This window comes from Herpailurus yagouaroundi, unplaced genomic scaffold (assembly GCF_014898765.1).
Source record: "Herpailurus yagouaroundi ecotype Mexico unplaced genomic scaffold, PumYag 77, whole genome shotgun sequence".
NCBI lineage: Eukaryota > Metazoa > Chordata > Mammalia > Carnivora > Felidae > Herpailurus > Herpailurus yagouaroundi.
In genome coordinates, this window is record NW_024412388.1 from 22,407,384 (window position 1) to 22,478,116 (window position 70,733).

The 70,733-nt window shown below is 53.4% G+C and overlaps 1 long non-coding RNA gene across 1 annotated transcript; it reads left to right on the top strand.

The window, feature by feature from the left end:
* Positions 1 to 34,453: 34,453 nt before the first annotated feature.
* Positions 34,454 to 37,792, top strand: LOC121018205 (uncharacterized). Its single transcript, XR_005785082.1, has 3 exons — positions 34,454 to 34,570; positions 36,397 to 36,492; positions 37,289 to 37,792. It is a non-coding gene; the product is annotated as an uncharacterized LOC121018205 (long non-coding RNA).
* Positions 37,793 to 70,733: the final 32,941 nt, after the last annotated feature.

Here is a 70,733-nt window from a genome sequence, read left to right on the forward strand (position 1 = left end):
CTCCCTCGGTCCCTTGGGGACCTCACCAGACTTGTGGCCTTTCTATGCCACTCATATGCTGATGGTCCCAAATGTACCTCTCAGCCTGGACATCTCTCTGAACTCCAGGCTTGTATATCCAACCCCCTATTCCTTTCTCTCTCTCTCTCTCTCTCCCCCGTTTTCATTCTACCAAAATCATATGTTACCTCTATAATCTACATGTGTGTGTGAACCAGCCTTACAAGCAGAGACTATTTACAAGAGGAAACAATTCCACACTTCTGCGGAACGCTTTGCCCAAAGCCTTTCTTGAAAGGCTGCGCTCTCCGGGGGCCCGCAGTAAAGGCCTTTTTACTTATCACCACGTTACTTTCACGCTCCGACGCAACCCTCAAAAACACGCGCCATTTCGGTTGCCAGCTCTGTCCAATTCAGCCAGTCTCTTCCCGAGTTCCCACGCAGAGCTGAACACCGTGCTTGGCCCTGTCGGGGAACAACCGTGAGTAAGATCCATGTTGCGAGGCAAACGCACCGTCGACTCCCAGAGGAGGCGTTTAAGAACTTCATCCGGGGAGCCGACGCCACAGGACATGAAGCCAGGTCCTAAGCATCATCAGCGCATCGAGGCGGCAGCTCAGAACGAGGAAGGGCCCCTGGTGTCTGATAAAGATTCTGTGCTTGACCAAACCAGCCAGGTTTCTCTGAGCCCCGCTCTCGCTCTTGACCAGCCCTCACCCTCGGCCTGTAAAGACTTGAATAAACGCTGACGTGTTTCCTAAGAGCTCAAGGCCACATTCCTAGGATGACCCTGGCCCTTCTTAAAGAGCCTGCCTGAGAAAACTCAAGGCTGCCCAGAGAAGTCACTTTTGACCCAGCCGACACCTGACGACAGGGTGCCTGCCTCCCAGCCTTGGAGGGAGGGCAGAGGCCCAGCTTGGATAAATGGCACTCAGCACACCCGGACGGGGTTCGCAGGGACCCACCTTCCTTCCTTCTTTCCACTTCCCTGACTCTGCTCGAGTCCCTGCTTCTCCCACCAACCCCCTCACCCCATTCTCTCCTTAAAACACCCCGTCACCCCTGCGCAGGTCTGAGTGTGGCTCAGCTCTTCGCCCACGGGCAGTAGTTCCCGAGTGAATTCTGTTTTCGCTGCTATAACGAGTTGCCAGCTGCATTGGTCTCTGACATCCCTCAGGCTGGTGAGGCAGCCAGGAGGGGCTTGACTACAGACAGAAGGGTGGCCGAGGGACCGGAATGGGACAGCTGCTCTGCCCCCTTCCACCGCCACTGGCCATCCTCCACCAAAGTGGAGCGTCTTGAAAACCATCGGATAACACACTGACGTGACAGTCTTTGAAGCTACCACAGCAAGGCATTAATGAAAACCAGTCCTGGGGACACCCAGAGGAGGCAGGTGAGGAGTGAATAATGCCGATTTAGAGCTCTCAGGAACCTACCAGATTTATACCCTGCCCTTATGTCACTCTCGAGTTGTCCTCCTTATTTTAGAACCTGTTGATACCTTTGCTGTCTGCGGGTTGTGAGTCCCTGGGCCAGTGTTGCAATGGTAGCTTTCTTTTCCTTTCTTTCTTTCTTTTTTTCCTGCAGGAGAACAGGCTCGGGTCACTGAACACCGAGTGCCGCTGACATGGATGATGGTGAGGCCATCAAGAACCTGTCAGGGAGGAGGCGACTGCATGTACAAAGGCCCTGTGGTGGGATGGAGCACGACGTAGTCAAGAAACGTTGATAACACCACTCAAATCACACACATCTGAGGAAGGCCAGTGAGGCCAGAGCCCAAGGGAGAGAGAGAGAGAGAGAGAGAGAGAGAGATCATGCTGTGAGTTGACTAAGAGAGATGGACCCTGTGAGGCTTTAGAGACCAAAGAGAGTGTTTTGACTCGGGGGAAACACGATACCACGGGAGAATCCTTGATTGGAGGGATGCCGTGATCACAACTCCTTTCCCAGCATCACAACAGCTGATGGATGGGGAATGCGTTGGGGCGGGGTGGGCCAGAGAGAAAGCAGGGACGCCAGTCGCGGCACAGTCGTGCGGGTAAGAGGTGCCAGAGGTGGACTCGGGCAAGTGAACACAGAGATAAAGCAGTAACACAGGCAGCTTAGGAGACACTTAGGACACAGGATCATCGGGGCTTGGGGAGAGGCTGGGTGTTGGGGGTGAGGTGGCCCCTAGGTTTTTTAGTCCAGGAACTGGACGGGTGAGTGCAGGTGCATGCACGGAGGTTCCCAGCCATGGAGGGGACACTGGGAGCCCTACTGAGTCTGAGGCGCCTCTGAGATGGGCAATCGTGTATGAGGAGGAAACCAATCTCTTTACCATGTCTATGTTTTTGGCTTCTCCAGAATGTCATGTAAACGGATTCAGAGGGTAGCCTTTTCAGACAAACTTCTTTTAGCCTTTTCAGACAAACTCCTTTTCATTTAGCGATATGTATTTAAAATTCACTCACATTTTTCTGTGGCTTGATGGCACCTTTATTTTCATCATTGCAGAACTTGCCCATCTTCTGGGTGTAGCCCCGTCTGGTTATCTGCTCCTCTACTGAAGGACATCGTGGTTCCTTAAAGTTTTGGGCAATTGTGAATAAAGTTGCTATAAATATTGTCTGAATGTGTGTGTGTGTGTGTGTGTGTGTGTGTGTGTGTGGTTATTGTTTTCAAATCACTTGGGGAAGTACCTAGAAGTGTGCCTATCGGATCGTACGGTGGGACTATGTTCAGCTTTGTGAAAAACTGCCGAATCACCTTCTCAAGAGGTGGTACCATTTTGCATTCCCCTGGCAATGAGTGAGACTTCCCGTTAATCTATACCTTTGCCAACAATTGGCATCCTTAATTTCTTTTTAATGTTAGCTTTTCAAATAGGTATGTAGTATTATCTCCAGTTGTGTTAGTCTGTAATTCTCCAATGGCAATCGATGAACATTTCTTCATATGCCCACTCGCCAGCTGTATATCTTCCTTAGTGGAGTATCCGGTCAGATCTTTTGCTCATTTTCTTCCTTGGCCTGTTCATTTTCTTATTGCTGAGTTTTAAGAGTTTCTTGTGGGGGCGTCTGGGTGGCTCAGTCGGTTAAGCATCCAACTTTGGCTCAGGTCATGATCTCGCGGTTCGTGGGTTCGAGCCCCGCGTCGGGCTCTGTGCTGACAGCTCGGAGCCTGGAGCCTGCTTCGGATTCTGTCTCTCTCTCTCTGTCTCTGTCTCTCCCTCCCCCACTTGTGCTCTCTCTCTCTCTCAAAAATAAATAAAGTGTAAAAAAATTAAAAAAAAAACACATCTTATAAGAGTTTCTTGTGTATTTTGTATGCAAATCCTTTACCAGGTATGAGTTTTGCAAGTGTTTTCTTCCCATGTCTACTTTATATTTTCATTTTTTTAAAGACGGTGCCTTCCTCACAGCAAACATTTTCCATTTTAATCCAATTCGACTTGTCAATTGTTTTCCACGTAAGATGACTTTGGTATTGCGTCTGTAAACTGGCAGCCAAACCCAAGGTTACCTGGTTTTTTCTCCTGTGTTTTGTTCTAGAAGTTTCATAGTTTTGCATTTTATATTTAGGTTTATGACTCATTTTGACTTGATTTTTGTGAATAATATAAAGTCTGCGCCTGGGTCCTTTTTTTTTTTTTTTTTTCTGCGTATGGATGTCCAATTGTCCTAGCACCATTTGTTGAGAAGTCTATTCTTTAAAAAAATTTTTTTTAATGTTTATTTATTTTTTTGAGAGACAGAGACAGAGTGTGAGTGGGGGAGGAGCAGAGAAAGAGGGAGACACAGAATCCGAAGCAGGTTCCAGGCTTTGAGCTGTCAGCACAGAGCCCGACGCGGGGCTCGAACTCAAGAATCGTGAGATCATGACCTGAGCTGAAGTTGGCCGCTTCACCGACCGAGCCGCTCAGGCGCCCCTAAAAGACTATTCTTTATCCATTGATTTGTTTTTGTTCCTTTGTAAAACTCAGTCAACTGTATTTATGTAGGTCTTTCTGGGCTTTGCGTTCTGTTCCAGTGATCTATGTGTCTAATTTTCGCTCTCTTAGTTACTGTCGCTTTATTGCGAGTCTTGAAATCAGATAGCGTGAATCCTCCAAATTTGTTCTTTTTCACTATTGTGCTGGCCATTGTAGGTCCTTTGCCCTTCCATATGAATTTTAGAATCAGTCTGCCAATACCTACAAAATAACATACTGGGATTTTCATTGGTCTGGCACTGAGCCTGTAATCAAGTCGAGAAGAATCGATATCTTAACGGTATCAGGGCTTTTGATCCACAAACATCGGCTATCTCTTTTACTTAAAGAAATTCTTTTATCATTTCAAAACTTTTCTGGACAAAGATCCTGTACATATTTTGTTAGATTTATACTTAAGGACTTCATTTTTTTTTTTTTGATGCTGTTGTCAATGGTGTATAAAAAATATTTCAAATGTTGATTGTTCCTTGATGGTATATGGGAAAGCAATACTTTTGTATATTGACCTTATATCCTATGGTTCTGCTAGACTAATTCTATACTAATTAGTTCTAATAGGGTTTTGCAGAATTTGGGGGCTTATCTAAGGAAAATCGTGCCATCTATGAATAAAGACAGTTTTATTCCATTTCTTCCTTCCTGATGCATATACTTTTTATTTCTTTTTCTTGTCTCATTGCACTAGCTATGACTTCCAATATGATGTTGCATAGGAGTGGTAAGAGACGATTTCTTTGCCTTATTCTTGATGTTAGTCTCAGCATTAAGTATGATGTTAACTATAGCATTTTTGGTAGATGATCTTTATTGAGCCGAGGAAGTTTCCTCAATTCCTAGTTTGCTAAGCGTTTTTCCTTTTTCTTCTTCTTCTTCTCTTCTTTTTTTTTGTAATGGTGAATAGGCATTATACTGATTTTCAAATGTTGAACTATCCTTGCATACCTAGAATAAAGCCCACGTGATTGCCCCTTATAATTCTTATTATACATTGTTACATTTGATTTGATAGGATTTCCTTGATACTTTTGCATCTATCTTAGATGCAAATATACATCTTGTGTCTATATCTGTGTATATACAGATTGTGTCTGAGGTTTTCTTTTGTTATAGTGTTTTTATCAGCTTTAGGTATTAAGATAATATTGGCCTTACAGGATGAGTTTGGACATATTCCTTCAGCTTCTATTTTTTTGGAAGAGATTGGGAAAAATTGGTAATACGTCTTCCTTAAACATGTAGTAGAATTAACCAGTGAAGTCATCTGGGCTTGGTGGTTTCTTTGGGTGGGGGGAGGATTTAGAAATAATTATTGATTCAATTTCTTAAGTAGATACATCGCTATTCAGATTATTTGTCTTTCCGTGAGTTTTAGTAGTTTGTCTTTCAAGAGATCAATCCATTTCATGTAAATCATCCAGTTTGTGCACTTACCTTTTCCCTGGTTCCCTTGGCATCTTTTTTATGTCAATGGGACCCATAGCGATGGTCATTCTGATATTGGCAATTTGTATATTCTTTCCTTTTTCCTTGTTTAGCCTGACTAACGAGGGGGAAAAAAACTCCATCAAAGGATAAAAACGCAAACTGCAGGTTCAGGTTTTGCGAGTGTTTTGTAGTTGTTTTGCTCTCCGACACACGAGATGGTTCCGGAACGTAATAATTACCTAATGCGACGGGTTACCATATTTCAGAATGACAAAAAGTGTTGAATGCTACCATCTCTTGACCTTAAGAAGTTTAGAATTTTAACTCTCAGCGAGTCGTTTGACAACGAAGTGAACATCCGCTATGTGCCAAACACTGTGTTCAGCCCTCGGGCGTCATGGTGAGCAAAGCGGATGTGGCCCCTGTCTTCACGGGGACTGGACTAACATGACCCAAACGAGGTCTCCGCTAAATGCCAAGTTGCTCCTGTGTTATATAAAGGAGAAAGATATAAGCGGGTCGATGATATGAACACATCGAAGGATCTGGCCCAGCTCGGGCAGTCAGGGAAGACCTTCCTAAGGAAGAGACAACTGAGCTGAGGTTTGAAGGTTGAGCAGAACTAGACGGGGAGAGAAACGTGTCCCTGGCAGGGGTCTTGAGGTGGGAAGGACCTTGTCGCTCTGAAGTCTCAAAAGAAGGCCAGTGCGTTTAGGGTGGAAATAAGGTGTGGGAGAAGAGGGAGCTGAAGGAGGAGAGGGAAGGACCCGCCATTGTGCCTTCAGGCTAAGTCTGGGGCAAACCCCTGAGGCTGCTCTCTGGCCCCTGTCTCTTTTCTCAGAAGGAAATGAGAAGGGGAAGAGAAGGAAGAGTGAGAATCGTGTTCCTTACTTATCATCTTCTTCATTTAGCCATCTCTGTGGGGTGCTGAGTTATGCATAAGTTATTTTTTAAGTAAATTGTTTTCCTGAGGTATAATTTACAAGAAAATTCAATCATCTGAAGAGTACAATGCAACGATTCTTCAGAAACTTACAGAGCTGTGCAATTATCACTGTAATCCTGTTTTAGAACATTTCCAGCGCCTGGGTGGCTCAGTCGGTTGAGCGTCCGACTTCGGCTCAGGTCATGATCTCACGGTTCGTGAGTTCGAGCCCCACATCGGGCTCTGGGCTGACAGCTCGGAGCCTGGAGCCTGCTTCCGATTCTGTCTCCCTCTGTCTGCCCCTCCGCTGCTTGCACTCTGTCTCTCGCATTGTCTCAAAAATAAAGAAACATTAAAAAAAAAAAAAAAAAAAAGAACATTTCCAACCCCTCCAGTGCCCTTTAACCCTCCCCTCTTCCTGCGACACACTCACACGGTGTCCTAGACGGCTACTGGTCTGATTCTTGTTGTTATAAATTTGTCTTCTGTGGCCGTCTCATATAAAGAGAGCCCTAGGGCATGGAGTCTTCTGCATCTGACTTCTTAGCATAATAGATTTGAGGTTCTCCCATGTGAACCTTACACTCCTACCTACCCAGATCTAGATCTAGATATGACATTGCCTGTTTCTCTGCATCCTTATGGTATGGCGTCTTAAGAAAAAAATTACAGACGTTCAAAAAAAGTTATAGACCTTCAGATGGGTGTGTATTGGGACCTCCTTGCTGGTTTTAGTGGGCATTTATCTAATAACTAATGTCATTAGTCGAACGTTTGAGCATGCAATTATTACCTAATTAGCCATTAAAATATTTTATTTCACGAAATGTCTACCCAAGTCTTGGCCCATTTTTTAAATTGGGCCCTTTGTCTTATTAAATTATAAGTGTTCTTGACATACTCTGGATACGAGACCTTTCACAGAATGCAGTTTATAAATGTCCCCTCCCAGTCTAAGGCTTGTTTTTTCTTTTTTTTTTTTTAATATGAAGTTTATTTCAAATTGGTTTCCATACAACACCCAGTGCTCATCCCAAAAGGTGCCCTCCTCAATACCCATCACCCACCCTCTCCTCCCTCCCACCCCCCATCAACCCTCAGTTTGTTCTCAGTTTTTAAGAGTCTCTTATGTTTTGGCTCCCTCCTTCTCTAACCTCTTTTTTTTTTTTCTTCCTCTCCCCCATGGTGTTCTGTTAAGTTTCTCAGGATCCACATAAGAGTGAAAACATATGGAATCTGTCTTTCTCTGTATGACTTATTTCACTTAGCATAACACTCTCCACTTCCATCCACGTTGCTACAAAAGGCCAGATTTCATTCTTTCTCAGTCTAGGGCTTGTTTTTTCATTGTCTTAATGGTGCCCTTTGAAACAAAAGTTTTGAATTTTGATAAGGTAAAGTTGCTGATTTTTTTTTGTTTTTAATGGATCATGTTTTTGGTAGCATCTCTAAGAACTCTTTGCTGAAACCAAGGTCATAAAGATTTATTCTTTTGCTTTCTTCTGGAACTTTTATAGTTTTACTTCTTGTGTTTAAGACTTTGATCCATTGTGTGTTAATTTTTGTGTATGGCATGAGGTGCATGTTTGAGTTCATGGGGATAACACCGTTTGTTGACAAGATTGTCCTTGCCAAGATTGTCTTGGCACCTTTGTTGAAAATCAGTTCACCATGAATTTAATGGCTTATTTGAGGACTCTCAGTTTCCTTCCATTGACTTACTTGCCCGTCTTTGCCCCAACGTCACACTCTCTTGATTCCTGTGGCTTCATAGTATGTTTTAAAATTGGGTAGGGTAAGTCCTCCAACTTTGTTCTTTTTCAAAATTGGTGCATTCTTGGTCCTTTGGATTTCCATACGAATTTTATAGGGTCAGTCTGTCACTTTCTATAAGAAACCTTGTTGAGATATTGACAAGGATTGCATGTAATCTGTAGATCAATCTGGGGAGAGTTGCCAACTTGACAATATGGAGTCCTCTAGCTCTTGAACATGAAACGTCTCCCCGTTTCTTTAGATCTTTTTTTTTAAATGTTTTAGTTATTTTTGAGAGAGACAGAGCATGAGCAGGGGAGGGTCAGAGAGAGAGGGAGACACAGAATCCGAAGCAAGTTCCAGGCTCTGAGCTGTCCGCACAGAGCCCAACGTGGGGCTTGAACTCACGAGCTGTGAGATCATGACCTGAGCCGAAGTTGGACGCTTAACCAACTGAGCCACCCAGGGACCCTCTTTAGATCTTCTTTAATTGATCTCGGCAAGGTTTTCAGAGCACAAGTCTTACCCTTTCCTGGTTAAATTTGTTCCTAAATATTTTCTTATTAAAGATGCTATTGTGAACGGCCATTTGTTTATGATTCATTTTCACCACGTCTGGCTGTTACCTCCTTCTCTTGGTTGTTTTTTTCCTGGAAATGGCCTCATTCTGATGCCGTGCAGAACCAGGAAATCTGGAGGGTGACGCTGGCACGTTTTGCCCGTGAGCTAGCTTTAGGAAGACCAAGGTTTCCTAAGACCTAGACACCAGCCGGTTGCAGCTCACAGTATAGTTGTCCCTGATAAATGTACAGTTCGCTCCAGGTAAACGACAAGGCTGTCCCGTCAGACAGGAGAGCCAGGAAGGTGGGATCCACAGGAAGCAGCACCTGGGTGTCCAGATGGACAGTCCATATCGCAGGCATCTTTCGGAGGCAGCAGGCCCCAGGCTCAGGCCAGAGGCTCAGGGAAGGAACCACGAGCAGAGCTGCAGACCGGGGACAGGAACCTCGGACAGGGAGGGGTTGGTGATCAACAGATCAACAGGGTGGCCGCTGAGGCACAGGCAGCTCTGGGCAGCAGGAGGAGGAGGCTGTTCCCACAAGACCATTCACCCACGTGCATCGAGTGCCCACCACGTCCCCGGTGCTGAGCTTTGCCAAGCCTGCGGCTGGGCTAGAGACACTCGGCTTCTCTGGGGCAAAGTCATGAGCCCGCCTCACGGGTGGGGAGGCAATGGTCTCAGGGTGGGGAGATGAGGCAGCCAAAGGGAGGGCCCGAGAGGGCTCAGGTGGAGCTCGATTCCTGTCAGACCAACAATGGCAAACAACTATTGAGTGCCTACCGTATACTTTGCACAGTGTTAGGCTTTATCTCGTTTCACTCTGTGAGGAAGAAACTGTTACGGCCTTTATTTTACAGGTGGGGAAACTGAGGCTCTACGAGGTGACGGAAGCATCTGAAACCTCACTGCTCACAAGAGGCAGTGCTAGCATTCGGGATCAGTGTGTCTCCAGAGTTAGAGCTTTCAGCCACGCCCCTGTGCTTCCTTGTTGAAGGAGTGGCCCTGAGGGGGCAGTGGGGGACAGGGACAAACCGGAGGGAGGGGTTCCAGGGAGAGCCCACCCTTTCCCGCAGCAGGAGTCCTGCCTCCTTCCCTGGGCAGCTGCCTCCTCACCCAGCGGCCAGGCCGGCGTGGCTGGGTCCAGAGGTCCCGTTAGACTCACCACAGCAGCCACGCAGCAACCGTGGGGCCTCATCAGCGGGAATCCTCAAGGGCTTTGATAATGCTCCAGTGTCAAGCCAGGGTCACAAGATGCTCTTCAGCTCCACTCAGACCCTGCCCTCCCCTGAGTTCAGCCCCTGGTCCCTCACTCACCTGCTCTGGCCACACTGGTCCAATCCGTGTCCCGAAACACGCCTCCGTCTGCCTCCCCCAAGGCCCTCACGCATACTGGTCACCCCGTGTGGACGTCCCCTCCCCGGCCCCGTCCTCGGCTGCCCTCCCGGACACCTCCCCCTCCGACCCAAATCCCAGCGAGGGCCCTCGTTCTGAGTGCACGCAGCGTTCTTTAGTTTCCCTTTCATATGCACTGGGCTCCCCGCCTCCTCTCTCATCTCTTGTTCTACCCCTTGAACACGCACCCATCCTCCAGCCGTTCCAGGCTAGGTGCTCTTCCGTGAACAGGCCAAATGCTTCCAGCCTCTGGGCCACTGTGCAGGCTGTTCCCCCTGCCTGGAGTGCCCCTCCCACCATCCCCTCCCGACAAAATCCTCCTCCCCCTTCTCAGTTCCACGTCACCTCTTCTGGGAAGCTTGCCGCCCTCCCGGGCAATGCAGACAAGCCCTGCTCAGAGCTCCCTCCACCCTGCATGTCCCCAGCCCCAGCCGGCCCCTCCCACTGTCCCTGCGTGGTCCTCACCCACCAGGCTTAGAGCTCCCGGGAGGCTGGGCCACAGCTTGTAAAGTGCTAAATAAATGCTCTTGGGCGCCCGAACGGATGAACGTATGAGTGCAGGTGCGGGGCCACGGAGGAGTGAGGGGGCTACCGCGGGACCTCCCGTCCTCCTGAAGCGCTGACATCAAAGGCCACCAAGCCTGCCGTCACAAGTAAGGGGTTTCTGGGACTGGCGATGGCAGGAAAAGGTCTTTCAGTCCATCCCTCTGCCTCTAGACAGGAAGACAGTGTCTTTCTCATTTTATAGATGAATCAGAGAGGTCATCCTCTCTGTTCAAAGTCACACAGTCAACACCTGCCAAGAGCCCAGATTTCCAGCAGCAACAACCATCATCAGCCACAGTGACTGGAGCAGCCTGGCAGCAACAGGCATCGTGTGCTCAGCCTGTGCCCAGCCGTGTGCCGTGGGCGTCCCGAGTACCGTCTAGTTCGACCTTGCTGCGGACTGGTGGGGTGTGGGCTGCTTCCTTCATTTTATGTATGTATATTTCCCTGTGCTTCCTTTCCTCCGTTCAAAAGCAACATAGACTCATTTTAAGATTTCAAACAATAGAGAAAACCAGAGCCCCAAGCATCCCACGGTCTGATACCCATTTCACAGACGAGGAAACGGAGGCTCAGGGTACTTTCTACACGACACAGCCTTTTCGTCTATGATGGTGCGGCTGGGCTCTCTGTTCGCCTGATGTGGCACCAGCAGGTCAGCGACTCCTGGGGGAAAGCAAGGCCCTGGGTGGGGGGTGGGGGGCGGGTTGCGGGCAGTTGGAAACAACGGGCTTACTTGCGGATGTTTTTCTGGAGGTTAGCATCAGCAAACCCGTATTCAGCTGTGCCACACGCCGTGGGGCCTGCCTCCCCGCTCAGGGATGGCAGAGAAGAGCCATAATCTTGACAAAATCTAAATAGCATTGTCTCGAGTGAACCGGAGGGGAGACTTTATACAGGGGCTTCCGAAGAGTCCATAAATCTGAGGCTGATGAATTATCTGGGCAGGTGCCTCGGCCACCGGCATCGTCGCCGAGGACCGGAGTGGAATAATTACTTCTCTGACGCCGGTGATCTGGAGCAAGCTGGACCATTTTTCTCTTTTATTACCGTTACATTTCAGGAAAGCGTCTGCTGAAGTCCCCCACCCAGCCCCCCTTTTCTAACTGTTGGATTTGTTTGACGACTCCACTAGGCTGGTTTCGAAGGCCGAGCGTGCCCTACGGTCAGGACGACTCCGTCCTGGAGCCGCCCGCCCGACGGTTCTCCGGTGGGCGTGACGGGTGGAGGCTGGACAGCCAGCTGTTCGTAACCGTCATCCCCATCAGTGGTGCCATACGCTTTCCTCCCCCTTCCCCTGCTCTGTGGATACCTGTGCCCAGCTCAAGGGAGCGGGAGTAGGCTGAAGGGGTCCTCAGCCCTGGGGAATGCGGTCAGGGCGGCCAGGTACAAAGCTGAAATTTGAGGTTCGATTACTAAAGGAAGACGGGGAGGATCTACCGGCCGGGCGCGGGCAGATTCCCTGCCCCCCCCCCCGGGGAATGTAGGTGAGGGGGGTGTTTCTGGGAATCCGGGGGAGGGGGAAGGGGATGGGCCACCTGTCCTCTCCACCTTCCCTCCTTCTCCTCCATCGTCCTCCACCCTGACACCGATATGTGGTTCTCTCTCTCTTTTTAAAAAAATACTGATTTTTTTTTTTTTTATTTGAGAGAGAAAGAGAGGGAACACGAGCAGAGCAGGGGCAGAAGGAGAAGGGGACAGAGGATCCGAAGCAGGCTCTGTGCTGACAGCACGGAGCCCGATGCAGGGCTCAAACCCGTGAACCATGAGATCGTGACCTGAGTTGAAGCCAGATGCTTAACCGAGCCACCCAGATGCCCCTATATGTGGTTCTCTTATTGCCTTAATTTGGATCTCCCAAAGTGCTCTCTGGATCACCCGTTAGCTCTGGGATCCCTCAATCTAGTGAGACCACCTGAACATTTAGATAATTAATGTTTACGTGTGGTGACGGCTGTTGAAATTCATTCATTCATTCATTCATTCATTCAATATTTATTGGGTACTCGCTCTGTGACAGACCCTGTGCTAGGTGTGGGGGATACAACAGAGAGGAGAATCGGGTATGGTTCCTCCACCTTGGACCTTAGACTGCACAGTGAGGGCAGACAATATAAAAAAGTCAATCCGTCTAGTGCATGCACAATTACAGCTGTAGTGAGTGGTCAGGGAAGACTTTCCAGAGGAAGTGATACACTTTGTCAAGTAAGAGGGGAGAGGAAAGCATTCTAGGCAAAAGGAACAGCATGTGCAAAGGCCCTGGGGTTGAGCAGGTTAGCCTGACTGGGAGGCACGTGTGGCTGGAGCAGATAAAGGGAGGGGAGCGGGGTGCGGCGCGGCTGGAGCAAGTTGGGGTCCAGGCCGGGGAGGGCCTTGTCGGCCGTGTTGAGAAGTTCTCTCTCTCCAGTCGGGGCTGCAGGAAGCCTTTGAAAGCATTTGAATCGAGGAATTTGGGGCTCACAGTTAGGCAGTCTCCCAGACCCGCCTCCCCTTCCAGAGAGAGCTGAGGCCTTTGGGATTCTTTTGCGGTCCTTAACCGACTTTGTTCCCCGGGGAACCACACCTCTGGATGGGACCACACCCCTGGGGGCCATACCTCTGGGCATGTTAGAGCCAGATTCACCACAGCTCGTGGGGGAAGAAAGAATCCAGAGCAAAGCATTAGGGGCCGTTATGACCGCCCCCCCTCCACCCCCGCCATCCTTGGTATCGGGGTCAAGCGCCAAACAGGCTCTCACCGCTCACACCCTCTTTTGGCAGCCGCTGGGACCACGCACACGGGGAGAGACAGTCCCCATTAGCTCTTGCTGACCTCCCTCTTGCCAACAACCGAGTGTAAAGCCTTCTCTGGATTAAACGTGGCCCTTTGTGGGGCGCCTGGGTGGCTCAGTCGGTTGGGCGGCCGACTTCGGCTCAGGTCATGATCTCCCGGTCTGTGAGTTCGAGCCCCCGCGTCGGGCTCTGTGCTGACAGCTCAGAGCCTGGTGCCTGTTTCGGATTCTGTGTCTCCCTCTCTCTGACCCTCCCCCATTCACGCTGTCTCTCTCTCTCTCTCTCTATCTCAAAAATAAATAAACGTTAAAAAAAAAATTTTAAACGTGGCCCTTTGAGCCTCCACACGAAAAGAGAAAGATCAATCCTCCCGGGGCGCCAAGAGCCAAAGCATTTTCTCTTTTGGCGAAACCGCTCACCTCTGTTCCAGGAAGGCGGGGGTGGGCTCTCCGTCTCCTTCGCCTGTGTTCTGTGTTCCCGTGTGCTCTCCCCAGTGGGGGTGCGGGTGGGCGTGGGGGGAAGGGGGGCTTGCGGCTGGCGAGGGGCTCAGGTAGGACCCACCCGCTCACCTGTGCCACGGCCCGTGACCCACCCTCCACCTCTTGCGGCCCCCTGTCCAGAAGCACCTGCCTCGGCTTCCACTTCCGCTTTGCTTTCGTTCGAGGGAGGAGAAGGGACTGGTCTCACGAGTGAATTCAACCGCCGTTGTCGTTCTGTAACCCCACGCCGCTGGATTAGGTTTGATTTTCAGTGACGTTCCCTGATGCGGGGAACACTCGCGGGGTTCGGTGCCAGACAACCTGGGGCCGCTTCTCGGCTCTGCCACCCCCCCCCCCCCTTGCCGGGGCATCGTCGTCCCCTGGCTTCACCTCTCTAAAACATCTGTTTCCTCGCCTGTGCGGGGCGGGGTTGGGGTGGGGGCACCCAGAACACACGTCCGGAGAGCCGCGAGAGGGGACAGCAGACGGGGCGGCGGAGAGGCGGGTGCTGCCTACCACACGGGGCGTTTCTGTTTTCTCCCGGCTCCCGGCCTCCTTCACCGATAATCTCTTGCGACCGATCACGTTACATTTCCGGCGCGTTATCAGGAGCCTCGTATCTATGATGACGCTCGGGTTCCGAGTCAATGAAACCACACTCAAAATGGCTTGGGGAAGAATGACATTCATCACGGGACGTGCTGAGAATCCAGGCAGGGGTGAGGACTGGGTGCGGTCGGTTCCGAAGCCCCCGGGGCCATCCCGGGAGGTTAGGATTCGGAAAGGGACCCCCGGCAAGGTGTCAGCTTGGATCCGAGGGAGGGGCGAGGGAGAAGGGGGTGCCACCGGCTACTGCTTAGTGAGCACTCGTGTGGCCTGCTCTTGGGCAAACCCTCTGACTCTAGGAGCCTCAGTTTCCCTATACGCATAATCGGGTAGTAACAGCCCTACCTCCCAGGCGGTTCTGAGGCTCAGGGAGGCGATCCGAGGATCCTGCTGTTTGGGGCGTGGTAGGCGGTGGGCACTCCGTAAATGCCGCCCCTTGTTATTACCGGTGCTCCCGATGTGGGTGATGTCTGAGGACGCCTGGGTGGGTGATTCCACTCATTCTGCGTTGCTGCCTGTTGCAGAGCTGGGACTCTCAGGAGGAGCTTCCAGGAGGCAGGGCGATCTGATCAGGTGAGCTACCCGGCGCGAGGCAGCAGTGGTGCCCCTTCGAGGGGTGTGGGAGGCATGGCCACGTGAGGCCCGGAGGGCCATGTTGTGGCTGGGACTTGGGCCCCAGTGGAAGGGGCCACCGGGCCGGTTGGGGGCCTTGGGGGCCTTGAACCCGCGATGGGAGCAAATAGCGAAGGTGCAGCTTGGAAGCACACAGGAGGCATTAAAACAGGTTTTCCGGACACAGCCGGACTCCTTCCCCTCCCGGCGGTCGTGGCTCCTGACCTCGGGCCTTGGCACAGCCAGGGGGCCATTGCTGGTCATTGAGGCTCTGAGCCATGGGATCAAGTCTCTCTGTCTATACAGGCCTCGCTGCTACTCCACGGGCTGGGAGCCCGGGAGAGGCCGGTCCACTCTGGCCAGTGTCTTGCAAAGCAGCCAGAGCCGGTCCTGTTGAACCCTGGTGCCGCCTCTGTTAACCCCTCTGAGCCTCAGCCTCCCTCGCGGTAGAATGGGAGCTGGATCCACTTGTGTCCTTTTGCTGAGCCTTAAATGAGCCCGCGCACGGAAGTGAGCCCATCAACGGCGCGTTCGAGGGCCGACGATACGCCAAGCGCGGAGTGAAACTCTGTGCGCCTAGCACTTAGTAAGCGCTCAGGAAACGTCACTTCTCTTTTACCTGCAAAGATTCAGCCGGGTCTGCGGCTCGAGAGGGGGCCGCGATTTGATGGGGAGAACCTGGGTTCAGGTCTTCGTTCCGAAAAGCACCAGCTGAGCGGGCTTGGGCGGAGGACGTCGCCTGTGCGAATGTAGAAGTTCATGATCACACCTGCCCCTGAGATGCACTCAGAACCGTGCCTGTCCCTCAGGCCCCAAGACGTAGTCAGACGGAGTGGCGTTTAGGGTTTTAGGGCCCCGGTGCTTGGACCCAACTCCCCTGGGAAATTTTTAAAAACTGCATGTAGGGCCCCCATCTCAGAGGCGCTGACGCAGCAGCCGCGGGAGGGGCCCAGGAACCTGAATCTTTAAAGAGCTCCCCAGGGGAGGCTGGCGTAGGGGGTGGTGGGGCTGGAGCTTGGGAACCAGCACAACAGGGACCCAGAGGTGCATGGAGTGGAGCCGCTGTCCTAACGGAACACGCAGGCTGGAGGGGAGATGCCCCCTTATCAAGACCTTCAGTGCGAGGCTGAACCGGGCACCAGCTTCGGTGCCGGGAGGTCTGAGTTTGAGCCCTGCCTCCTCACTCTCCTGCTGTGTGACATCCGCGGCCCTCCACAGCCTCAGTTGCCTCATCCGCAGAATGGGGATGGTGTGGGTTTGCTGTGAGGGATCGATGAGTGACCCCGCGTGGAGAATTAATTGGTGATCCCTGCTGAACCGTGAGTCTCCTGCCCTCCCCCCTCCCCGACTTCACCACTGAACAACCCCACAGACTCGCCCTTTGTCCTGCGTAGGGGTCACCAGCTCCTGAGAGGCGGGAAGGGGCCGCCCTCCTCCCTGGGCCCTGAGTCACCGCCTGGAGGAAGGCTGCCTGGAGGGGGCGATGTCGGAGGAGAGCCCTGGGTGCTGCGGCCTCCCGCAGGGGCACAGGGCACCTGTAGCTAACAGCAGGTAATTGCCACGTCACTACGTCCTGGTGCCCCTTCTTCCTCTGCCCTGGCACACAGCTGCCCCATGGCCCTTGACCTTCTGCCCTGGGAGGGAGGTTGGGCATGAGTGTGGCTGCTGGAGGCGGGTGAGGAAGGAGGCTCGCAGCCCTTGAGTGATGTCCCCAGGGTCACTTTGGCAAGTTGGTGTCGGCGGGGCTCCTGGCTCCTTCCAGGCTCCCCTCCTCTCCGGGCGGTGTCCCCGAGCGGCTGGGACCCCCAGCGACCGGCCACATCACTGCTGGCATCTTTCCACCCGGGAGCCCGGTGCTCCCTCCTCCCCACCGTTCCCAGTGAGCATCGGGGCTGCTTTCATTAGGGGACTTGCTTTTAGGAGTGACATAAACATGTCTTGAAAGGAAATGCAGTTTTAGCTCCTTCCCTTTATGCCCACCGTAACACATCTCCATTTCAATGGAGCATCTTCTCTTTTTGTGCATCGCATTTCGAAATCTGCAACATTCAAGACCAGCCGGAAATGCCTTGTTCTGAGCACAGCCTGCCCTCCGCGCCTCCTGCCCCACTCCCCCCGACCCTCACCCCGCCCTGGGTGCTGTCTCCTCCTCATGGTGGCCGCCTGTTCGGAAGAGGGACTTGAATGCGCTTCTCCGGCTCAACGCCTAGGCCCTTAACCACCTAGCCTACCCTCCTCCAGGCCCCGATGTGGCTGGTGAGGACGGTGAGATTGGCCCACGTGGTGCTACAACCTGGAGCCGACGATCGTCATGAACTGAATGGTGTCCCTCAAAAGTGATGTGTTCTGGTCCTGAGTCACGCCCCCCTTCTCAGAACGTAACCTTACTTGGACGTAGGGTCATCCCAGAGGTGCAGTCAGGTTAAAATGAGATCGTTGGGGTGTGCCCTATCTCATATGGCTGGTGTCCACGTGTCAAGGAGATATTTGGACACAGACAGACACAGGGAGAAGACGGCCATCGACCAGCCAGGGAGTGTGTGGAGCCCCCAGAAGCTACAGAGACCTGGAGCAGACCCTTCTCCCCCCACCCCTGCCGGCGTCACCCTCAGACCACCCGCTCGGAGGAGCCAATGTGTTTCTCTTCAAACTCAGCCAGGATGAGCTGGCTTTCCTGCCACTCGTGATCAAAGAGCCCTGACCCGCCCGGGGCCAAGTCCACCTCTGCAGCTGAGCTGGTCCCTTCCTGCTCCTGGACTTGATCTTCCCCCCCTACCCTAGCCTCTGCTACTGTTCCTAACTTGGTGCCTTTGTTTTTGAAGTTACCTTTCTGGAATGGCTCCCTTCCAAATTCTCCTTCTGCCCCAGGGCGCCAGCACCTGAAGGCAGAGCAGAGAGGAAGGAGGTGGACTTTGGAGCCCGAGAGGTATGGTTTCATCCCTGCTCTTCTCACTTGCCAGGTGACCTTAGACTTGTTACCTGCCTGCCCCATTCAACCGACATTCACCCAATCCTGCGGGCTTCTTGAATGCACTGAGTGGCTCGTAGCTCACGAGAAGGGCCTGGTGCACAGTGGGTGCCTAATAATTGCTGGTTGACACAATCCGTGCTGGGCTGACATAAGCCAGCTCTGCCCCCGGCACTTCACCTCCAGAGGGGCAGGTAAGATCCCTGGGGAAACCTTTTCCGCCAGCCCCGCCCTGGGAGAGAGGAATAGAAAATTTCCTGATTCCAAAGAGTAAATGTCAGAGGCTTGGGAAGGATTCCGAGGTGCTGAAAATAAACCCGGCATAGAAGGGGGGGAGGAGGCAGGGACCGAGGGGGAGGAGGGGGAGAGCCAGGCGGGGGATGGAGATGGGGTGCCAAAGGCTGGGAGAGACGGAGAGACAGAGGCAGCAAAGCCCCATTCATTCCCTCGCGTAAAGTGTGGATGTCGGAGTAGGGCAGGCGCTGTAAAAGGGTGGCCTGTAGGATGTATCCGGTTGGAGGGTGGGCTCTGTTTCTCCTTCAAAATGTCTTCGGGAAAAGAGTCTAAACATTGGAATATCACACATAAAACTTTGATTTCCTGTCCTGAAAAATCAAGAGGTCTGGCGGCGTCGGCCATGGCCTGAACCTTCGGCTGGAGCCAGGCACCTTCCGCCCCCAGATGGGACTCCGGCTCTCAGCTTATGCTCCGTCTTCACTCCCCCCCTCGGTCCCTCAGCTCTGAGGCCGAGGCCGTGTCCCCTGCTGTGTTCCTGTCTGCTGAACAAGTCACGCCCCGGCTTCGGGAAGGTTCCAGGTGGTGACCCGGGGCCGGAGGATCAGCCTTGTGATTCTCTGACTGTCTCAGCTCTGACGTCGCGTCCTTCCAGGAGGCCTTCCTTAACCACCCGAGACCATTCACCCCCGTCACTCTGCCAGGAAGTGGCACGGGCTGGCCGTCCCTGGGTCGGGCGTCGCTGTGGCCGCTGGAGGATCCCCGAGCTGCCCGGCACCGAAGAGGGATTCGTTCCCAGTGAAAGGCCAGCCGCGCAGCACGAACACGGGATGCTGCCTCTCGCCTCTTTACAAGCGCTGGTCCCGACGGACGCTTCTGACAGGAAGGAGTGGGAGAACTGACGGGCCATTCCAGATCTGCCTCTTCCTTCCTCCCCGTCCCCTGCGTCCCAGGACAGCTGTCAGGGGCCACTAGTATGGGGGGGGGGCATCTGGGTAAGGTCCTGCTGCTCCCAAATGAGCAGAAGCTCAGGGAGAGGCAAGTGGCGAGGGGAGGGGGCTGTTACCCCGGGTGGAGTCGAAAAATGACTCTGTCACTGCCATGCAGTCACCGAGCCCATACTGTCCCCTTTGTAGGTATTAAAACGAGCAAAATGCCCTCAGTCTCTTTCACGTGGCTTTTAAACACAACCCAGGAAAGGTCCAGAACACAGGAGGTCCTTCGTCACCACAGCAGCTGAGGAAGAGGGGTCAGGAGGCCTGGTTCCGGTTGTGTCCCAAGTGGCACTTTTTCCGTCTTTCTGTCTCTTTTGGATTAGCCCTGTTTCCCAAGGAGGGATTGAGGCTCCGAGAAGCTCAGAGACCCCATCATACGGCAAGGCCGGGAGGCGGCGGGACTGGGATTGGAACCGGGTCTGCCCGACTCCCAAGGCCTTGCGATCACAACACAGTAGGGTCCCCCGTGTGACTGGGGCAAGACCCAGATACGAGACAGCAAGAAGAAAAAGTGGGGGAGAAGGAAGGAGGTGTGAGAGGGAGAGAAAAAGAGACATCTTGTCCCCAAACTTCAGGGGGACCTTGAGAGACCCCTTCTCCTTTTTGAGCCTCAGTTTCCCCTCTGGAAAACGGGGGGAAGGAAGGTGGACTGGACGGCTGTAAGGGCTGCTGCCTTTAGACCCAGGTCCGGTCTGCCTCTTGGAGGGGCAGCGTCCAGGCTGCCCTGATGGGAGTGGAGTTCGGAACTTTCTAGAAGAGGCCACCTGGGGGGTCTGCCCCTGAAATAGGTGAAATGGGGCCCGGGGCACATGGGGCAGCTTCTAAGGAGGACGGGCACAGAGGAGCCTCGGGTGACACACCCTAGCCACAGAGGAGGGGACAGCGGGCGTTCCCGTCTCACAGGCCTGCGACTCACCCGGACGTCGTCATCTGTCACCCAGTCGAGCACCTGAGAAGCAGCAGCAGCGGAGAGGATTCCCATGGGTTCCTCCCTCCAGGTGCTGTGACAAAGGAGTGAGGTGTCTGTGCATTCTTGGGGGGGCAGACGACGACCTGCCCTCTCCAGGGACAAGGGGCCGGGTGAGCAGAGCGTGGGCAGGGCGACGCCTTCGAGGCTCCAGGGAATCTTAACGCTGGACCTCTCTGGGTCCCCCTTGTAGTCCTGGCCTGTGTCCGGGGCCCACGGGGCAGCACCCGGCAGCCCTTCCTGAGCATCCCTGCTTCCCGCCGTCCCTCCAACCTGGCCCTACGTGACCTCGCCCCTCACCACCCCTGCTCCCTTCTCCAGATTCCCCAGTGACAGTGGGGATTCCGGTTCCCTGTGTGGCCCGGGAGCAGAAAGCCCTCCTCGCTCCCAGCTGGTCCCCACTCCCCCCAGCGGAGACCGACACTCGCCCGGGTCCCTGGGATCTGGGTCCTGGGAGGGGTGGGGACCCAGCCCGGCTTCTGCCCTCAGAGGCCTGGGGACACAGCTGGGCGTTGGGAGCCAGCGGAGGATGGCCGGGCCGGGAGTCCTCCAGAGGCTCCCTCCACACCCGGGGGGCAGGCCGCCGGCTCCAGACGGCTGGGGACACACGGAGCTGGGAGGACTGACTGCTGGCGTCATCCATCCACGTGCCAGTTACGTCCTGAGGATGCTCAGGATGGTCCCCAGCCAGAGCTCAGACATGGTGGCCCTGGAGGGGCCGGGGAAGCAGAGGGGAAACTTGGGCACATGCGTGGCCCACACCAGGGGTTTTGCCTGAGATATTCCATTTAGGGTTGCATTAGGACGGTTCTTTTCTGCAAGCCATGGCCCATCTCTGTGCCTCAGTATCCCCCTCTGTGAAATGGGTGTGGGCTTGGAGGGCGGTTCTCCCAGGTCCTTCCCAATCTATGGTTCCTCTGAGCCTCAGTTTCCCCTTCTGTGAAAGGGGGTGGTAAGGACGCAGCGGGGAGGTGGCTGGGAGGGGCCGGGGCCGGGTTGCGCACCTGCACGGCACGGAGCGGGGGGTCGGTGCTGCTCTGATGGGTGGGAGGCGGGTGACATCTGGACATCTGGGCCACTGGCCTGTCCAGCCCGGCTCTGCTGTCTCCGCCCCCTGACATTTGCTGCCATTTCCGGGTGGTCACTGAGCTGGCGGGGGTCTAAGCTTCCAACAGTGTCTCACCCTTTTGTCCACACAGCCCACAGGGCCCGAGTGGTTTGTCCAAAAGGCAGGGGCCTCCTGTCCTCCGGCTGCTCAGAGCCCCTCGGAAGCCCCGCTGCCCCTAAAGCAAAGACCCCACCTGCGTGTGTGCAAGGCCCTGGGAGCCCAGCTCCTGCCCTGCCTCCTGCAGCCCCTCCCACACTGACCCCAGCGTGGAAACTGAGGCTCAGAGAGGCCACGGGACTCTCCCAGGCCTCCCGTCTGGAGATGGCCAAGCCGGATTCAAACCCAGGCCTGTCAGCCCCTGCACCGGGCGCCCCTCGACAGGCCACCCAGGAACGGGCAGTGTGCGCCCACTGGTGGGCCTCGTCACAGCCGGCGAAGATGCTTCTTGCCCTCCTCCGTGTCTCATGGTCCTGCACTGCTCAGCGGTAAAATCCTGCCCGGCCCGGGGTGCCCACAGACCTGTGGTCCAGGCCTTGGCTGTGCTCCCTCAGCCTCCACCCGGGGCCCTCCTCGTAGGCTTGGGCTCACCCTGTCTGCTTTTCCCCAACTTCTCCACATCCTTCACATAGAAAGGAGCCTGCAGAGGCACAAGGGGCTCTGACATGTGGCCGCCGTGTTCGCTGAGGATTCGCAACCAGGGCGCTTTGTCCCCCGCCTGAGGCCCGTGTGGATGCTCCCAGGCTCCCCACTTAAGAGCGGCTGGGGTTGGTTTTGGAGCAGCCGCGGACAGTGCAGCTGATGTGTGTCTCTTGCCCATAGTAGGGTCTTCAGAAGCGTCTAGACTCGGGCACCAAGAGGTCAGTGAAGAGGTCTCAGGTTATGTGTCTCTTTTGACTTTAGCAGGGTCTTTAGAAGTGCTACATGCTGGCGTGCAGGTGCCCTTGAACATCGGTGTCTGAGAACCGAGGGCTGGCAGGCCTTGCTGGTGTAGACGGCCCTCAGGGCCCGGTTCAGCCAGAAGGCGGCAGGTTTGCAGGGGGAGCTGGGGTCCAGAGGACAAAGTCTGGCCCTGCTCCCGGTGTATGGGCGTGAGGCTCCGGAACAATTACAGGTGGAGTTTATTGTTGGGGCAAAGTGGACACCCTCTCCCAGATGGGGAGGTCGGGTCGGCTCTGCGGGGGTCACCTCTGGGCTAAGTCCCAGAGGGTGAGCAGATTTGCCAGAGAAGAGGGGACCCCGAGCCCTAGGGGCCCGGCCTGCAGAGGCCCGGGTGCAGGGGAAGGCCGTGCGGTCAGGGGAGGAAACAGCATCTGCTCGGGGCTGCGGGAGTCAGAGCAGGAGGGGCCTGGAGCGCCAGGTGGAGGTTCGCCCGTCATCCTCCTGGCCACAGGGGCTCAGCATTTCCTGTTTCCGCAGACGCAGGTGCCCAGGGGAGGGTACTTGAGCGCAGGGGAAGCAGGGAGGGGGGCTGACAGCGAAGAGACCCGTTAAGGGGTCTGCTTGTGGGTTCCAGTGCATTCGAGAGCAGGGTGGCTGTGGTGGAGACGGCAGGAAGTGGGAGGACCTAGGGTTCTCTCCCTGCATCTAATTGGGCACCACCGTTGGGGTTTGAGAGAGTGCACAAAAAACACCCGCGTCCCTCCTCCTCCCTTCCTGAGTTAGGAACCGGTTGAAGGAAAGACCCAGGAGTGGGGCGGGTGGAGAACGAAACCTCTCCTTTATTTCTGCTGAAGGAAATTATTGCTGCTGCTGGAGGACGTGGCTAAGGTTGGCTGGCCAATGGCCTGTTGCTGCCCAAGCCCTGAATAAATTCGCCTACTTGGGCGAAGCAGGCCCAGACCCCGCGAGCAGGCCAAGCAGGACCGGGGTGCCCGAGAAATTTGGCCCTAAGAACACGGAAAAGCAAGTGCCAAATATTGCCAGGCATTGGCCACTTGGGCCGGACTCGCCCAACACGCACAGGCCGCACCGGAGCCCTGCGGAGAGTGGGTGAAGGGTAGGATGGGTTTTGCAGGGTGAATAAGAGTTCTCCAGGGAGAGGAAAAGCACTGAGGCACCTGCGTGGACAGAGCCACTAAGGACAGGGCAGGTCTGGGAAACGGTGCACACACCCTGTGCCTGGGGTGTAGTTGGCATTGAGAATTTGGGCCCGGGAGAGGGTGTATTCGTTTTTCTGTTGTTGCTGTAACGAATGGCCACAAACTCAGCAGCTCAAAACTACACACTTTACTATCTTATAGTCCCTCGGGTGGTAGGTCGGATGCCGTCCCCAGAGGGCTACAATAAAGAAATGGCAGGGTGACAATCTCATTGCTGGAGATTCTAGGAGAGGATCTGTTTCCTGGCTCACGGGGGGGTTGGCAGAATTCAGTTCCTGGTGATTATTGGACCGAGGTCCCCGTTTCCTGGCTGGCTGCCAGCTGAGGGTGTCCCCAGCTTCTGCAGCCCCCACACCCTTGAGTCCTGTGCCCCTTCCTCTGCGAATCCGGCCACAGTGCGTGGGTTCTTGCTTGCGCTTTGAACCTCTCCCTCTTCCTTCTCGTCTTTCTGCTTCTTTCTTCCACTTTTACCTTTATGTGATTGGATTGGGCCCTCCCGCTGTAATTAGAGGTGATCTCCCATCTCAAGGGCCGTAACCCTCATCACATCTGCAAAGTCCCCTTCGCCACGGACCAGGACACGCTCGTAGGCGCCAGGGGGTAGCGTGGGGACATCGCTGGGGTGGGGCACAATTCCTCTTACCCCCCCCCCCCGCCGTGAGAAGCTCAGTGCCCTCTCTTCTTCTTCTTTTCTTTTTTCTGTTGTTAAAAAAATTTTTTTAATGTTTATTTTAGTTTTGAGAGACAGAGCCCGAGTGGGGGAGGGGCAGAGAGAGAGGGAGACACAGAATCCGAAGCAGGCTCCAGGCTCTGAGCCATCAGCACAGAACCCCATGCGGGGCTCGAACCCACCAACTGCAAGATCATGACCTGAGCTGAAGTCGGAGGCTTAACTGACTGAGCCACCCAGGCGCCCCTCAGTGCCTGCTCTTCTGAGACCCAGTGAGCCTAGGACACGCCTGCCCCCTGCTGGAGAAGGCTGGTGGGTGGTTCCTTCCTTCCTCAGGCTGCAGGAAACGCCAGGGATGCCGAACTGGGCAAGCAGGTAACCGCTCAGACAGACGCTGTCACACCTGGCTGACCGATGCCACCGGGCAGAGTGGCCCTGATCTGCCATCAAATGAATCGGACAGGTCCAGCTAAACAGAGGGGGTTTGATCTCAGCAGACATTTGCGGAGCGGGCGCAGGGCTAGGCTTTGGGTGGTTTGTGGGTGGATTCAGACCAGGAGGTAAAAGCGCCAATCTGCGTCAGACGCGGTCGAGTTGCAATAAATTATATGCTTTTTCGCCTTGTTCTAGACCACATTCTCTCTCTCTAGGTCAGGTCAGAACCTGTCCAGCTCTCCTCGAGAAGCGGCCAAGCTTTTGCCCTTAGAGTAAAAGCTGTTTGTGATGGTCTGTGAAAGATGCAATGTTTGGCACGCGTACAAGACGTCATAGGCTCCGGCTTCTATTCTTTGTGCGCAGTTGGAAGAGCAAAGGCATCTGAAACTCACTTTCCGGGGTCGGGCTCATGGTTTCCCACTGGGTTTAGCGGGTGCCTGTGGCGCCTGTTCTGTTACGCGTACAGGATGGGCCCGGCGCTGCCTGGGGGGCCCGGAGGCTTCTTCTCCTGCTTCCGCCTCTGCACTTGATGTGCTGATAACGCGGTTTTAGCGCATTTATAAACACTTGGGTATCTTCTTCGGTCATTTATTTTTCAGTTATTTTTAGGGGAAAATAAATTGTTTTTACGCTCTAATAAAATCGCTGTTCCGCAGCCTCGGACGTGCGGGTGGATGAGAGCAGGGCCGGCAGAGAGTCCCCTCCCAAGCCCCCCCACCCCCCCACTCCCGCACTGAGCAACAGAGCCACCCGGTTTCAGTCCCGGATGGGCCGGACCCTTGCTGTGCTGCTTTGGGAAAGTCGCTTTCCCTCCCTGGGCCTCAGAAGCTCCCACGTCATCTCTGATATTTATAGTCTGAATGTTCCAGGAGGCACAGTTTTTTGTTGGTTGGTTGGTTGGTTGGTTTTTGGTGTTTGTTTTGTTTTGTTTTTTTTTAGTGTAGACAATCTGTATTGGCAGGTGTTCAGAGTGCAGAATGGTGACAAATCCAGAGGGATGGGAAAGGAGGCGGGGCATGGTTCCCCTTCCTCCAAGTGGGGATCCCATAACCAGGCCGGTGGGGTGAGAGCGCTTGATGGTGGCCACTCTGGGCCCCGCCCCCTTCAGAGAGCACGCGCCCAGGCAGGAAGGAAGGAACTAGGAGACTTTATGAACACAGTAGGCACCTGCTATGTGCCAAGCGTAGAGCTCTATCCCAGGGAAGCGGATCTGTACCTTGACCTCAAAGAGTACATCTTCCGGAGCGAGGAGATTCACCTGGGTAACGAGCAAAGTCACTGTCCTACACAGAACGGAAGCTCCGTGTGGGCGGGGAATTCTATCCGTTTCCTTCGCGTTCTTTCTCCTCTGCCTGCATTGCTGATCTCAGCACCCGCATCCCTCTTGGAAACGGGGGCACATCAGGCTGAGCACTGTCTTTGCTTCGGGTGCCACTGACACTCCCGGACACACCTGCTTTGCTCCCCGCCCCCAGCCAGCGGCTGAGACTATGCCCACTGAAGCCTTCTGGGCGCCTTGAATCCCATAACCGATGTGCCGGGGGTCGGGGTGGGGGGAGACGGGGCAGGGGCAGAACTAGTTATGTATGCAGCTCACAGCACCCGGAAAGACCCCGCCTGGTTCCATCAATACACCTGCAACACCGTGACGCCCGCCTCAAATCAATAATGCTTACACAGTCAGGTGGGAGGGCCGTGACTTATTTTGCCTTCCCTTGTGCCCTTTCTGGAATAACCAACCGTCTCTCTTGCAAATGAATGCCTCACCCCCTACGGGTCCCTCAGGCCCTGATGGTGGCGGGGGTGGGGGGTGGGCTCGGTCGCGGCTGGCAGGTTCTAGAGGTCCACACCTGGAACCAGTCCTGACCAAGATGCTTCTCCTATCACTCCTCCCTCCATAGCCCTGGGACATGGGGCGTCAGGGGGGTTGAGTTCCTCACCCAACTGTGAGCCTAGGACTAACCAATTAGAGATCGTAACAGCAGTACCTGTAAACTTGGAGAATAAAACTATTGGTGGCGGAGAGGAGGGGATGGGGGGATGGGCAAAATGGGTGAAGGGGCGAGCGAGGCAGACCTCCAGTTACGGAATGGGGAAGCCTCGGGGATCAAAGACACGGCACGAGGAATCCGGTCAGCGATGCCGTAGTAGTGTTGAATGGGGGCAGGCGGTAGGTCTACTTGTGGTGGGCACCGGTATAATGTTTCACGTCCGATCGCTAAGTTGTACACCTGAAGCTAATGTCACATTGTGTGTCGCCCACGCTCAAATAAAAACAAATAATAATGATTACAAAAATGGCAGCAGGGGCACCTGGGGGGCTTAGTCGGTTGACTTCGGCTCAGGTCACGATCTCACGGTTCGTGGGTTCGAGCCCCGCGTCGGGCTCCGTGCTGACGGCTCGGAGCCCGGAGCCTGCTTCGGATTCTGTGTCTCCCTCTCTCTCTGCCCCTTCCCCCGCTCGCACTCTGTCTCTCTCTCAAAATAAAGAAAACAGTAAAACAAAATTAAAAAAACAAAAAAATAGCAGCAAACATTTCCGGAGCTCTTCCAGTGACTGGGAGGTGGGCTTGGAGAGAAGGGGCTCGGAGGAGGTTCCTGGAGGACCAGTGAGAGCTAACCAGCAAGAAGAGAGGGGCTGCAGGGGTGAAGGCAGGGGTGCAGGCAGAGGAGGGAAGTGCGGGGCCTCCCAGTGGCTGGAGGACAAAGGGCTGGCTCGGAGAGGAGGCAGGGCCCGATGCTGCCAGGCTGGGGAGCTCGGGCAGGGCAGTCAGAGAAGCAACGGAGGACTTCAGAAAGTTCCTCCACGCCGTAGGCTCGATCCCAGCCCCATCCACCCCTTTTGTGCTAACTCTTCTCCCGGAGCCGATAGAACATATTCGCGTGTCTCCCCTGTGACCGCCAGGCAGACAGCTAGCTGTGGACGGCCTCGCTCCCACCCGCTGAATCTCCAAGTTCCCGGTGGGACAAGCAAGGGCAACCCTTCCCCGCCCCCCTCCTCCTGCCCTGCGGGCACACTCTAGCTCATCAGTCAAAATGGGTCCAGTTCACTGTCTAATACGTTCCAAAACCTGTCTGCAATTTTACAAAGCTGGTCTCTGCGCTCCTGCCCCACGTCTGGCACCTGGTGGAGATGCTTATCTGGCCTTCAGACACGCCCACGATCAAGGCTCTGATGTGAGCCCCATTTCGGAGGGGAGCGAAGGGCGGAGGGGTTGGCCCAGAGCGACGTGGGGGGACAGGGGCAGAGCTGGGCCTTGCACCCCGGCCTGGCGCGTGCTCCTATATCTGCACTCGAACAGGCGCCTCTCTGGCGTCTTGTCATTCTCTGCGCTTTTTCCCATGTTATTTTTTTTATTTATTTATTTTTTTTTTATTATTAAAAAAAATTTTTTTTCAACATTTATTTATTTTTGGGACAGAGAGAGACAGAGCATGAACGGGGGAGGGGCAGAGAGAGAGGGAGACACAGAATCGGAAACAGGCTCCAGGCTCTGAGCCATCAGCCCAGAGCCTGACGCGGGGCTCGAACTCACGGAGCGCGAGATCGTGACCTGGCTGAAGTCGGACGCTTAACCGACTGCGCCACCCAGGCGCCCCGCTTTTTCCCATGTTAAACCGTGGCGACGTGTAAGCAAGAAAACAAAATGACTTGAAAAAGTCGGACTGTCTCTGGTCCTGCCTCCCTGAGCCCAGGGCCTCCCTGAGGCATCTGACCCGGGCTCGTTGGGCAGCTCAGAGAGGCAAAGGGACTTGTCTAACGTCACACAGCTAGGCGCTGCCGGACCAAGAGGACCTATTCCAGACCCCCTGTTCTGAACTCCCGGGCAGGTGGCGTTCTCAGAGCCTGGCTTTCAAGGAGGGGAGGTGAAGGAGGGAGAACAAACTTATGTTGGAGTTTGGTGGTTGGAAACCAGCGACCCAAAGCCCCGTGTCACTTTCTGGCTGTTTTGAGGGCAGGTGGTCTGAGCCCCTGTGGGAGGTGCAGCCTGCGTGACTGCTCTTGCCTGGATTTTTCCGGCCTCCACGGTTTGACTCGCCAAGACCACGTGCCTTGGGTCACTTAGCGCTGTCTTCACCGGGGCTCTGGTGGGCTGCAGAGCGGAGCGGGGGGACTTATGTGCTCCTGTCCCTTCTCCTCAACGGCTACAACTGTCGTCACTGCCGTCCCGTCCCTGGCCCTGTCGGAGCAGTTTCAGTGGGCCAGCTCGTGCACTGTGCTTAATTCAATAGCCACTCACGGAGGACAGCTGGGTTGATGCCTTGTCCATGCTGAGCACTGTATCAGTCAGCCCAGGCAAGGCTCTGCTCTGTAACAAACAGCCCCGAATCACAGTGCCTTAAACACCCCCTCCCCCCAAAATATATGTATTGCTTATTAATCCTACATGTCTTTTGTGGGTTGGGTGGGCGTGGCTCTGCTCATCGGGGCCACCCACGGTCCGGGGGTGACAAACTAGCTACTATGCCGGAGGTGAAGACGGCTCTGAGGGGGTTTTGTACCAGATACTAAATGCTCAGCAAGGAAGTGACGCATGTCACTTCTGCTCACACAACTCATTGAGTGGAACTAGTCGCCTGGTCCCACTGAGCCACGGGGGGGACAAAGCTGAGTCCCGCCACGGGCCTGTAAGGGGGAGATGTGCAAACGTTTGGCAAAATCCCTCTTCACATCCCCGCCCACCCTGCCTGCACCCAGGGGGCGTAACGTTTCAACAAGGTCACTCTGTTAATTTTCTTCCTATTCAATCCCGGTGGACTTGAGGACGTGACTATCTCAAGAGACCGAGCGTCAGCAATTAAATGAACTGACGGTGATCGCAGAGCTTGGAGGCCACTGGGCTGGGACGGGCAACCAGTTTCGCCTGGCCCAAAGCCCAGTCCTCTTCTCCCAGAACCGTGGTGCCCTCAGAAGGATCAGCAAAGCCATAGGGGGGCCAGGGTGAGATGCTGAGGCAGGGACAGTCAGTGCGGTGGGTGAGGGTGAGCCCCAGAACTGGGGAGGGGCTCCGTCCCAACAGGAGGACGGACTCCCAGAAACCAGACGGAGGGAAGGGCCTGCCGGTGCCCCACGGAGGTGGGAGGGCCCAGGGGACGGAGAAGCTGTGAGCAGTTGACCTGGGCATGCAGATGTGGGAGGAAGAGGAGGAGAAGCTCGTGTGGCCGGGGTGAGTCCAGACGCGTGGATTCCGGGATCAGACAGACTTGGGCTTGGCCCCCGGACCTGCCGCTTCCCAGCGGATTTGGAACGCATTCAACACCTTCCTCAGGAGCTTAAGGGAAACCACGCCTCCTAAGGTGGCTACAGAGTTAGGCAAGGGCAGTACATGGTGCCGTGTGTGATGTTGAGGGTGTTTAGTAAAAGACATCAGCAAAGGCCTCAGATGGCGAGGGGTCCCTTTGTGCAGGCCCCCTGCCAACCATTTTGCACCAACTCAGTCATTAAATCCTCAGAACCACCCCCTGATGAGGGACCATCGGGTGGTACCCGTGGATGAGGTACCCATTTTACAGATGAGGACAATGGAGGCCAGAGAGGCTGACGCCCCACACGTGGGCCTTTGCTTTTCCTTAGGAGCCTCAGAGCTTGACAACGAAGCTCTGGGTTAAAGGAGCATGAACAGACTCTGACACCCTCCACCTCCCCCCACCCCTTTGATCGGCCAACCCCCGCCCCCCCAGTCTGCTTTTGAAAAGCTCCATTTCCCCAGAGAGGGAACCACTTCATGACCGAAGGCCCCTCTCCACAAGGGCTGAGCACGGAGACCCAGAAAACTCCCTCGGTTGGAGTATCGCTTTGGAGATCGATGCGCTGTGGTTGCGAACCCCGCCTCTGCGGGCAGCTGTCTAATTGTAGCCGGACCTTTCCAGGCTTCTTACCAGGCTCACCCACCCCCGTGGCCCCGTACAGCGGTTCTGAGAGCATCACTGATCTGTTGACGACAGTGTCCTCGTGAAATACACACCTGCTGCTACTCGGAGAGCCGTCTGCCATGGAGGCACAGAAGAAATGCTACCGGGGGGGACAATAACCATAATTTCATCGGAAAGCCCACCTTCTTGCACGGTTTCCCTCCTGCTTCTTCCCCGCTTTGATCGTGGCCTCACAGCTCAAACCGGGGTAACTCGGTGCCTTATACTCTATGTCCCCGAGCAATGGGGTAAAGCCATCAATAGGGTGTTGAAGATATCTCCAATTGCGGGCAAGTTCCCTGGGGTGAGGGCCCGTGGCAACTGGCAGTGAGTTAGCACCTATTTATTTGCATGAGGCGGAGGGCTCCCCGAGGTCTTCAGGCCCTAGAAAAAAAATCCAACAACACTGTCCTTACGGAGGCGGACAGAATAAGTAAAGGGTTGGGAGGCTGGGTGGCTCAGCTGGTTGAGCAGTTGAGTGGTTGAGCGTCCGACTTCGGCTCAGGTCATGGCCTCACGGTTCGTGGGTTCGAGCCCCGTGTCGGGCTCGGCGCTGAGTGTGGAGCCTGCTTGGGCTTCTCTCTCTCTCCCCCTCTCTCTCTGCCCCTCCCTGCTCATGCTCTTTCTCAAAAATAAACAGGAAAAAGAAAAGTATTCATTGTTTGCCATTTAGTGTAACTAACAGTCCCTCTTCCATTTCTATTTGCCAAATCTGGCAACCCAATCCTTGAGCCACTTGAGAGGAGACACCTCAGAAAAATATCTTTGGTCTCCAGAGTGCCAGGCGTGGCATTTCAAATCTGTCCTTGGTCAAAGCCTGCAGCCTCACCGCCCGCCCCTACCTTTCTTTCCATGTCCCTCCCTCCCTCCGGCTCTACGGAGCTCTTTCCTGCTTCCTTGCACACGTCCTGCTTTGCACACCTCCGTGCCATCGCCTACGTCGGTCCCCTACCCAGACAGCCTTTGCCACCCTGTCCTCACGTTCAGCTTTGCCTCTAGGCTGGGACTGCAGAATCAACTCTCAAAAGTTGTCCGGCTGCAAAATCGCCCCGTGCAGGTGACTTGAATCCCGGAAAGAGTGGAGCAGACCCCCTCGTGTAGGTTCCCTGTAATGTGGGGGTTCAAGGACAGGAGCGTCGGCAGAGTCATCCCAAGCTGAGGCTTGGGGGGCTCCCGCCTTCTTTCCGGGGCACTCCTCTCTTGTCCTTTGCAGAAGATCAGAGCCTTTCCCTGGCAACTGGCCTCCAGCCACTGAATGTAGGAAGCAGGCTTCTGGAAGGCAGGCCTCGGCAGGGGCTTTGGTGGATGCACGACTTCTCCCGGTGTGGGGAGCTCCCAGGCGCCCCTGAGGAGCGGGAAAGGGAGCAGGAGGGCAGGGGCCTGGAGGGCGAAGGGGCAGGGGTGAGGTTGCCTCATGGGTCTGTTTACTTCCATTCGCTCCAGGTTACCTTTCAATGGAATAAAATGATCCGCTCATCCCCTTTATTTCCATTCAGTGCTTCTAGAAAAGGCTTACTTGACACTTTAGGAGGAGGAAAAAAAGACAGGCGAGAGGGATCATTTTCAGTAGAAAACACAGGACGGAGAAATCTCAGTGAATTCAGCATTTGGTGCCTCTTCACGTCTGTGTGAATGCGATCAGGTGAGGCGAGAAGGTAGGTCCAAAGCCTGGCTCTCCAGCAGGCAGGTGGGCCAGGATCTACCCTATCACCCCCCTGCCCCCCTCCACAAGGACCCTGTGCAGGAGAGGAGGCTGCTGTGGGGGAGGCTGTGGCCTCCTCACACATTCAAACGACTCAGGAAAACTTGTCCACGAGGTAAAGATAAAACCCCGCTCCTGGCTCACGATATATTCTGCGCCACATGGGGCTACCTTGTTTCTTACCCGTTATAAGCATTTATTGGAAAGCGCCATGGGTGAGGTTAGGGCTTGGGGAAATGGAAATCGTTGAAACATTCATTCATTGATGTGTTGAACACATGGTTATGGAGCCCCAGCTGTGCACCGATCACTGCTCTGGGCGCTGGGAATTCGACTTTGAGAAAGACAGACAGGGGTTCCTCCCTGCAGGAGTTGACATTCTGGAGGGGGAGTAGATTGATTTCAGGCCATGCCAAAGACTATGAAGAAGGTAAAACTGTGCTAGGCTGGGCAGATGCTGTGGCGCAGGAGGAGGGAACCGCTGATGGGATGATCAGGGAGGGCTTCCTGGAAGAGAGGATATTTAAGGCTTCAAAGGGCTCAGCCCTGTTGTTAGCACACGGGAGTCGCTTCGTAATTGTTCCCTATTTCTGACAGCTCATCCGGGCACAGGGCACATGAGCAGGATGAGAGAGATGAGTCAGAGGATCTTCAGGTCCTGTCCAGACTCACGGATTTGTGAGTAAGAGGCTTGAAAACGATTTGCTCATTTTAGCGGGGGAAATACTCTCGCTTCCAGTCCCGCTTTTATTATTAATTGATTTAGCGAAACATTTTTCCCCTAGCTAATGCAGATGTGCCCAGAATTATGACCAGTTTGTGTCAGCAAGATGTTCTCGTACTTCCAGAGTTAGGTCGAAGTTTCTACATAAAGATGCAACGTGAATTCAAGGCTCAGAACGCCTATCTAGAATTTTGGGGAGTATCTGACAGCATTCTAATGTTAGCCAAATTGTTTAAAAAGATTTTTTTTAACGTTTATTTATTTTTGACAGACAGAGAGAGACAGAGCATGAGCTGGGGAGGGGCAGAGAGAGAGGGAGACACAGAATCCGAAGCAGGATCCAGGCTCCCAGCTGTCAGCACAGAGCCCGATGCGGGGCTCGAACTCACGGACCGTGAGATCATGACCTGAGCCGAAGTCCGACGCTCAACCGACTGAGCCACCCAGGCGCCCCCAATGTTAGCCAAATGGCAAATTCATCAGATTTTCTCTTGTATACACTTGTTGACTTCTCTTGTCCTGGCCCTCTGCCCTGTGCTGCTCAGTTTCCCAGGGCCATCCCTGCTGGCTGTCCAGGGACCCAACGTTGGCCCTGTGTTTCCCAAGGCCCTGTGTTTCTCCATGACTCACAGGATGGAACAGGTTACAGGTCAGGGAGCCCAGCCCTCCGTTTCAGAAATGAAGAAACTGAGGTCAGAGAGGGGAAGGGACTTGTCCACGATGCCTATGAGGAATCTCATCTGGGACAGGGAGATCTCCCCAGGACCCTTGAACCAGCACCTGGTTCCAGCACATGGAGAGTAGCCACCCTTTCCAGACCAGTTCTGCCAATAACTTCAACTGGTTCATGCGCTGATTCATTTGAAAGACAACCACTGATGGCTATCATGTGCCTGGTGATGTTCGAGGCAGTAGGGAAATAGGGCAGCATAAGATTAAATGTCTGTTCTCGAGCAGGGGTGGGGGTGCGAACAGAAGAGAAACAATGGGAAAAGTCACGCGTTCATCTTCATCATCGTCACGGTCACCGTCATCCTCACGATCAGCACTGTTTCCCAGGCTGCTGCGGGAGGGCAACACAGGATGTCGGGGCCAGGACTGAAGGTTCAGCAGCGGAGGTGACACCCGAGACTTAAAGAAGGGACTGTGCTTTCCCTTCCTGGTGGCGGGGAAGTCATCCAAAGCAGACTGAACGCATGGGCAAGGCAGGGAGGTAAGGCGACACAGAGCACAGCACCAGGGCCCTGTAAACAATCTGGAAGGCCAGAGTGTGGAGTCCAGGAGGGGTGTGGCTGGAAGGGGCCGCACCGCAACCCCCCCCCACCCCCGCCCCCTTCTCACACCACCCTTCTGCTACCAGCTCTTTAAGCCCTTTCTTGTTTGCCCCGCCCCCACTTCCTGTTTCCTGTCTGGGTGCCAATCAACGACCACGCTCCCCAGGAGGCGTGAGCATGTGACCCACGTGGCTACCGTGATTGGTGCAGGGGTAGGCACATGGTTCAAGCCAGGCCAATCAGAGCCCTTCTCTGGGGTTTATGCCTGGATGCTGGGAGGGGAAGGGTTCTGTTTCCTACGCGCCGCTGAAAACCTGGTGCTGCCTTTGGCCGTGGCCTCTCCATCTGTCTGGCCATTTGGAAGAAAGGATGAGTGTGGGCTTCTGACCTTGTGTGATGGGCACAGACCAGGGCCTCCTACTCAGGTCCGTCGGAGTGTATGTTTCTAATCACTAACCGCCCGGTTACATCCGTACCTGAAGCAGGCGCCCTCCCTGCACCGGCCCTCCCCTGGCGTGGCCAGGCTGTTCCCACCCCAGCTGGCTTGCCTTTCCTGACTCATCTTTAAGCAGAGGCTTTTCTCAACCTCCACCGGAGCGCTCCGAGGCTCTGCTTTGCTGGGAGAACCGGGCGCCCTCACTGCTCGCGATAGTTCTCAGGAAGCCGGGGTTCTTCTCAATCATTTATTAGGCAGACTTTCTCCATCAAAGGGCCTGAAATTCTGAAAACTTTTCCCTCTGTCGCCTGCTGGGAGAGTCGCGGGGTCCTACCGATCTAGTGAGCCCAGGAGAGAAACGAGCGTCTGCTGCTCCCAGAAGGAAGCCTGGCCGGTTGATCTAAAATAGGAGAGGGAGGCTGCTTCGGGGCTGCTTGGTGGCTGGCTTTCGGCGGGGGGGGGGGGGGGCTGCTCCCCAGGGCGCTGGGCCAGGGCTCAGGGCAGGAGCAGTGGCAGGTCCGGAAGCTGCTATCACTTCCAGTGAGACGCTGTTTGGAGGAGGGTGGAAATTTCTGCACTTGGCTGTGTCCCTCGCGGGGAGGACCCTGCGAGAGGAGGCCTTGGCGACCAAGGTCCAGCTCTCCCCCCACCCCACCAGCCCTGGTCTCCGTGAAGCCCAGGATTCCGTGACACTCACATCTGTCTGAGTGCATGTCTATGCGTGTTCAATTTCCACCCCACTGAAGTCAGCAGCCTCTGCAGGTCTGGCTCCTGGAGCTTTCCAGCTGGAAGGGGTGTTACAAGTCAGGAGCATCGGCCTCAGAGGTGTGGCTTGCTTGCGGCTTTGACATTTCTGGAGTCCCTCGCCTTAGGATATAGCAGCCCAGCTCCTGAGCACAGATTTCAGGTCTGTCACTTGCAGCCCCACTTCTGGCTACAATAAACATTCCCCAACGAGCTGTAAACCTGCACTGCTCTGCTGGGGGGCGGGTGGGGGGGGGGCTTTCACACCGTCTGGAATTCACTTCCTCTCTCCCACCTGGTGTGATTCTAAGCATCTGCCAGACATGGATCAGGTGTCTCCTCCTCCCTGGAACCCTTCCCCTCCGCCCCAGGCAGAACTAACTGCTTGGTCTCCTTATTGAGGCCTCAGCTGGAAGATTCAAGATTTGCTTCTGGGAAAGACTCACCGGCCCCACCACAGGCATTGCCGACCCGCCCAGAGCCAGACTTCGGACATCACCCTGTTGTACTTTCTTCCCCGCGTCTGGCCCGCATCTGTCCCGCATCATTCTCCTGGCCTTCCTGCCTCCCCGCACCAGACTCAGGCTCCTGGGGGCAGGGTGCTCCCCGCTCACCACTGCGCCCAAGCCTGCATACAGTAGGGCCTCAGTAAGCCTGGTGGTGGGAGCGGATCTGAGCTGGCCCTTCCTTCTCTGACAGCACACGTTTTCTCCCTGGGGACTGACGCCTGTCCTGTCCGGAGCGGCGTGACCCCCTAGCCCCTCCCTCGACTCTCCCCTGCAGCCCGAGGCGGCTCAGAGCTCTCGTGTCTGGCCCCCGCATGTTTTATAGCTCCTCTCTGGACTCCTAATAGCAGCCACATTTTGCGAGTTTGGAGAAGGAGCGCTAAGGCCAGTCAAGTGGATAAATCACATCTCTTCAATGGGCCAAAAATGGATTTACACAATAGCCTGTGACAAACGCGTGTTCGGGGGCGACCTGGCAGGAAACATCCCTTCTTCTGAAGGGCTCGTGGCCCCAGGGAGAAACAAGAGGACTTCTGTAGGAGTCTAATTATTGCCTGTTTTGTAGAAGTCAAGTATTGCCGCTGCTGACAGGCCGGAGGGCCAGCGCGGCCTCCCCTCGCGCTCACGTGCACCCCGTGCCATCTGTCTTCGGGTCTCCCAGGTAAGTGTCCTGCTCCTTGGGGAGGAGGGGGGCATGTCCAGTGTCCGTCCTGGGGTTCTGCCTCCCGCCCTCCTGCCCACACGCGAACTCAGAGGGCACAGGGCACATCTGTCCCTGGGAGCCCAGGGCCCGCACACTGCGGGCCCTTGGTCACTGCCGGTCCCCTCTCCTCCCGCAGCTCCAGGAGATGAGCAGGGGGGGCTCCCAGGGGCTCTGAATGCTCACGAGGCTGGGATGCGGTGGGGAGAGCTAGGGCTGAGGCTGCTGCTCAGTAAGGAGATAAGGGCCCCGCGCCGTCAGGCTAGAAGGGGACTTGGTGGCCGTCTGGCCAACGCCTGGACTGTCGGATGGGGGAGAGGAGATGGCTAGGGGGAAGGCACAATGACGCAGGGCTGGCTTCTAGGGGCGCTGTCGATGCCAAGCTCTCTGCGGGGTGGACAGGGCTCACCCACGTGGACACCTACTGGGGCCCGGGCCCAGCACCTGGCTCCGTGGGTGTCGTCTCCCTCAGGGCTCACATCGGTCCTGTGAGGCAGGCGTGAGCCCATTTCCCACAGGAGGAAAGCAAGGCCTCAGACAGGGGGAGCGACTTGTCCAGCGTCCCACAGCTAATCCTTCCGCCACACAAAACTGGCCCGCTGGGAAAAGACACCCCAGCCTCCTGGCGTTTGCGCCCGCCAGAGATCCCCTAATCTCACCCACTTCCTGACCCCAGGGCTGGAGGGCAGAGGGAAGGATGTGGGGACCCAGGACCTTTGTTGGGGTCTGAGATGCATGTCTGGGTTCTGCCCATTAGGAGGCAACGGAGGACCTTTGCGGCACTGCCCTGCCTCGTGCTGTGCCCCCTCCCACCACCACTAATAGACTGAAACAATTAGGTGGAAAGAAGAGACTTATGGCCGTCATTTGGTGCCTTACTGGTCCCTTGTCCAGATGCAGGCTGCACGGGACCGCATGGGCTTCCCGACGTCCTTGCACAAGGCAGATCTTTCCCAAGACCCAAGGCGGCTCCTGGCTCCCGCTGGTGCACCCAACCCTGTCCTTCCTGGTTCACTCCTACAGAACTCACTGCTCCCAGGGGAGGCCTCCCTCCACACTGAGCTCCTCTCCCCCTGCCCCGGACTCCTTGGGGTTCTCGCTTCTGCGCCCTCGAGTTCCTGTTCACTGGGGGCTTCAGGACCTGGGCCAGAAACTCAGGAGCCACGGATGCAGTAGCTGTTACAACTGGTCCTGTCTCTCTGCCTCCACCTTGCACCAACTTCATTAAACTCGCCCGGACCCTAATGGGTTCCCCATCCGCTCTTGTCTCTTCTTCTCATCTGTTTCCATGGCAGCCAGGGGGATCTTCCTGAAAGGTGAATCATTAAAGTCCCTTCCCTGCTTAAACTCTCTGGTGGCTTCCCCCCTGCACTTCACGGACAATCTGACCTCTCATCGCAGAGAGTGGAGTGTGGTCTTTGTAGAGAGCGGAGGATGAATGGGAGACGGTAACTGAAGGGAGTTTAATGGAGGGACGGTCACCGGATCACCAGGGCGGGGACAGGATACAGGAAATCCGCAGGGGCCGCTGGGCCGCCCAGGGAGGGGCGGGGCTGGCAACAGTGGGGAGCCTGTCCATCCCAGGCCTGCAGGGGCCAGGGGAAGGGGCAGTTACCAGACCCCTGAGAGCGCGGCGGCCACGGGGACAGGGGCCTCCAGAGGAGCTGGGACCACAGGAGACTGCAGCCAAAGCCAACGGGGGCTCGAGGGGAGGGAGCCGGGGAGTGAACACTCCTCCCCCTCCCGCCCTGGGTCTCCTCTGCTGCCTCCAGGACCCACCAGAAGCCAGGGCCCAGGGGGGCACAGGGCCCTGTCCTTGCACCTCTGCAGGGAGCAGGGGAGGTGGTGAGGTGGGTCTGGAGGGCACACAGGACCCAGCACGCATGGCCCCCGAGGCTCAACCAGATCTGCCCCTGCCCGCCCCCCAGACCCTGTCTCGTGCCCTTTGCTCCCGACTCACTCTGTTTCCACCACACTGGCCCTTGTCCATTTCTCATTCCTGCCTCAGGGCCTTTGCACTTGCTCTTTCCTCTCTCTGGGAGGCTTTTCTCCATCGTCTCATGGCAGTGATGTGTCCGCACTAATGTCACCTCTTCCTAGGGACTCTCCGGTCACACAACCCACTTTGCCCCCATGTCCCACCATCACCAGTGCCTCGTGCCCCTGCTTTCGTTGCATCAGAGCAGGTATGACCACCCAGCATCTGCTGCTGTACTTCTCTGTCGAGCTGGAGCACTGACACCAAGAGACCCAGGCCAGGTCTCTCTTGTTCCCTGCCATATCCTTAGCACCAAGGGCAACATCTGCATATGTTAGGTGATTAACGGACGCTTGCCGAATGACTGTCTAACGGCCAGGCACGTAACCTCTCCATGCCTCAGTTTTCTCATCTGTTAAGTGGGAATGAGAAGACCGCTTCCGGTTGCTGAGTAGACACCGAACGCTGCCCCGGCCTGGCTATTTACATGGTGCGTGAGGATTTGCTCTCGTCCTTGTTGTTCTGGATTTCGGTACCTGAGCTGCTGTCTGGGTCCGGCTCCTGAGACCTCAGCCCCTCCAGCCCCTCCTCTTAGCTCCCAGATACCTCCAAGCTGTGCAGGATTTCCTCCTGGCTCTGGCCTCCCTCTCGGCCTCACACAAGGCTTCCTGCCTCCCTTCCTGAGAGGCAGCTGGGGGCTTCAGCTCCTCAGACAAGCCCTGCTTCCCTCACCTCTGGAGAGGACGTCCCTGCTGTTCCTCCTGCCCCCGCACCGCCCCCTCTGCTTAACTCCTTGCGCGCCCCCCCAGTCTCTGATCAGATGTCACCATGTCACCTCCTTAACAGAGACTGTCTGACCTAACAAAGACTCCTTGACCTTATCTGGGACCAGCTCAAGCCTTGTGACCCACCTCTGCACGCTGCCCTTCTCCTCGGCCCTCTTGCCCTCGGAAATGAACTTTGTCATTAGCTGCTAATGTTTTACGCACCTGCCAGGACACCTACTCTGAGCTCAGGCTCTCTTGTGCTAGCGGTCGCGGGTCTTTGGGCAGCTGCTACCTGAGCCGGGCCTGGCCCCTGTCTGGTCACTGGCTTGACCTCTGACCCTAGGTCCCCTGGAGCCTTTCACCAAAGGCTCATTTAATCACCTTCCCCCCTCTCCCCTTCCCTCTCTCCCTCCCTCCCTCTCTGTCTCCCTCCCTTCCTCTCAGCCCCAAAGCAGTCGCTGAGCTGATCCTTCATTCTAGGCCCTACGCAGGGGCCCGCAGGGCCCAGGGGGTTCTCAGATGCTGCTCCTGACCCCAGGGCTCTCAACCTCCTGGGAAGGACACCCCCTGTGGGGCGATGAGTGCGTTTGAGAGGGAAGAGCAGTCTGTGGTGGGTGGTCAGGGAAGGCTTTTGTCGCAGAGCTGCTGCGTTTGCAAGATAACATAAGATCTTCCCAGGGCAAGTTGAGGGAACTGTATTCCGGGCACAGGCAGCGGCATGTGGGGGAGAGTCCAGAACATTCTTGTGACGGGAGCAGCAGACAGGTGGAGGGAGGGGGCAATAGGTGAAGCGGATGGTGCGTGCCCACACACTTGTCCCCGCCCCACGAGCGCCCTTCGCTGTGGGGTGTTGCTGCTCCCCGGTCGGGAGGCCAGGTCTGTCCGGTCCGTCCACCTTGAGTCTGAGCCTAGCCTGGAGACTTGCTTTGGCTAAGATGACAGGAGAAACTTAACACAGGCAGAGACCTAGAGAGTGCTGTGCGAGCGGCCAGCCCTTCCCTGCTTCCGGGAGACCTGAGACCGGCATAACGGGACAAGCTCAGGCTGGCTTTCTGGACGATGTGAGACTATGTACACAGATGGCCCGGCCATCTCAGCAGTTCCGCTTGGGGCCTGTGCAGGGGACCGGGGCCACGCGAAACCATCCAGCTCCAGCCAAGCCAGCCTGGCCTGGAAGAACTGCCTTGCAGACAAGAGAGCCATTGGAAATATACATGTTTGTGTTTGAAGCTCTAAGTTTCAGGGTGGTTTGTTACACAGCAAAAGCTAACCGATACATGCGAGAGGGAGTCAGCTTGGGGAGGGAGATAACTTCTGTGCTCGGTCAGGGGGTCTGGACTTCATTATAGAGACTCTGTTGGAGACTCTGGAACCTGCTGGTTTGTGTTCAAAACCCAGCTCTGCTATTTACCAGCTGTGGGGCCCTGGGTGGGTCATTTCACTTGTCTGTGCCTCAGTTTCCTCATCTGCTAAATGGGAAAAATGAACAGTGACTGGAACATGGTAAGTACTCAGGAACTATTGGCTGATTTTTGTGGTTGCTGACCGCTGTGTCTGCTGACACTGGGGCTCCGGCCCGTGTCACCTGATGCCCAGGACTGGATGAGACGCTGATGTGATCTTCAACCGTTTGAAGTATATTGTTGCCAGGCCATTCCGCGAGTCTCACGGAATGTCTGCTCTTGAGCCCGTAGCCAGCTCCGGCCCATCCAGATGTTCTTCCAGGGCTGAGTCTTCTCTGTCTCTTGTAGCTGAGACTCGCCTGGTTTTCCAATCAATATGTGCAGCACGCTCAGGGCTCCAGGGAGAGCGTAATTCCATATGCACATGAGGCAATAGCCATAGTGTTATGTTGCTTCTCTAAATACCTGGAAGCCTTCGGGTAATGCTGTGTTTAAGTGGAGCATCAGAGAAATTAGCGATGACATCGGCGTTTCCTCGACAGGCTACTTGGCTTTATGAGAAGTTAGTAAAGCAATGAACTAACTCCAGTTACGGGGGCCGCCTAGTCTGCTCTCAGACAGAGGCATGGGCAGCCTTCGCTTCTGCTCCCCCAAGTCTCAGAGCATGGGGATCCCAAGGGTGGTGGCACTAAGAAAGGACACTTGGAGGTCAGTGAAACCAAAGGGGTGGGGGTGGGTGATGTAGGAATCAGGGGGAGATGATTATCTCATCTCCTCCTTACAACTCAGTGACGAGGAGAACTGTATCATGCCCCCCATTTTACAGATCAAGAAACCAAGGCTCAGAAAAGTGCCACCGCTTACCCAAGGTCACTAGGCCAGCAGGTGATCACGGCAGCACTGCTGACCAGGACAGACTGGTCCAGGCCTGTGCTATGCCCTTCCCTGCCCATGATCTGGTGTAACCGTCACTTAGTCCTATAAGGCAGCTGTTACAACTCTCTGTTTGTAAACGGGGAAACTGAGGCTCACGGTCACAGAGCTCAGGAAGACACAGGCTTTGAGCTTACGTGTCTCTGACCCCAAAGTCCGCATAACAAATGTTCCCCACGTGTCTCTATTCTTCCTTAAAGTCGTTTGGGAGAACGGCGTGCCTGCTTTGGCAACGAGATTACAGCCTCATTCCTTGGAGGCCCAGAGCATCTGGGCTGATGAGTACGCGGGGCCTGGGAGAGTGGAGCGTGTCCTGGTCTAGTTCCCCAGAGCGGGAGCCTGAGTGGGGATTTGCAGCCGACACCTCGGTGCTCTTAAATGGTGTGCATTTTCCGGAATTGCCAGTGTGTGGAGACATCCTGAGGCACCATGTTGAGTCATGGCTCTGGTGATAAAAATAATATAAATAACGGCAGCAGCAGCAGCGACAGTCACAGCTACTTTGCTGAGTACTCGCTCTGAGAGGACGGACGTCACAGAGCACGGGTGTGCTTTCTCCCTGGGAAAGTGGCAGCGTTTTCCGAGCACTCTGGAGTGGGGGACAGCGCTGCTCCCCGCGTGAGAGTTACCAGCCATCTGACCCCTGGAAAAGTGGAGCCTATGCATAACCCATTTGGGGCACCGGGGGCAGGAAGCGCTGGGTGCAGAGGAGAGGGAGGCCATGGGGCAGCCCTAGCCAGGGAGGGTTCGCAGGCAGGGTGCTGGAGGTGAGAGAGTGGCACGGAGAGGCATCGGGATTTGCAGAGTGCCTGCTTGCTTACGGCTGGGGTGTGAGGAAACTGCCTGAGGCTGGGGAAACACAGCCCAAAGGAACTGAGGCCCGATCCTGAAACTCAAACAGCTCCTGCTCCCACCAGACTGGAATCCAGGTCAAGCAGGGGCACTGGATAATGTATTCAGAAGGGTCTTGCTTCAGGAGTGGGGAACTGGCCTCAGACTAAATGCTGTTCCGTTGACGTTTCGCCAAGTCTAAAAGCAAGACTTGAAAGGCATGTGTCCATGTTACTTCACGGTGTCCCAGAACGATGTTTAAGAGTATTTCTAAGAATACAAAACACCGAGGGCCCCAAAGGACAAATGCACAATGACTAGCATTTGATAAAAAATTTCCAGGCAAGCCAAGAAGCAGAAAAGTAGGACTCAGAGTGGATATAAAAACCCATCAATCAAAACTGACTTAGAACTGACACAATGACATAATTAGCAGACAGGAACGGTAAAACCAGTTATTATAACATCATTTCATATGTTTGGAAATACAAGAGAAAGACTGGAAACGGTAAGTAGAGCCATGGTAGATACACAAAAGACCAAGACTGAACTTGTAGTTCGTTTTTGAAAATCACAGTGTGTGGGATGAAAACTACACCTGGTTGTAATGGCAGGTGAGACCCTGCCGAAAAAGAGATTGGCTGACTTGACATAGAAATGCAAATTATCAGCAATAAAACACACAGAGGAAAAGAATAATATAAGAAATGAACAAATCATCAGTGCGCTGGGGGATGGCCTCCAGCTGTCTATTACATACATAATTGAGCGGGTCAGAAATATACTTGAGGAAATAATGACCAATCTCCCCCCAAACTTGTTGGCTGCTATTGATCTAGAGATCCAAGAAACTCAACTAACTTTAAGAAAAAAAAAAAAAAAATGAAGAAAATTCTGCCAAGGCGTATCATAATAAAATGTCTCCAAACCAGTGATAAAGCAAAAATCTTAAAAGTAACCAGAGGAGGGGTGCCTGGGTGGCGCAGTCGGTTAAGCGTCCGACTTCAGCCAGGTCACGATCTCGCGGTCCATGAGTTCGAGCCCCGCGTCAGGCTCTGGGCTGATGGCTCGGAGCCTGGAGCCTGTTTCCGATTCTGTGTCTCCCTCTCTCTCTGCCCCTCCCCCGTTCATGCTCTGTCTCTCTCTGTCCCAAAAATAAAATAAAAAATGTTGAAAAAAAAATTAAAAATAAAAAGTAACCAGAGGAAAAAGACCTGTTCCTTACGAAATGGCAAAAATGAGGAGGATAGCAGACTTCTCATGGAAAACGATGTAGGCCAGTGACGGTGGCACGATATCTTAGAAGCACTAAAAGGAAAAAAAAATAACGAAACAGTCATTCTGGAATTCTATAGATAGGGGAAATATTTTTCACAAATAAAGGCAAAAAATGTTTTCAGATATAGAGGCTGAAAGAATTCATCACCAGGTGCTATATACTCTACAAGAAATCTTTCAGGCGGGCAGAAGGGAAATGGTAACAGAAATAGGAATCTGGGCATCTAGGGAGAAAGCTCTGAAAAGTGTAACTATGGGGGTAAAAAGAAAAGACATTTTTTTTCTCATTATTTAAATCTCTTTAAAACGTAATTGACTGGTCACGGGGCGCCTGAGTGGCTCAGTCGGCTAGGTGTCTGACTTCGGCTCAGGTCATGATCTCGCAGTTCATGAGTTCGAGCCCGGCATTGGGCTCTGTGCTGACAGCTCAGAGCCTGGAGCCTGCTTCGGATTCTGTGTCTCCCTCTCTCTCCGCCCCTTCCCTGCTCATGCTCTGTCTCTCTCTCTCTCTCTCTGAAAAATAAGATAAACAATAAAAAAGCAAAAACGATAACTGGTCACGATTTATTATGTGGAAGTAAATGTGTAACCACTTTGGCACAAAGACCGGGAGGGGCTGTTGTACGATTCTTACACTGAATGTGAAGTTGTTTAATGTCACTTGCAAGTAAGTGGGCCAAGGTAGGTGAAAAACAGATACTATCCATCCTAAGGCAAAGACCAAAATAACAAAATGAAGAATTGTAATTCAGAAGCCAACAAAGGGAATAAAATCAAATCATAAAAATTACCCACTTAATCCAAAAGAAGGCCGGAAAGGAGGGAGACGGGAACAAAGGACAGATGGGAGAAACAGAAAATAAAAAGCAAGGTGGCAGAGTGAAACCCAACCGTATCAGTAATCACATTACATATATTTAATTAAAAGGCAGAGATTGTCGTATGGGATACAAAAGCAAGACCCAGCTACGAGCAGCCTGTGCAAAACACATTTTCAGTATAAAGACAGCAATAGGTTAAAAGTAAGGGCTGGAAAATTATATGCCATGTAACACTAATCAAAGAGAGCTGGAGCTGGGGAGAACAAGCAGCGGACCCGGTGCAAACAATATTACCAGGGATAAAGTGGGTCATTTCAGAATGATACAGATGTCAATTCATCGAGAGGATGTACCCATCATTACTGTTTATGAGTATAATAACAGGGCTTCAAAATGCATGAGGGGAAAGTTACAAAGCCGCAAAGATAAATAAACAAATCTCTACCGGAAAGTGATCACGACACCCCTCTCTCAGCGACTGAGAGCACAAACAGGCAGAAAATTAGTAAGGATAAAGAAGGCTTGAACAGAGCCATCAACAAACTTCACCTAATTGGCACTTATAGAACATTCTACCCTGCAAGAGCATAGCGCCCATCCTTTTCAAGGGCACGCGGAACATTCAGCAAGGCAGATGATATTCTGGGTTGTAAAAATCAAGTTGCAAAAATTTGAAAAAGTTACAAGTCGTACTTGGAATGTTCTCTGACCACAGTGGAATGCAATTAGACATCCGCGAGACAAGATGTCTAGAAAATACCCTAGTATTTGGAAACTAAGTGCCACATTTCTGAATAAATGATACAAAGGAGAAATCCAAAGGGAAAGTAGAAAGTATCTTGAAGTGAATGAAAACGAAAACGCGACCTTATACAAATTTGTGAGATGCTGCTAAAAACAGAAATTAAAGGGAAATTGTACGCAAGTGTTCAGAGTGGTCTTGTCTGTAATAGTTCCAAACCGGAGGCTAAATGTCCATCAACAGGGTCATCGGTGGCTAAAGGAAAAAGTACTCGTACTTAAAAAAGAACAAATTATGGACACATGTGACGATAGGAATAAAATTTCCAAATAATTATGCTGAGTGAAAGGAGCCAGACAAAAAGATTCCATATGGCCTGGTTCCATTTACATGAAATTCTAGAAAATGCAAATTGACCTGGAGTGATAGGAAGCAGATCGGGTGGTTGTCTGGGGACCGAGCGGGGTGAGCACGGGCTGTAGGTCAGGATAACCAAGGGCCACAAGGAAACTTCTGGGGGTGAAGGCTATGTTTATCGTTCTGATTGTGGTGTTGGTTTCACAGATATGTCAAAACTTATCCAACGGTACACTTACATATGTGCGGTGTATCGAGTGTTAATTATACCTCAAGAAATCTGTTAAAAAGGATCTTAGCTATTGCATTATTTTGTCTGTGGCCTAGTACTAAGAACTTTTACACTTTTCTGGTTTTTTTTTTTTTTTTAAGTTTATTTATTTTGAGAGAGAGGGTGCGAGCATGAGCCGGGGAGGGGCAGAGAGAGAGGGAGAGAGGGAGAAACGCGAGCAGGCTGTGTGCGGTCAGAGCAGAGCCCGATGCAGGGCTTGAACCCACAAACTGTGCAATCCATGACCTGAGCCAAAGCCAAGAGTTGGACGCTTAACTGAATGAGCCACCCCCGGGTTGGTTTTTTTTTTTTTTTCTAAATAAAATATGAGGGGGATTCCATCATGACTCCCATTTTATGAATAAGCCCACTTAAGCAGAGCGAAGTGGCCAGCGTTGTGCCACATGGTGGGAGGGGACAGAGCTAACACCCTGTCCCAAGTCAGTTTTGCTCCAGAAACTTCTGAGGCCACTAAGACCCGGGATGCAGGTTCCATCTCTATCCTGTGAGTCACAGTGACGTTTGCATTTGGCAAGTGAAGATTTCCCAGAAGACGTTGCTGGCCGTGGCTCTGTCCCTGGAGGTGATGGTTGAGACCCCTCCCCGTGCGGAAGGGTTCCCTCCCTTCCCGGGTGTGAAACCCTTCCCTCTGAGTGGAAGGTGAAGAGACACGGTAGCAGGTGCCAATGTCACGTGGTCCTCGCTCCTCCACACGGAGCAGGGAGACCTTTCACAGGGAGCTTAAGGCCGGGCAGGGCCTCAGAGCCAGCTCTTGGCCCGGTTCCTCCTCTCCAAAACCCGTGCCCTTCCCGCACCCCTGTATCGCCCCAGCCTCACCTCACTGTGTGACCCCTTCTGCAAGCCTGCTGCTCCTCCGAGCCTCCTTTTCGATCCTGAGCTTTTCTGGCCCAGAATTCTGAAGTGAGGGAGGCCCCTCCATCGGAAAGGCGAGGGGCAAAGTGCTTCCAGACGAAGGCACTGGCACTCAGTTCCGTCAAGGTCAGACCTTCTGCAAACGCTTTAATTTCTTTGGGGCTCAGGTTTCTTATCTGTACAATGGGCCTAGCACAGCAACCTCGGGTGGTTCTTAGGAGGCTCAGAGCTCCATGCAAATTACACTACAATCCCTTGCCTTGGCAGGGCCTCCTCTTTACAGACCAGATGATTCTGGGACCTCCCTCCTCTCTCCCCACCCCCGCTGAAACTTTCCTTAAGAGCTACAGAAGGAAATTTCTGTATCCTGGGGCTTTGGGGCTGGAAACACAGGCAGATGGCACCGGAATTAGCAGCCCAGCAGACGCAGAAGGTTCCAAACACAGGCGGCTCAGAACAGCCCAGAACTTCTTCCCTCCCCAGCCAAGTGTGGGGAGCAGCGCGGGCAGCCCTCCCCGGGGAACCGCCCCTCCCTTCCTGCCCTCTGACCCCTGTATCACATCAGCCAGAGGCAGAGAGAGGGCTCGGCGCCCAGGGGTCTCGGGAAGAGGACCCAAGCGACGGGAGTCCTCCACGGCCACCGCAGAGGGCCGGGGACAGTTGCTGCCGACTGGGTCACACTCCTCTTTCACAGAGCACGCGGGATCGGGCATCCAGGGGGGGCCGGGTGGCACCTGGGGAACGTGGGTAGAGATGACGCGGTCCCCGCTGGGCTGAGCTGGTTAATGACCCGGTGACCTTCCCCTCACTCACTGCCCTTCCCTGGGGAGCCTGGAAGCCCAGTGTATCGATGACGTCAGCACAGATGAAGGGGCCTGGATCCTGGATCCCCTCCCACTGCTGGGAGGAAGCAGCTCCCCGGGGGAGCTCCCCTGCTTGGACTTCACGTGGGAGAGAAACCAGCTCTTCCTGGGTGAAGCCACGGGGACTCGGGACTGTGTGTCACAGCACCTCACCCATCCCGACAGATACAACCCAGCCCAGGCCCCGTCCGCACCCTTCACCCGGCAGGCACTCGTAGGCTCCTGGGGGCGCCGGGCTGGGCGCCGAGCACCAGGACGCAGCCGTGAACGAGACCCCCGGGGCCCCTGCCCTCAGGGAGCTCTTGGCTGCTACTGGGGAAACGGCCAAACAACACGAGTAAGCGAGAAGCACAAAATATTACAAAGGAAAGAACCAGGGCGGGAAGACAGCAGTGCCAGCTGGGGAGGCTGTGGGGGGGACCCAGGGAGGGAGGTGGGAGAGGCTCCCTGCAGAGACACCAGCACATGCCCCCCCACCTTGCAGGCCACCGGTATGCAAATGGCTTCCCTCGCTCTGCACCACAACCCTGGGGGGCTGTTACTCTCCTTTTTTCAGGGAGGGCACTGCAGCCCCAGAGGCGAGGAGGGAATGACAGGGATCATAGAGCAGGAATGGGTCAGGGCCTGGGAGGCCCTTTCCACCCTCGGGGGTACCCCATGGGCTGAAGAAGGTGCCTTGGAGCCAGAAATGCAGCCTGGGGTCATGGGAAGAGCATGGTCTCTCCTGGGCTAGCTGTGTGCCCTTGGGCAATGCACTTGACCTCTCTGAGCCTGTTTTCTCCTGTGTGTGGTGAAGCAGCACCAATCCTCAGGGCTGGTCCGGCAAGGAGTGAGGGAGAGGAGGTGAGTCAGTGCCTCCAAAAGCTCGGAGCCCAGGGCCCATCTCTGCCGCTGTCCTCCATCCCGAGAGCTTTCCTGAGTTCCCCCTGTATCCCGGGCCCTACATCCGTCACCCCAAGCCTTCCAAGCCTGGGACACAGGAGGGCTGTCCCCAAGACAGGAATTTGTCCACATTCACACTGTGAGGACAGGGCAGGTGCTTGGACTCCACATGGGAGCCTCTGCTTTTCCCCAGGCCCAGATGGTTGACCTTCTCTCTGGCTCCTGGAATCTGGGGCGTGTCCAGCTCAGCACGAAACATAAGAAATGTAAGAAACGTTCTGCCCCCGAAAGTCTCAGACCTTCCTGGGGCGCGGAGTAATTTGTTCCTGATCAAGCAAACGCCATAGGTCACTGTGTGACCATTTTCAAGGTTGAATCTTTTCTGATGACCTCACTCCACACCCTGCTCATTTCCGACTGGCTTCTCCGCCTCTGGTTCCATTGGTGCCTCTGAAGCGAGGTCCCTTAGTTCCCCTCGTCTTCCTCCCGTTCGGTATTCGTGAGCTTCTGCTGCGAGCTCTGGAATGTTCTGGGTCCAGGGAGGCTTCCTGTTTGAGGGAAGACAACAACAGGAGTTTGAGAGGTGACTCTGCTGTCCTCCAGAGTCTGGAGTCTCCCTCCTGAGACCCCAGAGGGGTGGGAGTAGGGGTGGGGATGGGGGGCAGCCCAGGAATCAGCACTGACAATCCAAGGGCTGTTGTTCTCTGTGGGGCCTCCCTCCCTTAGTCTACTTGTCTCCCCAAGAAAGGCAGAGCCCAGGAGGGGAGCGTCTGTCTCCCCACAGCCAGGTGGCCCCTCACAGCCCTCGCCTGATTGGCATCAGTAACTGCTTGTCAAAGAAAGGCGGGGAGGGGGTGGAATTTGAGGTTTGAAAATTCGCTGACTCAGCTTCTGGCCCAGCCTGGTAAGCCAGGGAGGAGGGGGGCAGGAGGGGGGTGGGGGGGGCAGGGAGGGGACACAGCTCACACACAGAGGCATCTGCTCCCAAAATAGCCGCGACTTCTCCAGCTCTGCCCGCTCACCGAGAACAACCCTCCCCAACCCCCACCCCCAGCATCGAGCTGCTGTGTTTTCGTGCCGCGTGGGGTTTTACTTCTATAGGCTCATTACCGGGAAGTGGGGTTCAGGGGCAGAGCAGGGAGGGAAAGGGACCCCTATCCCCGACTGGGGACATAATGAGGGGGGTCCTTACCTCCGTGGGGTGCTGCTCCCTCGGGGGATTTGCAAGGGAAATGGCAGGGCCCCAGGCGGTGCAGGTGTCCCGCGAGGAGACGCTGCGTGATCGGGCAGCACAGTGTGTGAGGCTGATGCGCTGACGGAACGTGGTCTGATGGCCTCGTCGGGACGCGGGTGAGACCGCTGTCCCCTCACTGCAGACGGGCAAGGACCCTGCCCTTCTCGCTCCCGTTCAGCAGCACCTGGGACAGAAGCCAAGAGAACAGAGGTGCCCAGGAGCTCCTGCTCCGCCCTGCCCACCACCCCCTACCTGGGAGCCGCCTCCAACCTGGGCGGGACTCAACTCCACCTGCTCTGGGAGAGGTTCGTGGGGCACCTGCTCCAGGAAGACCTTGAACCTCCTCATGGAGAATTCCAGAGCCAGAGGCCTAAAGAACTGGGGGCAGCAAACTAGGAGCTGCTTCATGCCCCCTGCGTGCTCTTCTCTGGTCTGTCCTTCAGGGCCCAGTCTGGGGTCCCCCTCCTCCAGGAAGCCCTCCCTGATGCCTCCAGCCCATGCTGCCTTCTTTCTTTCTTATCTCCTTTCCCATGCTCTGTGGGGCAGGGTGGGGTGGGGCGAGGAGCCTGGGCCTTAGTGGTGGACGCCTGGGCTTTGGACCTGCTCGGACATCCCAAGCTGTGTGGCATTGGCCACGTCATTTGACTTTTCTGGAACTCCATTTAAAATGATGTATTTAAGGGGCGCCTGGGTGGCGCAGTCGGTTAAGCGTCCGACTTCAGCCAGGTCACGATCTCACGGTCCGTGAGTTTGAGCCCCGCGTCAGGCTCTGGGCAGATGGCTCAGACCTGGAGCCTGCTTCCGGTTCTGTGTCTCCCTCTCTCTCTGCCCCTCCCCCGTTCATGCTCTGTCTCTCTCTGTCCCAAAAATAAATAAACGTTGAAAAAAAATTAAAAAAAAAAATGATGTATTTGAACTCATTTATTCATTCATTCATCCAGGCATCCACACATTCTATGGTGATGGAAATTTAGTTATGCTTCTGTTAAAACTCAGTGTCCAGTGGGAATGTGGGGGATGACAGTCTGGCCACTGTGGGCCCAGTTCCCCTCCTGGGACCTGCCCTCAGAGTGCCCTGCGAGCGCCCAGCCCTTCTAGGCATCCCGGAGCCCATCTGAGTGACTCCTGTTCAGGCCGCCACTCGCTGGAAGAATGTCCCTGCTCCTCAGGGAGATGGCAGGCAGCTCCTTGTCACCCTCCTCCCGAGCACCCAGGATGCCACGTGTGGAGCCCGAGCTCAGGAATCAGAGAGCCCTGACCCTGGACCCTGCTTTTCCCAACTCTCTGCAACTCTTGGGGCAAGGACAGGTCACTTCTGTAGCCCCGTTCCCTCCTCCAAGGCACTGCTGCAGGGATGGGGCAGGGGAGGGTGGGGGAGGGGAGGGGAGGAAGCAGCTGAATGTTTCTCAAGCATCCCTCTTAGTTCCTGGAGTGATGGTCCCAGTAGCTGGTCTGTGGCCAGGGGCAGTGGGAGGGGAGGAGGGGGGAGGCTGAGGGAGGCAGAGAGGGGGAAATGGCCAGGTTCCTGTGGTTTTTTTCTATATTGCACAAGCATTTACTGGGCATCTATTATGCGCCAAGCAAGCACTGTGCTTCCGGGCGGTGGCCACGGAGTCCGGGTGGGACTCATCGGGCGTGGTAACAGAAACACATCACACACTGGTTGAGGCAAGACATGAAATGCCCGGGGCTCCTGACACAGGAATGTCTGGGGGCTGCTGGCCTCGGGCCTGCGTCCATCCATCCAGGGGCTCGGGGCACTCGTGCGCCGTCTACACGGGAAGCGCTCTGGCTCTACACGCATCCACCTTCGGGGGCTCACACTCTCCTCCCCGGCCATCCCTCTTTTCCTCTTTCACTCCAGCTTTCGGAGAGTTGTTTCCCTGTGCTGCCTTCATTTCTAGACAGGCTCTTCTGACAGCCACCAGCGACGGCGGTCCCGCCCGCGACCAGCTTAGCAGCCCATTAGAGGAAATGCCTATATCAAGTAGGGGCCTCATTCTTTTTACCGGCTCAGTTAATCCTGAACCCCATATATTTGAGTTTGGGCAGAACTCATGGCACACCGTCTTGGTTTAGCAGAGTTCGTTCACTGTGGGAACAAAAATATCCCTCTGTCAGGTCAGTGGTGACCAGTGGGAGACTATCTTTTGGTTTCTGATTATGGTTCATGACTAGGTTGATGCTCTTTCCCTTCTCACCTCCCAGACAGAAACCATCATCAATAAATCCCGTGCCCTTTGTTTCCAAATATCTGGGCAAGCCCTTGTGGCACAGAATCGTAGCTTCTTGAACCACCAGGGTGGAGGGGAACTAGGTAGATCATCTAGTTAAACGTCCTCATGGTATAGTTGGGCAACCGAGGCCCAGACTGGGGAGGTCACCTGCCCAAGGTCACATGGTGAATTGGTGACGGAACAGAGACCAGGGTCTGAACTTCTGACCCAGGGCCGAAGCTCTGTCTGCCTTAGCTACATGGATCCCATGCCTGGGGCTGGCTGAGCCCAAATCCCAAGCCTGAACAGACAAGGGAGGGGGAGTCTGTGCCAGAGGCGTGGATTTGGATGGAGGGGGTGAAATCAAGCCCATGGAGTGAATGCCTCACGCTGGGCCCCTCGGGCTCTGGAGGGAACAGTGATTGAACAGTCCTGAGTGAAGCTAGTGGACAGACTTGAAGCTGATGTCATGGAGGCCTGGGACGAAATTGTTCTAGGCTTTCAACAAAATGAGCAAAAAAAGAAAAAAAAAAAGGTCAATGTAGTCTGTTGGTATAAAGTTGCCAACTATTAACACTTCCCCAGTGACTCTCCTGACCCCAATTTTAAAGCGCATTTAAAAATCAGTGTGATTCAGCAATGAACTTCATGGAGTTGGCTGGGCTTTCTTGAGAGTCTGCGCATGGTGTGAGGAGGGATGGGCAGGTGTCTGCTCTATTGCTCTGCCATCTGGGGTCGTAAATCATCCTGCAGAGGCACATGGTGAAGCTGAAGCCCCACCTCCTAATCCAGAAATGACAGTGAAGTCCCCAAGGGGTGTCCCAGCACCAGCTGAACACCACAGACGCCCAATCCTGGCTTGTCGACATGCCTTGTTTCATTAAGAGGGTTTCTCACTCGTAAATGACATCGTAGGTGCCGGGAGTACGTGCTGGTGGCATCAGGAGGGTGACTCTTGCTGGTGTGCCTGGAGTCCCTGTCTGGGACATGACGGGGCCCGTTGCTGTCAGCTCTGGTCTGGGTTTAGTGGAAAGTTATGTGGCCATGTCACTGCTGGGAGGTCTGGACTGCCCCCCTGGTTTTCCATAAGAATTGACTCCAATTCCAAGAGTGGGGTCGTCTAGACTTTGGACAGTTCCCTTCAGTGGCTACCCACCGTTCAGCATAAAGAATGGGACCCTGATTGGGGCCCTCTGGGCCATGTGACATGTGGCTTTACTGGGTCCCTGTGGTCACCCTCCGTGGCCATACAGGTCTCTTTCGGTCCTCCCAGCTCCCCCTTCGAGCCATGATCCATCTCACCTCCGGGCTTTTGCACTTGAACCTCCATCTTCGTCTCTGTCCCCTCTACTGCCCCACCCCCCATGTAGGTGTGATCCGCCTACAGGAGCAGGAACCTCAGCAGCCCCACTGTGCGCCGTGTGTCTCACATGAGAGCAGGGCCCAGGCATAGGAAGTGCAAATCAATGGAGGGCAGGAAGTAGCATTGCCAATTGTGAGATTTTCCAGATCAACCTTTGAAAATGTTTATCTTATTTAGGGAGATCGACTCCCTTATAAGATGAATCTGTGATTTATTAACAGTTCCAAAAAAGCCAAGCCGGCACACCTGTGTGGCTCAGTCGGTGGCGCGTCCAACTCTTGGTTTCGGCTCAGGTCATGAGCTCACAGTTCGTGAGGTCGAGCCCCGCGTTGGGCTCTGCGCTGACAGCGCGGAGCCTGCTTGGGATCCTCTCTCTCCCCCTCTGTCTGCCCCTCCCCCACTCGGGGGCCCTCTCTCTCAAAATAAATAAATAAATATTTAAAAAAAAGATAAAATTAAATTTAAAAAGCTACACCACAATTTCTTTAAGTGACAGAGACCCAGTCCTCGAGTGTGGGGGCACCCGTTCTCTGAGAACCACGGCGGGGACAGAAAACAGGCAAATGAACGTGTGGTGCCGTCACCCTGGGGCATCAGGTGGGCCCTACACACAGGCCGAGGGTCCCAAGGGAGGCCAAGTCACTTCAGTAAAATACCATTAATAATTGTTATTCTCCTCATCCTTTCAACTAACTTTCCCGAGCCACCTGCTATGAGCCAGGCACGGTGCAGGGCATTCATAGGCATTTCTAGAGTTGAATTCCAAACAGCGGCCTTATGAGGGGAGTGCCATGAATCTCCCCATTTTACAGATGAGGAAGCTGGTGCCGAGAGGTGGGGGCAGGAGAAAGTGGTGTCGCCCCAGGTCTGTTGGAACCCGAACCCTCGGCTCCCAGCCCTGGGGCTGTACCGCCCTCACTGCCTCAGTTTCCTCTTCTCTCTGGTTGGGTGGGGCAGCCGGCTCTTTGTCCCCCTGACTGTGGACCCCGGGGTGGAGGCTCTGCTGTAGTCGCAGCCTGTGATGCTCCCGCACCTTTCCCCGCCCACCATCTCTGCCACAGCCCCGGACGGGGATGCCATCTACCCATTGAGCAGGTGGGGAAGTGGAGGCTTGGCCCAGGGCCTCCCTGCGGTGCTCCTACAATATGCACTTGTTCCACAGCAAGCGCTCAGGTGCTCCGGGCTCCCCACGCCCCTCCCGCCACCTCTCTGGGTGCCCTCTTGGATTCAGCAGCGACAGGGAGGGCTAGTGTGCGAGCCCTGCACCTGGACGTTTCTCGGACAGTCCCATCTGAACTGCCCATCTCTGTGAAGTGGGAGTGTAAATCCCCATTTTACAGATAAGACAGTTGAGGCTCCGGGAGATTAAGTGACTGGCCCACAGCTACTTGGGTAAGAACTCAGAGGTGCATGCTCTTTATGCCCTTTATTCCCCATTGTGCCCCGCTCGGTGCCGAGCATACACTAGGTGACTGATCAGGATAGATCCCTGAATGGTTTGAGTTAAGGCAAGTGGGAGCCCTACAGTGGCTGAAAGTGCACGGTCTTCACTTTCTAGTCTGAACATGAGACATCCTGCCCCCTCCATGTGCCCTCAACACACAGCCTGGAGACCCAGTGAAGCAAGAGGTCCTGGAACTAGGCTGGGGGCTGGCATTGGCATTGGCAAGATGGCGGGCTGGGGCCACAGTGCAGGTGAGCAACCACGGAACCCCAGCCTGGATGGAGACCCCATGAGAGCCACTGGGGGACCCGATGCCCCTGGTGTCGGTGTGTGGCTGGTACTTCCTTTATAGAGATTTCCCCATTCCTGTCTCGCCCCGGCCGCACCAGAGAGCTCTTGGCCTAGGTCAAACCCACCCTTTAATGTGGCTCATTAATTTCAACTGGCCATCACTTTGTAAAGGTTTGCTCATTGCCAAGAATTGAGCAGCCGCTATGAGGCTCCAAGTGAAGGGGCAAAAATAATTTAAAAATGCCTGCCAGGTTATTGTATTAATAGGGTTCTGCATTTATTGCTGCGTTTTTTTCAAGGAATATATATATATATTATTTATTTTTTTTTAGAGCACTTTGAGGCTTATAATAGTATCAAGAAGAAGGCCCAGTGGTTTCCCATGTACTCTGTGCTCCCACACGTGTGCAGCCTGCCATCATTATCAACATTACATACCAGATGGTACATTTTTTGCCAAGGGTGAACCTAGACTGGTACACCAGAATCACTCAAATCCATGGTTTACCTTAGGGTTCACTCTTGGTGGTACACATTCTATGGGCTTGGACAAACGTATAATGATATAGATCTTTCATTATAAAATCATACCAAGTATTTTTACTGCCTTTAAAATCCTCTGTGCTCTCCCTGGTGTTCATCTCCCTACCCCCCCCCCCCCCCCCCGCCAACCCAGCAAACACTGATCTCTGTGCTGTCTCCATAGCTTTGTCTTTTCCAGAATGTCATGTAATTGGAATCAATCATACAGTATGTAGCCTTTTCAGATTGGTTTCTTTCACTTAGTGGTAGGCATTGAAGCTTCCTCCATGTGTTTTCATGGCTTGATCGCTCATTTATTTTTAATGCTGAATAACACTTTATTTTAGTGTCATTTACTTATTATCATTCATGTACTCCAGCTTATTTACCCATTCACCTACAAAAGGACATCTTTGCTGTTTCCGAGTTTTGGCAACTGTGAAAAAAGCTGCCATCAACACTCCTGTGCAGGGTTTTGTGTAAATACACATCTTCAGCTCCTTTGGATAAATACCAAAGAGTGTGAATGATGGATCATATGGTAAGAGTGCGTTTAGGTTGGGAAGAAAGTGCAGGGCTGACTTCTAAAGCGGCTGTCCCATTTTGCATTCCCATCAGCAACGTATGGGAGTTCCTGTTGCTCCGCACCCTCGTCAGCATTTGGTGATATCAGTGTTCCGGGTTTGGGCCATTCTAATAGGCGTGTAGTGGTATTTTAAAATTTGCATTTCCTGGGGTGCCTGGGTGTTGGTTGAGGGTCAACTTCGGCTCAGGTCATCACCTCGTGGTCTGTGAGTTCAAGCCCTGTGTGGGGCTCTGTGCTGACAGCTCAGAGCCTGGAGTCTGCTGTGGATTCTGTGTCTTCCTCTCTCTCTGTGCCCCTCCCCCATTTGCACTCTGTCTCTCTCTCAAAAATAAACAAACATTAAAAAAATTTTTTTTAAATTTGCATTTCCCTGATGACATATGATGTGGAGCATTTTTTTATATGCTTGTTTGCCATCTGTATCTTCTTCGGTGAGGTGTCTGTTAAGATCTTTTGTCTGCTTTTCAACCAGGTTGAAGTTTTAAGTGTTCTTTGTATATTTTGGATGACAGTGCTTTATAAGATGTCTTTTGCAAAGATTTTCTCCCATTCTGTGCTTAGCTAATTCTCTTGACATTGTCTTTCACAGAGCAGACGTTTTTTAACTTTAATGAAGTCTAGCTATGGATTGTTTCTTTCATGGATTGTGTCTTTTGTGTTGTATTTGAGAAAGCGTCACCATACCCAGGGTTATCTAGGTTTCCTTTCATGTTATCTTCTACGAGTTTATACTTAGGTGTTTTACATTTGGGTCTAAAAATTCTTCAGGTTAATATTTGTGAGTCTAGATTTTTTTTTTTTTTTTTTTTTTTTTTTTGCATGTGGACGTCCAATTGATTGTTCCAGCAGCATTTGTTGAAAAGACTATTTTTGCTCCTTTGTCAAAGATCAGCTGACTATATTTACGGGGGATGTCCCTTTTGGGGATTTTTATTCTGTTGCATTGATCTATTTGTCTGTTGTTTCACCTACACCACACTGTCTTGAGTACTTCAGCTTTGTGGTAAGTCTTGAAGTCGAGTGTTGATCCTCCAACTTGTTGTCCTTCAATATTGTGTTGGCTATTCTAGTTTTTTTGCCTCTCCATATAACCTTTCAAATTAGTTTGTCAATATCCATGAAATAACTTGCTGGGGTTTTGACTGGGTTGCACTGAATCTATAGATCAATGGGAGGAATTGCCATCTTGGCAGTATTGAGTCTTCCTATCCATGAACATGGAATATCTCTTCATTTATTTACTTCTTTCATTTTGTTCATCAGGGTTTTATAGTTTTCCTCAGATAGATATTATAAATATTTTATTAGATTTATCCCTAACTATTTCACTTTGGGGGTGCTAATGTAAGTAGTATTGTGCTTTTCATTTCAAATTCTACTTATTCATTGTTGATATATAGGAAAGCAACTAACTTTTATATATTAACCTTATATCTTGCAATCTTGCTTTACTCTCTCATTAGTTCTAGGGGCGTTTTTTTTTGTTGATTCTTTTGAATTTTCTACATAGTCATGTCATTTGTGAACAAAGACAGCTATGTCTTTCTTTCATATATCTATATGTATATCATCTATATCTATATATCTATATCTATATCTATATCTATATCTATATCTATATCTATATCTGTATCTATCTATCTTTTATTCCCTCTTCTTGTCTTATTGCATTAGGATGGACTTCTGGTACAATATTGAAAAGTAGTGGTGAGAGGGGACATCCTTGTTTTGTACCTGATCTTAGTGGGAATACTTCTAGTTCCTCACCATTAAGAATGATGCAAGCTGTCGGGGCACTGGGTGGCTCAGTCGGTTAAGCGTCCAACTTTGGCTCAGGTCATGGTCTCACAGTTCATGAGTTTGAGGCCCACATCGAGCTCACTGCTGAAGGTGCAGAGCCTGCTTCGGATCTCTCTGTCGCTTCCCCATTTGTGTTCTCTCTCTGAAAAATAAATAAATAAATCTTAAAAAAAAAAAAAAGAATAATGTTAACCGTAGATTTTTTGTAGATAGTCTTTATCAAGTTGTGAAAGTTCCCTCTTTTCCTAGTTTACTCAGATCTCATTATGAGAGGCTGCTGGATTTTGTCAAATGCTTTTCCTGCATTTATTGATACGATCATGTGATTTTTCTTTTTTTGTTTGTTGAAATGGTGGATTACATTCATTGATTTTCAAGTGTTGGATCAGTCTTGCTCACCTGGGATAAATCCAATTTGACTATGGTGTATAGTTCTTTTAATGGTTTTTTTTTTTTTATTTAATTTGCTAATATTTTACTAAAGACTTTGCATCAGTGTTCATGAGAGATATTGATCTGTCGTTTTCTTTCCTTGTAATGTCTTTGTCTGGTTTTGGTATTAGGGTATTGCTGGCATCATGGGATAAGTTAGGAAGTATCCTTCTTCTGTTCTCTGAAAGAGATTATACAAGACTGGTATCATTTCTTCTTTAGATGTTTGATAGAATTGAGCAGTGAACCGTGTGGTCCTGGCGCTTTCTGTTTTTGAAGGTTATTAATTATTGATTCAATTTCTTTAATAGATACAGGCCTATTCAGGGCATTTACTTTTTCTTGTGTGGATTTTGGCAGATTGTGTTTTTCCAAGAATTGGTTCTAGGTTATTAAATTTGTAGGCATATGATTGTTCATAATATCCTTTTGTGATCCTTTTAATTTCCATGGGTTTTGTAGTGATGTCCCCTGTTTCATTTTTGGAATTCATAAGTTGTGGCTTCTCTTTTCTTTTCTTAGCTTAGCTAGGGGCTAATTGATTATATTGATATTTTCAAAGAACTAGCTTTGGTTTCATTGATTTTTCTCAAGTGATTTGCTTTTAAAATTAAAAAAAAATTTGTTTAAGTTTTAGTTAATTACCTGGTTCCTAAATATATCTCTTTTATTTTTCTTTAGTTTTTATTTATGCAATTTTTATTATCCTGGTACTGTGCGCCACAACATGTTCTAACTGCTTGGGATTCAGCAGTGAAAAAAAAAATGAACAAAAATTCCCACCCACATGGAATGTATGTTCTGCAACTGGGGGGAATGGGTGAAAAGGACAGTAACCAACAATTTCAAAAATTCATTTTAGTTCCTAATTTCCTAGTGAGGCCAGCTCTAAAAAACTTGTCAAAGCAGGAGTTCTGGTATGTTCTTCCTCTATCATTCTCTTAAGTGTGTCTCTTTTAAATCTCAAGTAATGTTCTGACAATCGATATTTAATTAACATGACCAAGCAGTGGCCGGGTTTGTGTAGAAGGAGGCGTGTCTCCCATGCTCGGGGCTGGAGGAAGGAGGGACTGACATGGATGAGGCATGGGGGCACCTAATGGAACAGCTTCTCCGTTAACCTCCCAAGGTGATCTTGGCAGCCTAGCGTGGGGTCAGAGGTCCCAGACTGCTACCTTCTAGTGGGGCCTCTGGCCTCAGGAAATCATGAAGCTTTTGTAAGTAGGAGTTTTCTAACATGGGGTAATAATACCGACATCACGGGGTTGGTCTTCTCTTCCTGAATGGGTCTTAGGGCAGCGGCCAAATTCACTGGATGGTGGTGGACAGGCAGGGGAAGGGGTTCCAGGGAGAGGACACGGCATCAGGAAAGGCCTGGAGGCATTAACTGTATTTCACTCTTGCCTGCTTATAACAAGGGTATCAGTCACAGCGAAAGAATGAGGGTCAGATTTAGGGTGCCTTTGCTGAAATGGGGCCAATTCCTGGGAGACCAGCTAGAAGGGTTATTGGAAACACTTAAGTGTCGTGTTTAAGTTCATGGGTTTTGGAACCAACTTCCTGATTGCAAATCCGGCCTCTGCCATTTTTTTACCTGTGTGATATTGGGCAAGTTACTAAACCTCCCTGTGCCTCAGTTTCCTCCTCCGTGAAGTGGGGACAATGACAGCTCCCTGTCCCAGGCTGGGGTGAGGATAAACCGATGTAAAGCACCCCTAGTCATGCCTGGCACCCAGCAGGTGTCATGAGGGCGTCTGCTGGGACTGATGCTCAACTACTAATCTGAGAACCGCCGGACGGAGGGTGGTCAGGACCACGGGTCCCATTGAAGAAACGGAACCCCAGGGAGGGGAAGTGGCTTCTTCAAGGTCACACGGCTGAGCTGGTGCGCGAGAGCTGTGATCTGCCCCCTTCTGTCTGAGTGTCAAGCCCACCCACAGCCCAGCGCAACGTCTGACCCACGATGGGTCTGCCCTACAGCAGCGGCCTGAGGGAGCCCGGACCCAGGGGTTCACGGGAGACCCCAGATGCTGGGTGGAGAATGCCCCCATCTTCGCACACATGGCTCAGACCGGCTGGGTGATGCTCTCCCCCTTGCTTCGTCCGACCTTGGCCTGAAGCCTCTGCACACAAAGGGCCCTCTCAGACCATTCCGCGGGAGACAGGGGCCTTCTTCAGATAGTAACAGAGGCCCAGTTACCAGCTCCTCCTTGAATTAATATAAGCATAGCATTTCTGTTGAAATCCCTGTCTGGATTAACCACTGGCTAGAGGATTTAACTCATGTACACATGGAAAATCTCTACACACTTGTCTCCTAATATTTATTCTGGCGACTGGAACATGCAGATAAGGTGAGTGCCTGATGTTGTTGGAAGTGCAGAATAAATTTACATTCCCGGAGCCACCAAGAGCCACATGTATATCCATGTTGTGAGCCTGGCTGGGGCCTCGGAAGGGGGAAAGCCAGCTTCCGGCCCATGGAAGGTTTGACTGGTGCTTCCCTAGGAGCCAAGGCTCCCTTGTGGGGATCCTAGCTCCTTAGAACCTAACAGCCTTTGACTTCCCGAGTCTTAATTTCTAAAGTCTTAGACTCTTCGGTGAATAGAATCTTAAACCTATAAAATATTCAGTCAGAATCACAGGGTTTTAGGATTTCGAGGATATGCACCATCATCTTGCCCGGGCACCCACCTGGCATCCTAATCTCTCCCACAATGTTGCCGCGAACGCATCTTGTCCCAGCACCACCTCCTCCAGGAAGCCCTCCTTGACCACTCGCACTGGTTCAGAGCCCCCATCATAGGCCCTCATGGCTCCATCGGCTTTGCCTTATGAGACCCACCAGGAGTGCCATTTTGAACTTGACTCCTACCCCTACTGTGAACTCTGAAGAGTAAGAGAGGGTCTGCTGTCCTTCACTCATGAATCCCCAGCGGCCGGCACTCAGGAGATGCTCATTGAGTACACCCCACGAGGCTACACTGTACCTCCAGCTGCAATGAAACTGCTCCGTGAGGCGGGATCGGTGCCACCTTACCTCTGGCTGAGCCCACCCGGGGGCGGGTGTGCAGTGTCCGCCGTACTGGGGGTCGCTGGGGGTCCTTAGGGGGGATGAGCAGGGCCAGGATCTGAGTGGGTGTTCAGAGAAGCCATGTGGTCCAGTGGGTCAGAGCCCCAGCTGGGGAGCCAGAGGCCCGCATTTAAACCCTGGCCCTTCCACACCCCTAGCTGGGTAGCCTTGGACAAGTTGTTTGAGCCTTTTGTGCCTCAGTTTCCCCAGTTGTAAACGAAGGATGGTGAGCGTTCTGACACTAAATGGGATAACAGACGTAAAGCTCGGAGCTCAGCACCTAGCACACAGTAGGTGCTCAATAAACGCGCAAGGCTTTTGCATCACGCAAGTCATGCTGGCCAGAGAGCGTCCACTAAGGAAGAGGCACTAAGGGACTGAGTACACAGAGTGACCCAGCAGGTAACCCCAGCCGTGGGCCACTGCACTGTGGCTCTGACAGACATGGAGACCACACATGGGCGCAATGGGCGGGACTCCACTACCCAAGAATCACATAGTGCTGCTGCTTCTGGAAACCAACCTGCCAGCAGCACAGACCATGGCTGAGCCCCTGAAACGATGCCATTCCTCGAGGAGACCAACCGGCAAGTTGACCACATTGAGCTCTCCTGCATGTGAAAAGGCCCAGTGGTTTGTTCTCCAAGGAGGAGTCATGTCTTCCTGGTGGGGGTTCGCCTGTGCTGCGGGTGGGGCTTCAGCCCGCCCCACCGTCTGGGGGGGTTTACAGAGCGTTTGATCCGCTGGCCTGGGATCGCACATAAAAGCGTGCCAGACCCGGGGATGGCTTGCTTTGTTGTACAGAGGTGCAGGCACAGGCTCGCGGCCAAGGGGGGCCAGTTTGTATCACGCGCTGTCCACCCAGAAACTGCCAACCGCATGGGGTGTTGGAATGGTGGCCCGCAGGTCCAGCTAAAGTGCCCTTTGGGGCCGTGTCCCTAATGAGAAGAAACAACGGGTCGGAGTGAAAGTGGCTCCACTTATGGCCACTTCTCAGTGAGCCACTGGGGGGACTTGGTGATTCCCATCCTTGTAACTCTGGGCTCTGCAGGGCTAGATGTCCTGCCCCCCACAGGACCCACACGCGTCAGAGAACCCAGAAAGGGTCTCTGGTTTGTTTGCTATACGGTGGCTGCCTAGGTGCTTTGGGTTCCTCGTATCCAGGGACTAGACGGCAAGAGGGTGGCCGGGTCACTGTCTTGAGAAGGGTAATTGACTCCGATCAATTACCTTTGCTCGCAGAGGGGAGGGCTGCTGCTGTGCAGGTGAGCATCATCGCAGCCCTGAGCCCCAAGACAGTCGGTGGGGGGGACTTGCACTTGTGCCACTGACCTCCTCCTTCCACGTCCCCCTCTGGGAGAGCCGGCCACCAGCGTGCTAGAGGATTGGGAGAATGGAGAAGGAACAGAACCATGACAGCTGTGGCCGACACGGAGAGGCCGCTCAAAGGCGCTGACAGTTCATACTTCTTATCCTTCTGTCTTCCCGGGGGGGGGGGGGGGGGAACTGCTCAGGGCAGAGTGAGGCACAGGCACCCAGCCAGCTCGGACAGATGCCACTCACGCCACTGTCTCCCCGCTCCGGACCCGGTTGGCAGAGGTGGTCAGACCTGCACCGCAGCTCGGCGTCCTTCCCGCCAGCCCTGCTTCCCCCACCCCTCCACGCCTTGCACAGTTGAACCCTAATACGTGCCTCTCACCCCCCTCCAGCCCAACTCCAGGATCCACGTTGTGACGCGGGGGAGACCAGTGGGTGGGAAATAACCTTGTCTCTCTGTGCCTCGGTTTTCTCATCTACGAAATGGGGCTAATAAATCCCCTGGCCTTGCAGGAATGCAGAGAATGGGTAGGAAATAGACTTCCTGATCCAGGAAAATACAGGCATGCGCACACACGCTAAGTCAATTAAAAACCTCTCTGCTCGCACCCGTGCCTGTGGTAAGGGCTGGGCTGAGAGCTACCGCGGAGGCTGGCTCTGAGATCCTGCCGGGAAAGAGCTCTCAGAAGCCTGACTCCCGAGGCCAACACACCAACATGTACTGCTCAGGCCACCCTTCCGGGTCCCCACAGAAGAGAGGGGCAGGTGGCAGAGGCGGATGGCAGGGCGGGGCGCGGCCAGGGGCTGTTCCCTCCTCTCCCCGCTTTCATGGGAAGCCTCACTCCCCTCCTCAGGCTGCTGCACCACATTTCAGATCAGAACATCTAGATCCATTAGAACGAGACAGGGGTGGGCTTGCTCGACGTCTGCGGGAGGGGAGGCTAGGTCTAGGAGGGCCTCGCGAGTGAGCAGACAGGCCGAGACAGGCCATATTTCCCCAGAGCCCCAGGCTAGGTGGGAAGAAATGCGGGCCACCCAGCCCAGGCAGGGGCTCCAGAAACTGATGCATTAAAAGAAAATATTTATCAATAAATCAGGGCAGGAACCAACCCCCCTTCTTGTTGGAGCAGACCTTGAAGGATAGTTCCCGGATCCGCCTGTTCTGGGTTTTTGCTTCTCGGTGAAGGTGATGGGCATGAGGCAATTGTAATGAGCAGGGCCTGGCCCTCGAGACATCCGCAAGGCTGTCGTCTCTAGCATCATCTCTCAGCTGTCAGCAAGGCCCATCGAAGAAACACGTTGATTTACTCCAAGGACTGGGGGGTGGGGGCCGGGTGGATACAGCCAAGCAGAAAGCAGGGGCCCGGACCAGCTTGGGGCGGGCGGCAGTCAGACTGGGCTTTGGACCGCTCAGGTCACCAGGGCAGGGCACGGAGCCTCAGCAGCCTCTCTGGCAGAGCACGTGGATTTTCCAGGGCCTTGGGATAGGGGGACGGTGGTCCCAGATTGGGCCTGCCCCGCCCCCCCCCCCGAGTCTCAGGGGTTCACCGTAGAGGCGGGAGCCTAACAAACCAGAGTTCACATCCCAGCTGGGACTCCCAGCTATGGTGACATAAGACATGTCACTTAATATCTCTGTGCCTCACTTTCCATCTGGGGCCGTTGATGTCCACTGGACATCCAATGGACATATTATGTCCATTATGTCCGTAATATCTCTGTGCCTCACTTTCCATCTGTGTCCAATTGGGGGTTAAAGCCTTTGGCACAGTACCCGGCACAGACCGAGGGCTCACGTAAAAGCTTTTCTTCTTCCTGGAATTATCAGTGCCTTTCCACAGGCAGGTACCATAGGTATTTATCTACAGTATGGTTCGCGCAGTTGAGATCTTACGGTACATCCAGTTTTCTTTCTTGACTGATCACGGTATCGTGAGTGTTTTCTCACATCACTAGAAGTTTCCTCGACAGCAAGATGTTAATAGCTTCATAATAGTCCCTCATCCAGATGCACCGTCATTTGATTTGTCGCCCTTTCTGGCTCGACAGACAGGGCGCTACGGTTTCTCCATCTTCCCAGCGACCTGTAATACACGTCTCTAGACATAATCCTCGCTCCAATCCCTGACCACTTCCTAAGGACCAGTTCCCAGGGGGTCATTTCTCAGGCTCCACCCCTCTGTCCCGTAAGTGCCTTCCAGAAAGCCTTCCAGCCGTGCGTGCGAGTCCCTGTGTCACCGCACATTTACCAGCATCGATTGTTCTCTTCTTATTTAGTCTTCACTAATTCCGTGCACCCCAAATTCTATTTCGGTGTTGCCCGGAGACACAGAGCCCTGGCCTGCGGCTTCTATCTCCCAGCAGGGTGACAATCAAATTATATTCGGGGGCTTCGGGCAAATGTCATGATGCAAGGCAGCCTATCGCAGGGTAGCCCCAGGCAGGGAGACAAAGGAGCTGGGTTCCCCGACTCTCCTCATTCACCGTGTGACCTGAGTATTTTATATTGCCCTCTCTGGGCCTTTCTTTATCAATCTCCTACAATAGCCTTCCGGCTGGTGTCCCTGCCTCCGATTCGTCTAGTGGCCACAACAGTGCCTGGCACATAATATGAGCACAGCAAATATTGGCCGAAGACTGCACTGCCACGGTGACCTTTCCGAAAGAGAAATCTCGCCATCTCATTATGCCGCCTCTAACCTTCCCGCAAGCATCCTAGCGTTTTATTTACTTTTTCGGTCTTCTCGTGAATTTCTGCTTCTCCTTCAGCACATGAAAAGACACAAGAGAGAAAAACGAGAAAAAAGCCAGAGAGGCTACAAAAGCATAACTTTTCTTAAGCCCGTCAGGGGGCTGGGGCTGCAAGGCACCCAAGTGAACCGAAATCCACAGGTTAACAGGACCCTCTGAAGAGAGACAGAACGCAGAAACCGTCACCCCTCGGCAGAGCCCAGCAGGGAGACGGGGCTGCCATCAGGTCAGGTAAGGAACAAACAGCTAACGGGTTTATGGATTCTTAAAGGCTGAATGTGGACCCCATGACAGCTTAGTATTCTTTGGAGCCCCAGACGCAAGGGGCGTTCACATTCATTCATAAGCCATTTCCCGGGGGAGCTCAGCAGAGACTGGGGGCGGGACACGGGTCTGAGGCGGTCACCTGCAGGGGGCGCCTGGCAGGCACAGAAACCCTACCATTACCCAGATCCTTCCCTCCTGTGAAGCTAAGCCTTAAAACGCTTCACTGGGGCAGGAACCTGTCACCCTCAGGACCTGGACAGAGATCTGCTGCCTCTGGGGAAGAAGCAGAAGCAAAATCCTTATTTATTCATTCATTCATTCATTCATTCATTCATTCATTTATTCATGCATGCCAGGGAAGCAGATTGTCTCCATCAGCAATCACCTTGGGGTTCTAGACCCTCCAACCTGCTACGCGGCCTTGTGCAAGTGCCACACCTCGCAGCCTCAGTTTCTCCATCTGGACAGTGTGATGATGGGAATAGCCCGGCGGTCCTCAGCTCTAGCTGCGGGGATCTCTTCGAGGCCAGATGGGGTGACAGGGACCGGATCTATCTTCCCGCCTGAAGGGACCAAAAAACAAAATTACGAAACAATGGTTTACGACAGCCTGGACATCAGGCAACGGAGAAGAGCGGGGAAACCCAGGAAGTGAGCTCTACGAGTGCCCTGGTTTCTAGCCATGAGAGAGCTGTCAGGCCCTGGGCCAGGAAGAAGGAACCCAGGTGGAGCCCAGTGGTGGGGGAGGGGAGGTGTCCCAGAGTCCAGGAGGTGGAGCTGAGATTCTAGGAGACCCTGGTGCCGCGGAGAGGAGAGAGCTGGGCAGACAGGTCTGGAGAGCGTGCAGAAGGGGCTTGAAGGGGGAAACCCCAGCTGTCGACTGAGAGCCACTCCGGTCCCAGCCAAGAAATCTCAAAGCAAGATCCTAAAGATGCCACGTGAGTTTCAAGTTCCAGAACAAAGCTCAGGAATATTTACGGCAAAATAAAAGCATACCCAGCCCCCAGCGAGGTAACATCCACAATGTCCAGAAAGACGCCTGGGGTGACCGCGGTAACCTCGAAAAGGGAGGTTTCAGAGTAAACGATTTTACCAGAGGTGATGATCCTATCACGAATTCACCCAGAGGACCTACGCATCCTCAATGTTTACGCGTCTAACAGCGCTTCAAAATATGTGAGACAAAAATGATAGAACTGCAAGGAGAAACAGACGAAGGCACAGTGATAGTGAGAGGCTTTAACACCCTTTGTTCAGTAACTGCCAAGAGGAGCCCGACAGAAAATTACATATACCATACGGAGAACTTGATTAACACCATCAACCAATCTGACCTGCGTGACATAGAATATGCCACCAGGCAACAAGAGCGCACATTCTTTTCCCCGTGTGTATCTAAATACGGTACGTAGACAATACTCTGGGTCACAAAACAAGCCTCCACAAATTTAAGGGGCTCGAGTTGTGCAGAGCATGTTCTCTGGCCACAAAAGAAATCAACTGGAAATCTGTAACTTAGCAGGAAGAGTTCTCGAAAGATCTCCAAATAGTTCCAAACCCAATGGCATACTTTGACGTAACCCACAGCGTTAAAGAGTCAACCAAAGGGGAATTGCAAAGTGCTTTTCACCGAAAGAAAATGAAAACACAACCTATCAAAATCCGTGGGAGGCCGCTGACGCAGTTCTTAGGGGAAATTTATGGCACGAAACGCCTACATTTGAAAAGGAGAAATGTCTTGAATCAGTGACCTCAGCTTCCACTTTAAGAAACTGGAAACCCGCGTCGGGCTCTGGGCTGATGGCTCGGAGCCTGGAGCCTGTTTCCGATTCTGTGTCTCCCTCTCTCTCTGCCCCTCCCACGTTCATGCTCTGTCTCTCTCTGTCCCAAAAATAAATAAAAAACGTTGAAAAAAAAAAAATAAAAAAAAAAAGAAACTGGAAACAGAAAAGCGAATTAAATCCCGTGTAGATAACAGAGAGGATAGAAGTATGGGGGTAGAAATCAGGGGAGAAAAGCAAAAGAGAAAATTAATGAAAATGAAATTGGTTCTTTGAGGAGATCAATAAAATTGATAAACTTGTAGCCACACTGATCAGGACACAAAAGAGGGGAGACACAAGTTATCAATGTCAGAAATGAGAGAGGTGACAGCCTAGATTCTACATACATTACCTGGACTTCTTCTGCAAGTGGGATCTGTCTTTTTTCATTCATTTATTCGTTCATTCATTCGTTCATCCATTCATTCACATCAGTTTGGACTCATAGGTATTTCTTTTGTACTTTGGGCTACAACCCAATACTAATTTACTTATTTTGTTGCTCAAAGTGTTCCAGCTCTGGTGACTGGGAGCTCTTTCCGTTGGCTCTCGTGTCCCTTGGGTAGCTGCTCATCATTGTGACATTTCTTTATTTTTATTTTTTAGCACTTCCTTACTTTCTGGCACTGAAAGGTATGCCAGGCTTATCTCGTCCATTTCCTGCCCTAGTTCTAGAATTATCCTTTTCCCCAAGGAGCCCTGGATTCTGTTAGGGGAGAGTTGTATGAGAAACCAAGATTTGGGTGCTAAGCATTCTCGTCGCTAAGGGGATGTCACTGCCTTGAGGCGGTCAGCTCACAGAGCAAGGAGGCACAGCTACACTAACTCATGCCTCTACACACGCGCATAAATATTTATATATGTAAACATCTGTATCTGCGTTCAGCTAAACAGGAGTTCATGCGGAGGTTTCCAACTCTAATCCACGGCCACAGGGATCATTCCAGCCTTCTCCCTTTGTTTGCCTGGAAACTCCTATCCCGGCCGTGAGAAGCCTGGCTCCCACCCTCTGCCTATCCAAACACTAAGCATGTTCCTCCTCAGTGTATATGCATAAGCGACTTCAGCATTGTTAGCCCACACCTCCTGGGAAGCCACTCTGTCCACCAGAGCCCAGGGTTTCTGTGCATTCTGTCTGCTTTTGGTCTTAACAGGCTCCATTCATTTTCAAAGCTGCAAAGATCAGCACCTTTTACCTCCACCCCGCCTCCCCGAGGTTGCTCGATACATTTGTAACATGGCTTGGTTCTTTTGTCACAAATGGAATCCCGTCCTGGGATCCCCTGCCCCCCTAGACAACGATTGGAAATCTGCATACACTAACTAACGCTCACGCCTTCTACCGCAAAGTTCGACAGATTTTGACAAACGCACGGTGTCACTTATCCACCATTCTAGTAGCATGCATGACGTTTTGCCGCCCTGAAAAACATCTTCCGTACTGGACCTCTTCCCCACGTCCCCATTTCCTGAAGCCCTTGCAACCGCTGCTCCGTTTACTGTCTCTGTCATTTTGCCGCTTCGACCTTTTCAGGTGCCTTCTTTCCCTTAGCGATAAGCATTTAAGATTCATCCGTGTGTCTGCACAGCTCAATGGCTCTTTTTTTTTTTTTTTACCACCGACGAATTTTCCATTGTATGGACGTACCACAGGTTACTTATCCATTCCCCTATGTGAGGACATCTTGGTCGCTCTCGGCGCTCGGCAATTATGAACGAAGCTGCTGTAGGTGCTCACATGCAGGTTTTGGTGTGTTTGTGCATGTTCAGAGTGACTACCTGGAGGCGTGGCTGCTGGATCGTCTGGGGAGACTGTGTTCAGTTTTGTAACAAACTGCCAAACCGTCTTCCAAAGTGCCTGTGCCACTTTGTTTTCACACCGGCAGTGAGTGAGAATTCCTGTGGCTCTGCTTCCTCTCCAGCAATTAGCACTGTCTGGGTGGGATTTGAAAACAAATCTAGCTACAGGGGCCCCATTCCCCTGACTCTGTCAGCCTGAGGTCGGGCCCGGGGCCTCAGCATGGCTGAAAAGCCCCGGGAGGATTCCAACGTGGAGTCAGGCGAGCTACACCCACCACCTCAGGGTACAGATGGAGAAACTGAGGCCCTGGGGGCCTGAGTGCCTGGTGGGTCTGATCTTCCAGCTGAGAGGCTGGGAGGGGCTGGGTGAGAGCCTGGTTAAGACTCCAGGCTCTAATCCTCTCATCAGCTGTGTGACCTTGGGCAAGTGCCTGCCCCTCTCTGAGCTCCTCCTCTGTGGAATGGGGAGGTTCACAGGACCTGCTGCACAGGTTGGGTGAGGATGAATTGGACCAATGAGTCCAAAGTGCTCAGCCCGGAGCTGGGCACACAGGGGGGGCCCGGGCACTAGGGGCCACTGTCACTGGGACTCTGGCCAAGTGCACTGGGCTGTGCCCGTGGCCCCACCCACACTGGGAGGCCGAGCTCTGAGCCTTTCCGGGACCACAGGGTCCTCCCTGCCTCCCTCCCCCTCCCCACTCTGTCTTCTCCTGGGGGGGCAGAGGCTCCGCCCGCTCCTCCCCACCCCTCCCTTTTCTTCTTCTGCTTAACAAACAGCTTCACTTAAAAAGCCATCTGGGAGGATGGATGGCACAGACATATTTTTGCAGAATAAGTTTTCAGGGAGAAGCGCCAAGAAATTAAAGGCACAGCACTTAGGATTCTACTCTTATGAGGCCTCATAACTCTGATTGTTGGAGGATTGTTTCTGTATTATACATCCATCCCTCACCCCCCACCCTGCCCAGTGCTCTGAGCTTTGTTCTCTCCAGTCTTTGGGGACCTGCTCTCCCCCCCTGCCTGGCTCCGCTGACTCCCTCCCTCAGGTGAACCCCGCTCTCTCTCACCAGGGAGGGGCTGCCGCTGGGGCTTTCCTCCCTGACTTCTTCCTTCCTGTGCGATCACTGCCCCACCTCGGGGAGCTGCCCACGGGGCCTGGGTGAAGGTTTGTCTACTTGTGGGGTCTCCCAGGGCAGATGAGGGGACAACAGGTGGACGCCCTGCGAAGGAGAGATGCGTCCACCGTTGGGATGCGTGGATGGTCCTGGGGAGCGGTAATGAACT